The sequence below is a fragment of the Triticum urartu genome, chromosome 3 (genome assembly GCF_003073215.2).
Source record: "Triticum urartu cultivar G1812 chromosome 3, Tu2.1, whole genome shotgun sequence".
Taxonomy (NCBI): Eukaryota; Viridiplantae; Streptophyta; class Magnoliopsida; order Poales; family Poaceae; genus Triticum; species Triticum urartu.
Genome location: NC_053024.1, coordinates 527,868,130 through 527,940,218, shown reverse-complemented (window position 1 = coordinate 527,940,218; position 72,089 = coordinate 527,868,130).

Sequence of the window (72,089 nt, the reverse complement as noted above, 5' to 3'; positions counted from 1 at the left end):
AAACGCTTGGTTACCTCACCAGTGTTGATTTTGCCAGATCAAACCAAGGATTATGAGGTGTATTGCGACGCTTCACGTCGAGGACTTGGAGCAGTGCTTATGCAGGAAGGGAGAGTTGTTTCATATGCTTCAAGACAACTGAAGCCTCATGAATTGAATTACGCTACGCATGATTTGGAGTTAGCAGCCGTAGTGCATGCATTGAAGACATGGAGACATTTCCTCATTGGAAATCATTGTAAGGTGTACACGGATCACAAGAGTTTGAAGTACATTTTCACGCAGAAGGAGTTGAACCTCAGACAAAGGAGATGGTTGGAGCTCATCAAGGATTATGATATGAGATTGCATTATCATCCCGGGAAGGCTAATGTAGTAGCTGATGCATTAAGCCGCAAGAGCCATGTCAATATGTTAATCACGGGAGAAATACCCAAGGAGTTAGCAGAAAATCTTCGTGAACTATGTGTGGAAATAGTTCCGAGAGGCTATGTAGCAACGTTGGAAATTCAGTCAACTTTGATGGATAGAATTAGAGAAGCTCAAAAAACTGACAAAGAGATTGCCGCTATAAAGGGGAAACTGAGCAAAGGAAAAGCTAAAGGATTTCGTGAGGATGAGCACGACACCCTATGGTTTGAAGACCGTGTTTATGTACCCAATGACCCGGAGATCAGAAAGTTGATTCTGCAAGAGGCACATGATTCATCGTATTCGATTCACCTAGGAAATACCAAGATGTGTTTGGATTTGAAGGATATTTTCTGGTGGACCGGAATGAAGAAGGATATTGCGGAGTATGTAGCAGTTTGTGACGTATGTCAGAGAGTAAAGGCAGAGCATCAGAAGCCAGCAGGATTGTTGCAACCATTGCCGATACCCGAATGGAAGTGGGATAAGCTAGGCATGGATTTTATCACGGGATTACCAAGGACTCGTTCAGGCTATGACTCGATTTGGGTTGTAGTTGATCGATTGACGAAGGTAGCACATTTCATCCTAGTAAAGACCACTTACACCAGTGCTAAGTTGGCAAAGATATACATGACCAGGATCGTATGTTTGCATGGAGTTCCGAGGAGCATCGTATCGGATAGAGGAACCCAGTTTACCTCAATGTTCTGGAAGCAGTTGCATGAGACTTTGAGTACTAGGCTAGAATTTAGTACAGCTTATCATCCGCAGACAGATGGACAGACCGAGAGAGTCAATCAGATTTTGGAGGATATGCTGAGAGCTTGTGCGCTAGATTATGGATCTAGTTGGGACGATAATTTGCCATATGCAGAGTTCTCTTACAATAATAGCTATCAGACCAGTTTGAAGATGGCCCCTTTCGAAGCTTTGTACGGAAGGAGGTGCAGGACACCGTTGTCATGGGACGAAGTTGGAGACCGCCAGTTGTTTGGACCAGATCTGATTAAAGAGTCTGAACAGAAGGTGAAGTTGATTCGTGATAGGCTCAAGGTAGCCCAGTCCAGGCAGAAGAGCTACGCAGATTCTAAACGCAAGGAGACAGTTTGCGAAGTCGGAGACAGAGCTTATCTTCGAGTATCCCCACTTCGAGGGATTAAGCGCTTTGGAGTTAAGGGGAAGTTAGCGCCACGATTTGTAGGACCATATCGAGTTTTGGAGCGTATGGGAGAAGTGCCTACAAGTTGGAATTGCCAGAAGGATTGACAAGAGTTCATGATGTGTTCCTCGTTTCTCAGTTGAAAAAGTGTCACGCGGAGATACCTTTGAGAGACACAGTGCCATTGGAAGCAATTCAGTTGGATAACAATTTGACCTATGAGGAGAAACCAGTCAAGATTCTTGAGTTTGCTAGCCGAGTCACTCGCAGCAAAGTTATCAAGTTTTGCAAAGTTCAGTGGAGCCACCACACGGAGGATGAAGCCACCTGGGAGCGAGAGGAAGATTTGCTCAAGGACCACCCTCACCTATTTTCTAGCCAACCCGAATCTCGAGGGCGAGATTCATCTTAAGGGGGGTAGGTTGTAACATCCCAAATTTTCAATTTGGAATGTTATACATTAGGTCATCATGCATATCATATTTTATTTTGCTTTTGGTTTTGATCCTAGAAAATCCTAAGCAACTCAAGGACCCACGGAGAGAATTGGGGATTTCGTTATTTACATATTTGAGTTTCCACAAATTTTGTAAACAGGATCATTTGATTTTATTTATTTTATCATCAATTATTTCTATTACAAAAATATGAGAGAGGGAATAAAATGACTTTCTGAAAATATAGAAATATTGAGGATTTAATAAAAAAATCAAATAAGATTTATTTCGGAGTTTTTCGGTATTTTTAATTGAATTTAGGAAAAAATGCGCGTTTTTCAAAGTTGTAGTTTGGGCCCAGATAAATGTTCACTTTATCTGGCTTGATTTTATAAACCCAGGAAAATTTATTTCGTGATTTTTGGAGTCCGTTTAGTATTTCTTTTTATTTTTCTTCCGAGCGTAATTATTAAAAAAAAACGAAACCGACTATGGGCCGTACCCGAGCGGGACTCCGCCCGGGGCGCCTTTATATAGCGCCGCACCTGAGCCCCCAGCCCACACTAGCCCCGCGCTCGATCCGCCGCCGCCGGAGCAGCGCGCCGCCCGAGGTTCGCCGCCGCCTCGACTTCCGTGTCGAAAAAAAATATAAAAAAATTCCTTTCTCGCCGGTTTTATTTTCGAATTTTTTTAATTTTTTTTAATTTTTTTTATTTTTTTCGGATTAGGTTAATTACCGATTAATCTGTTCGTCATTTTTCTTTTTCGTCGGATTTTCCGCGGTTATTTTCTGATCGCGATTTCTGATCCGATTTTCGTTTTAGTATAACTTTTTGCTCGTTTATCAGAATCAGGCGATTGAAGCTCCTGGAGTTTCGTATCGAAACCCTCTTTCCGAATAATCAACTTAAACATGTTTTTGCTACTGTAAAATTTGACTTAGATCGAGATTACTAGAACGAAGTTGTTTTCTTTCGCCGTTTGACTTCTTTTGCTTCGTTCGATTTGATTCTTTTTGCAAACCAGGGTTCTTAAGTTGAACTTTCTGGTTAGATCTTCTATTTGAGTTTTACCTGTGCATTAGATGAGTACTTATTGTATGCTTATTTGTTTGTCTGCGATAGAATACCCGGACTGCGCCGCCTGTTACTTTGAATCTCTAGGTTTCGCGGATCATCAGCAAGGCAAGTAACACTTTGATCATACCTTTTCTACAACCCAGTTTTATTGCATTAGATCAATCCTCTCACATTGCATGATTAGGATCTAATTAAATTGTGGGATGGGAAGTAGATGAGGTAGTACCTATTACCTGTTTATTATCAAACCTTTGGGAGTTACTTCTACGTTTGCTTATTATGCCATGCTATGCTAGTAGACGTGGATTGGGTGAGTGATATCCATGACAGATGTGAGATTGATTAATTAATGGTTTATCTAAGGTGGCAACCTAACACACATCTGGGTGGATTGAGGCACCTGGGGTTGGTTATTCTAGGATTGCTTGTCTAGGCACCTGGGTAGACCAGGATTGCCTGTTTTTTTTATGGACCGCCACCCAGGCTCAAAGGGATCATGAGATTTTTCATGCTAGAAACTTCCGTGTGCAGCCACAAGCTATTATGGGCTCTAGCATAGTTGACTAAGTCATGCGAACTCTTACAGTGGTAGACTAGCAGATGTAGGGGATGTAGGTGGTATGGTCTACCCGATCGTAAGGTGCTAGCACTTCTGAATGACTATGTCTCGGTCATCCGTTTCTCAAACACCATGTAGTGCGAGAAAACCAACGGAGGAGATCGAGTCTTGTGGGGAAAAGTGCGCAAACCTCTGCAGAGTGTATAAACTAATCATGGTTAGCCGTGTCCCCGGTTATGGACATGTTGAGTATCTAGTACCTGGATTATCATGTGAATCTCAACATGTTACTCTAAAGTTAATTTTGTTGGGTATTAATGATGCTTAATTGGGATTGAGAATGCTGTCAACCATTCTCAATGTTTAACAACCACCATGATAGTAATTAAATTTATTCCTTTGAAGTAGGGAAAAATTGGCTTTACGCAAAAACTGTAACCATAGAGCTTTCCACCAGCCAAATATGCATATAGTATAGTTGTTGCATTCCATTACTCTCTATGTGTTACCTTGACAGCATATTCCATGTGCTGACCCGTTTTCGGGCTGCAATGTTAATGTTGCAGACTTTTCAAACGTCGATTAAGGAGTTTTTAGGTCGTGGTTCTATACTCAGTGATGCCGTTGGAGTTGATGGACTCACTTATCTTCCAAGCCTTCCGCTGTTATCGTTATTAGATGGCCTTAAGCCATATTTATTGTAATAAGTTCTCTTTTGAGACACTCGATGTAATAAGTGTGTGATTGCTACTCTGTTATAAATCCTCCGAGTACTGTGTGGTGTCAGCATTGCTGATCCAGGGATGACACCGGAGCACAGAGATCAGACTGTTTGAGGTCTGGTCGCTACATTTAACTATCATGGTAGTTGAAACAACATTGAGAATGGTACCCCCATCTCAATCCCAATTAAAAGTAATTATCAACCCAACAAATTAATTTAGAGTAATGAGATCCATAGGATAATTCAAGAACCAGATACTCAAGATGTCAATAACCGGGGACACGGCTAACCATGATTAGTTTGTACACTCTACAGAGGTTTCCGCACTTTTCCCCACAAGACTCAATCTCCTCCGTTGGATTTCTCGCACTACAAGATGTTTGAGAAACGGATGACCGAGACACAGTCTTTCAGAAGCATTAGCTCTAACCCCTAGGTAGACCGTACCAACCTACATCGCCTACATCTGCTAGTCCACCACTGGAAGAGGATATGCAACTTGCTCCACTATGCTAGAGCCCAGAATAGCTTGTGGTTGCACAAGGAAGTTTCAAGCATGAATAATCTTATGATCCCTTTGAGCCTGGGTGGCGGACCATAGGAGGATCAAATGGTATAACCCCGGGATCTCTTACGACAACACTGGTATAACCCTAGGTGCCCACAAGCAATCCACCCAGATGTGTATTAAAGTTGCCACCTTAAGTTGAACTATTAATTAACAACTCACATCTGTCATGGATACTCTCAAACCCAATCCACGTCTACGAGCATAGCATGGCAATAAGCGTAACGTAGCAGTAACTCCCAAGGGTTTGATAATAAACAGGTAATAGGTTCTACCTCAACATCTACTTCCCAGACCCACATATTAAGAGATCCTACTCATGCAATGTGTGAGGGTTGAACTAATGCATAAAAACTGGGTCTAAAGGAGTATGAACAATGTGTTACTTGCCTTGCTGACGATCTGCAAATCCTAAAGACTCGTAGTAGCACGCTTCGCACTCCGGGTGTTCTATCGCAAACAAACAATAGCATACATAAGCAATCAAGCAAAGATGCACGGAAAAAACTTTGACTAAAAGATCTAACCAGAAAGTTCAACCGAAGAACTCAAGTTTTCAAAAAGAATCAACTCAAACGGAGCAACGAAACTAAAACTACGAAAGAAACAAGATCCGATTACTAATCTGGACTAAAATCAAATTTTACAGTATCAAAATCTTGTTCAAGTTGGTTAAATAGAAAGAGGGCTTCAAGACGAAGATCTAGGCACTTGTTTCACCTGATTTGGATAAACGAGCGAAAAGATATAGTAGATCGAAGATTAGGGCAGAAATCACAATCGAAAATAATCGCGGAAAAACCCTGGAAAATAAAACGAGACAAACAGGCTAACGAACGAACGTCCGCTGTCTACGGCTGAGGGAGTCCTGGATTAGGGGGTGTTCGGGTAGCCGGACTATACCTTCAGCCGGACTCCTGGACTATGAAGATACAAGATTGAAGACTTCTTCCCTTGTCCGGATGGGACTTTCCTTGGCGTGGAAGGCAAGCTTGGCGATGCGGATATTCAAGATCTCCTACCATTGTAACCGACTCTATGTAACCCTAACCCTATCCGGTGTCTATATAAACCGGAGGGTTGTAGTCCGTAGGCAATCAACTCCATATACAACAATCATAGCATAGGCTAGCTTCTAGGGTTTAGCCTCCTTGATCTCGTGGTAGATCTACTCTTGTACTACCCATATCATCAATATTAATCAAGTAGGAGTAGGGTATTACCTCCATTGAGAGGGCCTGAACATGGGTAAAAAACATCTTGTCCCTTGTCTCATATTACCATCCGGCCTTGACGCACAGTTCGAGACCCCTACCCGAGATCCGCCGGTTTTGACACCGACATTGGTGCTTTCATTGAGAGTCCTCTGTGCCGTCACAATCAGGAAGGATGCCTCCTCCCGCCTTTAAAGATGGTGCCGTTGCTAAGGGAGCCTTGGCTGTCGGCCAAACCCTCCGGCTAGGTGGTTTCCTCATGACCGCCTGTTCGGCTGTTGCGCCGACGGTGACCTCTCGGGTCATCAAAAGCAACTTAGACGTCAGCTCGGAGCTCGTCGAGTAGCTAGATCCAATGGAGCTCTCTTCCGTAAACGAGCTCTTGGATCGCGTCGCCGCCCTGGTGGTCGCTATGGTTTACGACCAGGTTGGGCTTAAACCCAATCTAAGAGAAATTAACTCTCCCCAAGTCACCCACCACGTTGCCGTGGTAGAGGCGCAATGCGGCGACCCTTCATCTATTTTAAGGACTAGCTACGTCCGAATTCCCGACTCCTCCAAGCCGGATACCCACGGAGAGGAGGATGTAACTCAAGACCTGAGCTTAGGATCAGGCAATGGGCTAGATTCGTTGGACAACATCCAAGAATCCAAACTTCAGAGTTCGGAAACTCTTCGGCCTCCGAATCTTGGATTGGGTGAGGTTTCAGATTCAACGACACCCGCCCACCCGAACATAAGCGATCTCTCCCAAATCAGGCAGAGGCCCGAGGAAACAGTACATCATTACTGGGCCAGATTCCTCCTGGTTATGAACAGGATAAAGGATTGCCGCGAGGGAGACGCAATCTCAATTTTCTGCAGTAATTGCACGGACGAGGGAATCCTTAACACCGTAAGTCGTCATGATATTACACGCTTCGCTGACTTGGCGTGCATAGTACAAAAATATTGTGCGATGGAAAGCGCCTGGAAAACCGAAATAAAGTTTTGGGATAATCCAGCCTTGAATAGTAATCCCATCCGAACTAAGTGGGTGCATCCTCATAGGACACCCGGGATAAACACCAAAAAACCAAAACCCTCTACAGGGCATGGAACCGTACTGGAAAGGTGGCTTGATGGACCCTGTAGAATTCACAGTACAGAGGACGCCACACCAACTCACAGCCTTAGAGCATGTTGGATACTCCGGCAGGTGGCCAAAATTGGCGAGGGCCTCTTAATTCTGGGGGCCGCAGAAAGCCAGCCCGAGGACACCAGTACCATTCTCACAATCTTCGAGACTTTCGCATCAAACAATATGCGAAAAAGAACACTCCGCAGCCTCGCCGAAGTCTATCAAGTTGCAACAATAAATCCATGGAGGGACACTGCTATTACCTTCAACGCAAGTGATGAACCTAGATTCCGAACAACCCGAGCACCAGACGCATTGGTCCTCAGTCCCATAGTGGACGGCTTTCGCCACACCATGGTGCTCATGGATGGAGGCAGCGGACTGAACCTCATTTATCAGGAAACCCTTCAAAAAATGGAAATAGACTGGAACTGCATCGAGCGAAGCAGCACAACCTTTAGAGGAATAATCCCCAGTCGGGAAGCGCGCTGCACAGGAAAAATCACACTAGATGTGGTGTTCGGCACGCCGGATAATTACAGGTCCGAAGAAGTCACGATTCAGGTGGCCCCGTTTAAGAGCGGATATAAAGCTTTACTAGGGTGAGAAGCATTCACAATCTTCCAAGCAATACCCCATTACAGGTACATGAAGCTTAAGATGCCTGGGCCGAATGGAATTATCACTCTAGCTAGTGATCCGGACATAGCACTCCGCGCCGAAAACAAGACGGCCGCATTAGCCCTTGAGGCGCTATCCGAAGCCTTAGTGGCTGAGGAACTGACTGCGCTGCGCTCCATAGTTAACAGGGATGATGTGATACTCGATAAGAGATCCAAATCCACATCCTTCAAGCCAGCCGACGAAATAGTCAAATTCCAGGTCCATCCAACGGACCCCAATAAAACAGCTTCAATCAGGGCACGACTGAACCCTGATGCAGACGCCGCACTACGAGAGTTCCTACGAGAGAACTGGGACATCTTCGCCTGGCACCCTTCAGACATGCCAGGGATCCCACGCAGGCTGGCCGAACACAGCTTAAATATCCTAAAAGGATTTAAACCTGTCAAACAAGCCCTTCGGCATTTTTCCAAACCCAAGAGACAGGCTATGGGAGAGGAGCTAGCCAAGATATTGGAGGCCGGATTCATCAGAGACATAAAACATCCGGACTGGCTAGCAAACCTGGTGATGGTACCAAAGAAGGACAAATCCTGGCGCCTGTGTGTCGACTTTAAAGACCTTAACAAGGCTTGCCCAAAGGATCCCTTCCCCCTCCCCCGCATCGACCAAATTATCGATGCCACCACAAGACACGATTTGTTGTGTTTCCTTGACGCATACTCCGGTTACCATCAAATCAAGATGGTAGAATCAGACCAAGCTGCAACAGCATTCATCACACCATATGGCCCATTCTGCTTCAACACAATGCCCTTCGGGCTAAAAAAACGCCGGTGCAACATATCAGCGCATGATCCAGACATGTCTGGCAAATCAATCGGCAAAACAGTGGAGGCGTATGTGGATGATGTGGTCGTCAAATCAAGACATGTCGAATCTCTAGTAGACGACTTGAGGCTTACATTCGATAACCTCCAAAAATATGACATCAAGCTCAACCCAGAAAAATGCGTCTTCGGTGTTCCAGCCGGAAAGCTCTTGGGCTTCATTGTATCCAGTAGAGGAATTGAAGAAAATCTAGCCAAGATCCGAGCTTTGTCACAATTGGATATCCCAAAGGACCTCAAACAAATACAAAAATTAACCGGATGCGTGGCGGCTTTAAGCCGCTTCATCTCCCGCTTGGGAGAAAAGGCACTACCCCTCTATCGCCTCCTTCGGCGCACCGAACACTTCGAGTGGATGGAGGCCGCCACGGCCGGACTTGATGAAATAAAAGCCATATTGGCAACAAACCTAGTCCTGGCCGCGCCGAACACCGGCGAACCAATGTTATTGTACATTGCAGCAACACATCAAGTTGTCAGCGCAGTACTCGTTGTCGAGCGGGAAACGGATGGACACAAATTCCCCCTTCAAAGGCCGGTCTACTACGTATCCACCGTCCTCACTCCATGCAAATCACGGTACCCGCATTATCAAAAGATTGCATACGCGGTATTCATGGCATCCCGGAAGCTACGACACTACTTTCAAGAGTGTTCCATAACAGTAGCCTCGGAAGTACCACTCAACGATATTATCAACAACCGCGACGCAACGGGCTGGATTGCAAAGTGGGCCATCGAGCTTCTCCCGTTCGATATAACCTATAAGCCACGGCGAGCTATTAAATCGCAAGTTTTGGCCGACTTCATCACAGAATGGACGGAGGCCGAGCTCCCTAAAGAGTACGGCACATATTCAAACTGGATTATGCATTTTGACGGCTCCAAAATGTTGGCCGGACTGGGGGCTGGCGTCGTCCTGACGTCCCCCATAGGATACACAGTCCAATATGTGCTCCAGATCATGTACATGGATTCCAACAATGCAGCCGAATATGAGGCCCTCCTACATGGCCTCCGGATAGCAGTATCCATGGGTATCCAGCGCCTAGAGGTACGCGGGGATTCAAACCTCGCGATATCCCAAATAAATGGAGACTTCGACGCCAAGGACCCAAAAATGGCAGCTTACCGCAACGCTGTCCTAGAAATGTCAGCTCGGTTCGAAGGGCTGGAGTTTCACCATATAGCCCGAGAAAACAATCAAGCAGCGGACGTCCTGGCACGCATCGGAGCAAGACGCGATGCAGTCCCCCCAACATCTTTTTGGAAAGATTGTTCAAGCCATCCGTAGCATGGGAGGGGGAACCCGCAAATAACAGCCCGGACCCAGCCGCACCACTCGACGCTGAACAATCTGACACAATTGGAGGCTCTGCCAATGAAATTACACCTTCAGCCCACGTAATAATGGCGGTCATCGCCCCGTGGACAGAACCATTCCTAGCCTACCTTACTAGGCAGGAACTCCCGGAGGACCAAAACGAGGCCCGCTGCGTAGTGCAGCGATCTAAAGCCTATAGAGTCCATGAGGGAGAGCTTTATAAGAAAAGCACTACCGGAGTCCTTCAAAGGTGCATCTTCGAAGAGGAAGGGCGGAACCTTCTGGCGGAACCTTCTGGATTAGGGGGTGTTCGGGTAGCCGGACTATACCTACAGCCGGACTCCTGGACTATGAAGATACAAGATTGAAGACTTCGTCCCGTGTCCGGATGGGACTTTCCTTGGCGTGGAAGGCAAGCTTGGTGATGTGGATATTCAAGATCTCCTACCATTGTAACCGAGTCTATGTAACCCTAACCCTATCCACTGTCTATATAAACCGGAGGGTTGTAGTCCGTAGGCAATCAACTCCATATACAACAATCATACCATAGGCTAGCTTCTAGGGTTTAGCCTCCTTGATCTCGTGGTAGATCTACTCTTGTACTACCCATATCATCAATATTAATCAAGCAGGAGTAGGGTATTACCTCCATCGAGAGGGCCCGAACCTGGGTAAAAAACATTTTGTCCCTTGTCTCCTGTTACCATCCGGCCTTGACGCACAGTTCGGGACCCCCTACCCGAGATCCGCCGGTTTTGACACCGACATCGGCTAATGGATGAACGGTATTCATTAAAACGAATGTACGGACGAACGTCTGCTATTTAACTAAACCAAAGAAAAACCAAACAAAACCGAAAATAAAAAAACCGATCTAGGGTTTCTAAAAAAACAAACGGTTTTCTCGTGAAAACCGGTGGCGGCGGCGGTTATACCTCCGGCGAGATCGGTCCGGCGGTGGGACGGCGGCTCTGGCGGCTAGCGGAGGCGACTACGTGCGGCGGCGGCGCGAGCGGCTAGGGTTTCAGGCGCGGGTCTGGGGTTTGGCAGGGTCGGGCCTCCCGGCTTATAAGGCCGGCCGGGCCAGGAGTCCTAGTCGGACACGGCCCATTTAGGTTGGTGACTTTTTTAGATACAAATCTTGACACGGAAAAACAAATAAAAGAAATACTAAACAGAGTGCAAAAATCCTGAAATAAATTTTCACGGTCCCCTAATAATATTGCGGACAAAGTGAACATTTATTTGGGCTTCTAATGCAATTTTCAAAAACACATATTTTTCCTAATTCAAATAAAAGTGCAATAAAATCCAAATCCAAATCACTTATTTGATTTTAATATTTTTCCTCTAATATTTCCTTTATTTTGGAGAAGTGATATTATCTCCTCTCATATATTTTAATTAGAAATATTTTCGAAGAGGAAAAATAATCAAAACCAAATGATCCTCTTTTCAAAATTTGAGAAAACTCAAATATGAAAATAACGAAATTCCCAACTATCTCCGTGGGTCCTTGAGTTGCTTAGAATTTCGAGGATTCATGAAACGAAAATGCAGTAAAATATGATATGCATGAATGACCTATGTATAACATTCCAAATTGAAAATTTGGGATGTTACAAACCTACCCCCTTAAGATGAATCTCGCCCTCGAGATTCGGGTTGGCTAGAAAATAGGTGTGGGTGGTCTTTGCGTAGATCATCCTCTCGCTCCCAGGTGGCTTCATCCTCGGTATGGTGACTCCACTGAACTTTGCAAAACTTTATAACATTGCTACGAGTAACTTGGCTGGCAAACTCGAGAATCTTGACTGGTTTCTCCACATAGGTTAGATCACTATCCATTTGAATTTGTTGGGGATATTACTATTGGATTTTAAGGGACCTCGTAAGGTGCCCAATTACACCGCCGATTTGCAACCAGGGTCATGGGCGGAGAGTTATGAGATGGCGATGGAGATGCTGGACGTGGATGAAGCAGTGTGTGCTAAATACTTCACCATGATGTTGGAGGGGACGGCTCGAACTTGGTTAAAGAGCTTACCAGCTAACTCTGTCGGGTCATGGGCTGAGCTGAAGCACCGGTTTATCCAGAATTTCAAAGATACATGTAAGTAGCCTATGTCAATTGTGGACCTAGCCGCTTGTGTTCAAGAGGAGGGGGAGTCTACGATGCATTGGGTGAAGCGAGTCTCAGCTATTTTGCATTAATCAGACCGCATTAATGCAGATACAGCAGTTTTGACATTGGAGGGAAACTGCCGGTTTATGCCATTAAAATTAAAGCTAGGGAGGCTCAAGCGTCACTGCAATGACATGTCAACTCTTATGGCTGCTTTGGTGAAATACGCCGATTCAGATAGTACCAAAGACCCTGAATCTGAGGATGACAAACCGGGGAAAGGGAAAAAGAATGGCAATACCAAGGGGCAGCAGCACAATCCAGCAGGTCATGGGAATAATGGCAAGCCCAAGGCAGACAATAGTTTGGACTTTGTGGCTAACACCAACGCTCAGGACAACGGTCAGCGTCGTAAGAGTAAACAGCCTCAGAGGGGCAGAGGGTCAGGCCCCAATCTGGAGCGCCTATTAAATCAGCCTTGTCCAAAGTATGGATCGAAGGAAAGGCCAGGTTCACATCTTTGGAAGGATTGTTTCATTATGCGGGAGTTTAAGAATTCCAATATGTTTCAATATGACAACGGCCCGCATGGCGGTTCAGGAGGCGGTTTTCATGGACCGGGTTATGGAGGTGGCAGCTCCGGTTCAGGATTCCAAGGCAATCAAACCGGGCATGGCCATCAAGGGAACCAAGGCAATCAAGGAGGTTATAATCATCAGGGGAATCAGCAACAGTAGTCGGGTTATCAAAGCAATCCGAAGCAGTTGAATAGTGGGCAGTATCATGTCTTTACCACTAGCTTGTGTAAACGCGATCAGAAGCTTCACAAGAGGGCAGTAAACTCTGTTGAACCGGCGGTGCCTCAGTATCTGCGCTAGTCTGAGCAGCCCATTTTATGGAGTAGAGAGGATCACCCACCCCGATTTGATAATCCGGTCATCTGGCCTTAGTGGTGGCACCTCAAGTTGGGGGGTATAAGTTCACCAAGGTGCTTATGGATGGGGGAAGCAGTATCAATATCCTTTATTATGATACCTTCCGCCGTATGGGGTTGACAGATAAGAATCTTAAACCATCGAATACGGTCTTTCATGGAGTGGTGCCTGGTAAATCGGCGTACCCAGTTGGCAAGATAGACCTAGAGGTGGCTTTTGGAGATGATCATGATTCAAGGTCAGAAACATTGACTTTTGAGGTGGTGAAAATCAAGAGTCCGTATCATGCCCTGTTTGGGTGTCCGGCTTATGCTAAGTTCATGAAGAGGCCGTGTTATGTTTATTTACAGCTTAAGATGCTGGGTCACAATGGGACCATCACAGTGCATGGGAGCAGGAAGATCGCTTTGGAGTGTGAAGAGGGTGATGCGGCTTATGCTGAGTCGGTTTGTGCCACAGAGGAGCTAAAGTTTTATAAAGACAAGGTTGATCCAGCAGACATGCCTTGTTTGAAAAAACCAACTACAGAGCATGATCCAGCGTTGAAGTTTAAATCGGCTACAAACACTAAGATGGTTGATTTTGTTCCTGGTGATTCATCCAAGCAGTTTAGCATCAGCGCTAATCTGGATCCCAAATAGGAAAGCGCGCTCATCGAGTTCATCCGTGAGAACCGGGACATCTTTGCATGGAAGCCTTCTGATATGCCAGGTGTACCGAGGGAACTCGTTGAATACACACTTAATATCGATCCTAAGTTCAAACCGGTCAGGCAGTTTCTCTGCCGCTTCAACGAAGAAAGGCGTAAGGCTATTCCTGAGGAGGTAGCTCGGCTGTTGGCTGCAGGGTTTATCGTGGAAGTCTTTCACCCGGAGTGGCTAGCTAATCCGATGCTAGTCCTTAAGAAAAACGACACTTTCCGTATGTGTGTGGACTACACAGACGTGAACAAGGCGTGTCCAGCTGATCCCTTTGCCCTCCCTCGTATTGACTAGATTATTGATGCTACGGTGGGTTGTGGCCGTTTGTGTTTTCTGGATTCTTATTCTGGTTATCATCAGATCAAAATGGCAGTTAAGGAGCAGGAGAAGACAACTTTCATAACTCCCTTTGGAGCCTTCTGCTATGTCTCTATGCCCTTTGGGCTCAAGAGTTCCCAGGCGACTTACCAACGCTGTGTTCAGAACTGTCTTCATAAACAGATTGGGCGCAATGTTCATGCATATATGGATGATATTGTGGTGAAGTCCAGGAAGGGGGAAACATTGATAGATGATTTGAGAGAAACCTTTCACAACCTCCAGGTTTATAAAATGATGCTTAATCCAGACAATGTGTCTTTGGTGTCCCATCAGGCAAGCTCCTAGGTTTTCTGGTGTTGAACAGGGGCATTGAGGCTAACCCGGAGAAGATTACAGCTATCACCTCTCTGGCTAAACCGGCGTGTATCAATGATGTTCAGCGTCTGGCGGGCCGGATTGCAGCTTTGAGCCGGTTTATCAGTTGTCTCGGGGAGAAGGCTATCCCTTTATATCAGATGCTAAAGAAAATGGATGATTTTGTCTGGAGTGATGTGGCTGATAAAGCGTTTGAGGATTTGAAGACACAATTAGCTGAACCACCTGTTCTTGCGGCTCCGATCGATAAAGAGCCTTTACTACTATATGTGGCTGCTAATGCCCAGGCTGTCAGTGTGGCTATAGTTGTGGAGCGCAAGGAGGCTGGAAAGGAGTATCCGATTCAACGACCGGTTTATTATATTAGTGAGGTGCTTATCGAATCAAAGCAGAGGTATCCGCATTGGCAGAAGCTGGTATATGGAGTTTTTATGGCAAGCCGGAAGCTCAAGCACTATTTTCAGGGTCATCCTATCACAGTGGTTAGTTCAGCCCCTTTGGGAGATATCATACAAAACAGAGAGGCGACTGGCCAGATTGCCAAGTGGGCTATTGAGCTTGGACCTCACGGGCTCATGTATACACCTCGCACAACGATTAAATCTCAAGCACTCGTGGACTTCATCAATGATTGGACAGAGTTGCAGGCACCAGAGGAAAAGCCAGACAACACTTATTGGACTATTCACTTTGATGGATCCAGGAAATTGGAGGGCTTGGGGGCTGGAGTCATATTAACTTCCCCACGAGGTGACAAGTTTTGTTATGTTCTTCGCCTAATGTTCCCTTGCACTAACAATGCAGCTGAGTACGAGGCCTTACTCCACGGTCTTCGGATGGCTAAGGAGATGAACTTAAGCCGGGTTAAGTGCTTCGGTGACTCAGACCTGGTGGCTCAACAGGTGTCTGGCACTTGGGATTCTAAGGACCCACTCATGGCCGCATACCGACGAGAGGTGGACATAGTGGCTGGTCATTTCAAGGGTTATCAAGTTGACCATATAGACCGGAGAAAGAATGAAGCGGCGGACGCTTTAAGTCGCCTAGGTTCTCAGCGTAAACTGGTCGCACCTAATGTCTTCCTCGACGTACTACATAATCCATCGGTCAAGATACCAACAAAGGAGGAGTTGGCTATTCCTGACCCGAAGGCCCAGTTAGTGGCGGCTTTGCATGTTACACCGGATTGGACAGTCCCATACTTGTCTTACATGAACCGGGGTGAATTACCGGAGGATAAAACCTTGGCCCGGCAGATAATCCAGCGATCCAAGTCAATGACGATTGTCAGTGGGGAGTTACATCGTTACATGAGCAATTCAGTGTTGTGCGTCTCCGCAAGAGGGTTGTGAGATTTTGCGAGAAATCCACGAAGGAGATTGTGGTCATCACGCCGGTTCAAAATCCTTGGTGGCTAAGGCTTTTCGTCACGGCTTCTATTGGTTGATGGCTCATGCTGATGCTGAGGATTTAGTCAAAAGGTGTGACGGCTGTCAAAAATTTGCACGCCGCGCTCATGTTCCAGCTCAAGAGTTGAGAATGATTCCAGTCACTTGGCCGTTTGCAACTTGGGGGCTCGATATGGTTGGACCCTTTAAGAGATCCAATGACAAATAGACCCACCTGTTGGTGGCGGTTGACAAGTTTACCAAGTGGGTAGAGGCAGAGCCAGTCAGTAAGTGTGATGCAGCCACGACGGTTCAATTCATCAAGAAGGTGATCTTCCGGTTTGGCTTTCCACACATCATTATCACAGATAATGGTACTAATCTATCTAAGGGTGATATGGAGGAATTTTGTCAACGTGAGCACATCCGGCTTGATATAGCGTCAGTAGCTCACCCCCAGTCTAATGGTCAAGCTGAGAGGGCAAATCAAGAAATTTTGAGAGGTATCAAACCCCGGCTTATGGTTCCTTTAAAGCGGACACCGAGTTGTTGGGTGGAGGAGTTACCTTCTGTGTTATGGAGTATCAACACCACACCAAACAGATCAACGGGTTATACACCTTTCTTCATGGTTTATGGAGCAAAGGCGGTTCTTCCTAGTGACATCCGTCATGACTCGCCCCGTGTGGCGGCTTACGTTGAAGCTGACAATGAGAAGGCACGTCAGGACTCACTGGACCTGTTAGATGAGGAGCGTGATCTCGCAGCGGCACGTTCGGCGATTTATCAACAAGATCTCCGGCGTTATCACAGTCGTCGGGTTAAAACCAGAACTTTTCAAGAGGGTGATCTGGTACTTCGGCTCATCCAGGATCAAATTGATATGCACAAGTTATCCCCACCTTGGGAAGGACCTTTTGTGGTCAGCAAAAACCTACACAACGGGTCATACTACCTTATCGCTGTTCGAGAGCACAAAGACTCACATAAATCGGAGGAGGAGACCAAGCGGCCGTGGAATGTAGCCCTTCTTCGGCCTTACTATACTTGAGCCATAGGCTCTTCTTATGTACATACTTATGACAATGTATATATTATATAAAACCGGAGCCTCGGCTAAAGCGGGGTCTCTGCTCTTTTTTACATCATGTGTGGTTCCACAAGGGCTTCTATCGACAAAGCGGAGTTTTACTAACCCGGCCCATAAGGCCACACAGATATGAAGGAAGTCACTAGGGGGCTTGGTTGTCTTCACACCATAGCTACACTTCTTGATCGGTTTAAAACCAAAAAGGGATATCACTAGGGGGCTTGGTTGTCTTCACACCATAGCTACACCTCTTGATCGGTTTAAAACCAAAAAGGGATATCGCTAGGGGGCTTGGTTGTCTTCACACCATAGCTACACCTCTTGATAGGCTTAAAGCCAAAAGGAAATTATGTGGAACCAAAGAGAGTCTATTACATCAAGCATAACTCAAACATAGGTAACCACTGAGCACAGCTCAAATATTACCTGGGGGCTCCTTGCTTCTCAAAGAACAACGAGCTTGCGCCCTTGTAATAGGCTATCAAGTCAGGCTTGGAAGCCAGGTGTATTCACCTAAAACCCCGGGTTATCCTGCCTCTTTAAGTAAGCCACTCCATCCAAGTAAACCTGGTATGAACCATCGAACGTTTGACAAGTCAATCTCATGGACCCTGAACTTGTCAAAGTTAAAACAATGATTGGTTAAAGATTGAGGTCCATCTTAAAAGGCTTTGCAAAATGGTTTAACTCAACGGCCTGGCAGCCCATGAAAAGCCTTGTATATTTCCTTTTTGATTTGTTGTTTTTAATATCTTTTGATAAGGGATTTGTGAATATTTTTGATAAACAGGTGTTTATTACAACTCGGCATGGCTTTCAACGCTCAATTGTTAGTAAATAATCAGTTCTAAACCGGCAATAAATTGCTCCGATCTGGTTTTGGCTACAGGTCACCAGCATTATAGCCCGGCTTGGTTTTTATATGAACCGGCAAGAGGGCAAGGAGTCATCAACACTGCGGATTGGTGTTTTTCACCCTTACTATACCAACAGTTGGTCAGCCAACGAGGTATGTGACATGTATCATCTATTTTTACAAATCTTGGTTGTTCATCCAAGTTATGTATATATTTTTTGGGCATCATGACCCATCCAGTGGTAAACCACTAGGACACTTTCAAAGTTCTTATATGCAGGAACACAAATCATAATGGACTATGCATAAATAGATCCCAAAGGCAGAACAAGTTTTCAGGTATCAAGCAAAACAAACATGCTCGATGGCATGGCAGATAAAGGTGTTCATGCTATCCTATTACAAGGTGCTTTAAACATCCCAAATTGAATAACTGTTTTCAAAGAGTGGAAGACTACAACTGGTAAACCGACCACCGGTTTAGGATTCCTCATTGGGACGGCTTGATGATTGAGGGTCATCTTGCGCAGTCACATTCTCCTCATCCCTCCCCAGACGCTGGAAATCAACCGTTGACCAATCAATTCCAGTTAAGGCTTGAAAACGGCCTCTTCATGGATAAGATTGGAGGGGTCAATGTCAGGAGCGTAAGTATGCTTACGGTTTGGTGGCACAAGATCTTCAACATTATGGATCAACGCGGGCTGTCTTTTTCCCTCAGCATCATAAACCGGTTGTAAATGAGAGAGATCTGTGTCCTCCACCAGTTTTCTTGCTATCGGTCGCATCTCCTTTGTCAGCCTTCGGAGATCGTCGTTATTGAAGTCTGAGCTGTCTTCTTTCACACCAGGATACCCTTTGATGATATCTGCCGGTTCAAGATCCCGAATCCATGCCTTGGCCCGGATTAGCGCGGTCAGCGCTCCTGATCTTGCGGCTGATCTCTTCAATTTGTTGATCCGGGCAGGTAGCATGGCCAACTTTTCAATAGTTTCTTTTATCAGCGATGGCGGAGGCTTGTTATAAGCTGCAGTGCAAATGGCTCGCTAGGATCCAGATAACAGCTGTTCTATCAAGGTGTAGGACGCTTTAAGCTTCATCCGCTTGTCAGCGCCCAAGTGAGCAATGTGGGTCCCTGTCATGATTAAACATCAGTAGACCGATCATTGATAAGATATTATGAGTTAGACAAACTACATGAGAGGGTACTTACCAAACACAGCAGAAGTCATGGCGTCAATCTGCCACTTTAAGCCGGTCAGTTCTTCAACCACCGGCTTCAGGGCTGCCTCTGCGTCCTCGGCCTTTTTTGTCAAACCGGCCTTTTCTGTCTCCAAGTCTGCACGCTCTTTGTTGAAGGTCTCTTTCAGCCTTTCCATGGCTGCTAGGGAATTTGTTAATTCCTCCTTAGCCTTGGAAGCCTCTGCCTGCTGAGATTTGACGTTCTCCTAAAGGTCCGCGGTTTGAGCATCCTTTTTACTCAGCTCAGCCTACAGAGGTGAGGTATGTCATCAAAACAGGTTATGAAGTACCAAGCGTATAACGAGTTATGCACTTTGTACTTGGGGGCTAATGCCTATTTGCTCTATCATCAACATATTTTTCACAAATCTCAAGTACAATGCAAGAATTATCCTTAACACTTGGGGGCTAATGTACATCTGTTCAAAGTTGACGCATTGATTCAAGACCCGGTTTACCTTGCAAAGATAAACCGGCCCTTGGGGGCTACACCGATGAAAACTACAGGAATACAATGATAAATTAAAGTACCGGTTTGTTTCCAACGATGACTTGACATATGGAGGATCAGCATGCGAGGATTAAGATATTACAAAGTCTCGATTTATGATTAACATCATAAACCGACCCTTGGGGGCTACTTGGGATGATACTTGAACTTTGGGTTTAAGAAAGGAAAAGTGATGAAAATACCTCATAGCGTTCCTTCATCAGGTTCACTAAACCGGCTTCATAATCATGGTTTGAGTGCAGACGGTTTAGAAAACCGGAGTGGAGTTCTTGAGCGCTGAGATGGGTGTAGCTTGACAAGTCGGTGCTCCATTTGCCTTTTCCATGGCAGCACGCTCTTCCTTGCACTATGTTTCGCCAATATAACAGGATGGCCAGGAGAGCTGTGGCTCATACCGGTAATGATAACATCGCCTTGTTTGTCTTCAGCAGTCTTTGCTGGAGTTGATGGAGTATCAGTAGCTCTCACCGGACTAGAAGACCTATCATTAGCCCGGATTGGATCTGCCGGTTCATCATCAGGCACAACAGTGTTAGCTTCTGGTTGTTCATCAATATTGTGATCTTGAGGGGGTGGTTCATCAAAAGTAGCTTTAGGATTTGGGCCCTCCAGTTCAACCGTTTGCTCCGGTTCGAGAACCACCTGGTCTTCGGGCGGATTGTTAACCCGAGCCTTTTTGTTGGGTCTGGCTTTGGCTCTACAACAGAAAAAGATGCGAAAGTTAAGCATAATATATAAAGTATGGAAACATCGAAAGAAGGGGTTGAAGTACTTACCCAGCTACAGTTTTGAGAGGAGGAAGTTGGGTCGTTGTTGACTCGCCAGAGGATGAGGGAGGTGTCACCTGATAATTCAAATCGGACGGATTAAGAGGTTGTCGGAAATAACCAGCCTTGGGATAAGAATTGTCAGAAGTGGGTGAGACCTCATATCGGCGCTTTCAAACCGGGGTATCAGGTAAACCGGCCGAAGTGACCTTTTGGCTGCTGTGCCAGGTGGTGCGGCGAGCCTCGTGCTGCTGCATCTTCAAAATAAATGTTGGATCCAAGTGAGCAAGAGGATGAGAAAAGCTTACTTTCCGGACTGCTTGATGGATTTTTTGTGTTGGCATAGAGTCTAAACCGGAGGAAAGGATAATTACCTCTACATCGTCAGCTTGGCTGCCCTCCACGTCCTCCTGATAAGTATCATTGTCAATGAGATGCATGAAAAGGGAACCAAGTGAATCAAGTTCTACCTCAACTTCCATTTCATATGGGTCATCGTCCAGCTCCATACGGATGCGTTCAGGTGCTTTCCGCTTTGTGGTTTTCTTGACGGCTTTGGTTTTAGGGCGGGCAGTTTTTGACGCTTTCTCTTGTGATCTCTTCTTCCAAAACGGATCATCACCCTGTTTAAAAGTAGAAAGAAGGGTATTCAAGGATTGTACAGTCTAAAGATATCAAGGGTAAAGCGGAGGAACAATACTCACAGCAAGCGTTTGTTCTGCGTGTAAAAGGGGTCTAGTCCGGTTTGGTGACAGACAACTTCCGATTCGTTCAATATCTTCTTAACGGCCTTAGTGACCTCTTCATCGGTTAGCTGAATGTTGGTATGACGTTGGGAGTCCTCTACTTCACCCGTATACTCGCACATTAAGCCGGAGCGGCAACTTAACAACAAGATGCTCCAAGATATCCAACAAAGGACAAAGTCTACACCTGTTAAACCGTTGGCCAAGAAGGCTCTCAGCTTGGCGAGTTGAGGTGCGTACGGGGCCCGTTCCTGGGCACTTAGGCGTTGGGGAAGTGGATGAGTATTGGCAAGCCGGTGGGCATGGTAACCCGGTAGAGGATTTTCGTCTTCAGGGGAGTTGTCTTTACAGTAGAACCAAGTTTGATTCCACTCTTTGGGGTGACTATGCAGCTTGGCATGAGGAAATTCAACCTCTTTTCTTTTTTGAATGGAGACGCCATCGAGTTCAGTATTGGGTCTGTCTACAAATTTGGTGCACCGGTTCAGATGGAAGAAATCCTGGAACAGCTCCACAGTTGGCTCTTCTTGGAGGTACGCTTCACAGAAAACATGAAAGTTGCATATATTGGATACCGAGTTGGGTCCAATATCTTGAGGGTGGAGTTGAAAGCTGGCAAGCACATCCCGGAAAAACTTTGACCTGGGCGGTTTGAAACCACGGCCTATATGATCAACAAACACAACTACCTCACCCTGCTTAGGGGTGGGAGGATTTTCCGGCCCAGGAACGCGCCACCGGATCTCATTCTTCTTTGGTAAGGTTCCGATCTTGACCATTCCATTCAGTTGCTCCTCGGTAACCCGGGAGGGAGCCTAGTTGCAGGAATAAAACTGCTTGGCCATTGCAAATGAAAAGCTGGAAAGAAATGCCAGTTTACAATTCATTCATAGTGATGCTTAAGGTACAATAGGACAGAGGAATCCAAGTATATGAAATTGGTAAACCGGAGGATGATACAATTGTAAATGACAAAGCAATAAGCAGAAGCAGAGGAATATACATGCTATTAAAGCGGAGTATGACGACGGAGATAAAGGGATTGCCGGTTTACAAGGGGACTAATGGTATATAATAGATTACTTTTTACAAGGGTAAACCGTCTATGTGATGCGGAAGGTACAGATCTAAGGCAAGAATGACTAAGTAAAGTAAAACAGGTTTCACAAGACTATATTGAAATTTTGGATCTACCATAAGCCAGGAAAACGAAAAATATTGAGACTCAAGAACTTGGTCCCAAAGCAGTTCGTGAAAGGTCCAGATCAAGTTATGATGTATTTAAAGATTGGATCAAATGATTGAGATAAGGAGTTTCATGATTACTATGAGGAATATATCAAGAACAAGTTCTACTAACTATGGGTTGACGAAGAATACGAAGAGAGCAACAGGAACCTGCGTGAACCCTAACGGATCTACAGGGAAAAGAGGGGAAGCTTACCGCAGCGGTTGAGGTAGCGGTGATGCGCCATGTTTTTCTGATGCAACCAGGTCGATGCAGCGGCCAACGGAGAGGCGGATGCGGAGTTCGACGACGGTGGCGGTGCTCGGGTGCAGGGGCATCACGAGGAGGAAGAAGAAGCGAAAGAGGATAAGGGGGAAAAGAGAATGACCCTTGGTCCTATTTATAGGGAAAATCGATAAGCGACAAGTGCGTGAATCGAGGAGCCTAAAATGGATAGTTAATAAGGATGTCACCTCGATGGTTGGATATTTATTAACGAAGGGTATCTTTGACTTCAACGAATAGATGACATCATGGCAGTTTACTACGGATCCAAAGGATGACATCACGGCGGTTTACCAGATCCATTGGAAGGTGCCAGGGCAAGAATTTTTCTAAGTGTTGAAGATTGATATGAACAAGTTCAAACCAATCTGGGGCCTAATGTTGGGGATATTACTACTAGACGTAAACCGGCCAGGAGTAGCCGGATTAACTCCAAGAAGATCAGAAGCCCATGAAGACATGAGGATGGTGGCGCTTTACGAAGGCCCAAGGCCCAAAGGCGAGTTAAGACCTGTAGATGTAAACCGACTTTATTATCTAACTTGCATTGTAAGATAGGAAGGATAGAGACCGAGCCGGACACATTTATGATTCGGCCTCGGGACTCTGTAAACCGGCAGGCGTCAACCTGTGTATATAAAGGGATGACCCGGCAGCGGTTTAGGGACAACAGAAAACAACTCGAGAGCCACGCAAAGCGAATTCGCTCCCTGGTCATCGAAACCCCAGCAATACCAAGCACAACTAGACGTAGGCTTTTACCTTCACCGAAGGGGACGAACTAGTATAAAACCCCTCGTGTCCCTTGTCCAATTTAACCCCTTTAAGCTAACCCGTAGCGATGGCTCCACGACTAAGTCCTTTCACGAGGACATCTGCCGTGACAAACCCACGACAGAATTGCTTCCAGGGGCACTGTATCTCTTAGAGGGATATCGTCCATCTCTGCATGACACTTCTTCAACTAGGAAATGTGAAACACATCATGAACTCCTGATAGTCCTTCGGGTAATTCCAACTTTTAGGCTACCTCTCCCATATGTTCCAAAACTCAGTATGGTCCTACAAATCTCTTAGCTAACTTTCACTTGACTCCAAATCGCTTAAATCCTCGGAGCGGTGACACACCGAGATATGCTCTGTCTCCGATTTTAGAGACTACCTCCTTACACTTTGAGTCTGCATAACTCTTCTGTCTGGACTGAGCTACCTTCAGTCTATCTCGAATCAGTTTAACCTTCTCTTCGGACTCCTTAATCAAATCTGGTCCAAACAACTGATGGTCTCCAACTTGATCCCACATTAACGGTGTCCTGCACCTTCATCCATACAGGGCTTCGAACGGTGCCATCTTCAAACTAGACCGGTAACTATTGTTGTATGAGAACTCCGCGTTGGGCAAGTTGTCGTCCCAACTAGATCCATAGTCTAACGCACAGGCTCTCAACATGTCCTCTAGAATCTGGTTGACTCTCTCGGTCTGTCCATTTGTCTGCGGATGGAAGGTTGTACTGAACTCTAGCCTGGTTCCCAAAGTCTGGTGCAGCTGGTGCCAAAACTTTGAAGTAAACTGCGTTCCTCTATCTGATACAATGGTCCTTGGAACTCCATGCAAACATGCGATCCTCGTCATATATATCTTGGCCAAATTCTGACTGGTATAAGTGGTCTTCACGGGGATAAAGTGAGCTACTTTGGTTAAGCGGTCCACTACTACCCAGATAGAATCATATCTCAATCGGGTCCTGGGTAATCTGGTGATAAAATCCATGCCAAGCTTATCCCACTTCCATTCGGGTATCGGCATAGGCTGCAATAATCCTGCTGGCTTCTGATGTTCTGCCTTCACTCTCTGACATACATCACATATGGCTACATACTCGGCAATATCCTTCTTCATACCAGTCCACCAGAAACGTTCCTCCAAATCCAAATACATCTTGGTGTTTCCGGGGTGTATCGAGTATGGCGAGTCATGAGCTTCCTGAAGTATCAACTTCCCGATCTCTGCATTATTGGGCACATAAACTCGGTCCTCAAACCACAAGGTGTCGTGCTCTTCCTCACGAAAACCTTTGGCCTTACCTTCACTCATCTTCTCATTTATTTCAGCAATTTCCTTGTCATCCTTCTGAGCTTCTTGGATCTTTCCCAACAATGTAGATTGAAATTCCATCACTGCAAAAAAACCTCTAGGAACAATCTCCAAATGAAGCTCCCTGAGAACTTCTACTAACTCCTTTGGCAAACCTGCTGTTACTAAGGTATTGGCATACCTCTTCCGACTCAAAGCGTTTGCTACGACATTGGCCTTGCCTAGATGATAGTGCAACTTCATATCGTAATCCTTTATGAGCTCCAACCATCTCCTTTGCCTGAGATTTAACTCCTTCTATGTGGAAATGTACTTCAAACTCTTATGATCCGTGTACACAACATAATGGTTTCCAATAAGAAAATGTCTCCAAGTTTTGAGTGCATGCACTACAGCTGCGAACTCCAAATCATGTGTGGCATAATTCAACTCATGCGGATGAAGTTGTCCTGAGGCATACGAAACAACTCTTCCGTCTTGCATAAGTACACCTCCAAGTCCTAAGCGAGATGCGTCGCAATACACTTGGAAATCCCTGCGTGTATCTGGTAGAATTAGCACTAGGGCCGTAGTCAAATGTTTCGTCAACTCCTGAAAACTTGCCTCACATTCCTCCGTCTATTTGAACTTAGTGTCCTTCTTCAACAACTCCGTCATGGGCTTCGCAATCTTAGAGAAATTCTCAATGAATCTCCGATAATATCCTGCGAGTCCTAGAAAACTGTGGATCTCTCCCACTGAGGTGGGTTCCAACCACCCAGTGGCTGACTTAACCTTGGTAGGGTCTACTGCTATACCTTCTCCTTATATAACATGTCTAAGGAATCCTACTTCCTTCAGCCAAAACTCACACTTACTGAACTTGGCATACAACCGATGTTCCCTGAGCTTCTCGAGAACTAAACATAGATGATCCTTCTGCTCCTCTTCATTCTTGGAGTATAGCAGAATATCAACAATAAACACCACAACAAACTTATCCAAGAACTCCATGAATACCTTATTCATCATGCTCATGAAATAGGCAGGGGCATTAGTCAATCCAAATGACATAACCGTGTACTCATATAGCCCGTACCTTGTGGTGAAGGCTGTCTTAGGTATATCCTGTTCTCGGATTTTTAGCTGGTGGTATCCTGATCACAGGTCGATCTTCGAAAACACTTTAGCTCCTTGCAACTGATCAAACAAATCATTGATCATTGGCAGTGGGTACTTGTTCTTGATCGTCACTTCATTCAATGCCCGATAATCAACAACCATTCTCTGAGACTTATCTTTCTTTTCAACCAAGAGCACTGGGGCTCCCCATCGTGATGAACTTCGTCGAATGTAACCTTTCTCCAATAACTCCTTGATCTGCTTCTTAATCTCCTCCAGATCATTCGCGGGCATCCGGTACGGTCTCTTCGATATCGGTCCGGTGCCTGGCAATAACTCTATCAAAAACTCAATGTCTCGATCCGGGGGCATGCCTGGTAATTCCTCTGGAAATACATCCGGGCAATCCTTCACTACAGGCACTTCTTCCTGAACAACTCCCATGAGAGAATTTAGGTGAGTACTCTTAGGAGTATGCCTGGATACATACTTAATCCTTTTCCCTCCAGGGTGGTGAGTAGAATTGACCTACTGGCGCAATCAATGTTTCCTCCATACTTCGTTAACCAATCCATCCCCAGTATCACATCCAATCCTTAGGATTCCAAAATTATTAGGTCTAAGGGGAAAACATGGCTGCCAATGGTTAAAGGTATCCGGTCGCACCATCGGCTAGCCATATACTCTGCACCGGGTGAGCTCACTAGCAAGGGTGTCCTAAGGGCTAAGGTGGGTAACTTAAAATTGTCCACAAATCCCCTTGAAATGTAAGAATGTGATGCACCAGTATCAAAAAGAACGAGAGCGGTAAATGACTTAACCAAAAACTTACCGATCACCGCATCTGGCTGCTCTTCAACCTCCTCCACGTTCACGTGGTTCACTTGTCCCCTCTTGAAAGGGTTGGGCTTCTTCCCCGAGCTTCCATTACCATTGCCATTCTTCAACTCTGAACAATCATTGGCGTAGTGCCCAGCCTTCCCACACTTGAAACAGGTAACGTGACTCTGGTCCTTCTTGGCGGGAGTTGCTGGGTTAGAGCGGTTCTAATTGCTGCTCGCTCCATTCTCATTCCCATTCTTTGGGCCATTGTGGTTATGAGAACTTCCACCATTTTGGGTGTGGCCTCCATGGTTATGGGTGTATCCTCCCGAGTTCGGGGTAAAACGAGGCTTTTGCGATGCTCCTGTATTGTACTTCCCTTGTCCATACCTCCTCTTGCGGCTCTCAATCTGCTGCCGCTTCCCTTCAATCGTAAGAGCCTTATCTACCAACTCCTGGTAGTTGTTGAATGTTGCCACCATTAACTGCATGCTCATCTCATCATTCAGCCCTTCCATAAACTTCTCCTGCTTCGCGGCATCCTTAGGGCATAGCAAGATAACTTAATAAACTCATCCACATAATAAGCTACAGTACGATTCCCCTAGCGTAAGTTCCAAAACTCACACTTCTTCATGCTCATAGCTCCATCTGAGACATGGGTTGTGCGGAAAGCTTGCTGAAACTGCTCCCAAGTAACATTTGATATAGGAAAAGTGGCTGTGTAATTCTCCCACCATGCGGCTGCGGGTCCATCCAATTGGTTTGCGACAAAATGCACCTTCTCCGCATCTGTGCAACCAGCAGTGGTTAACTCCCTTCCAATCATGCGTAGCCAGTCATCCGCAACTATGGGCTCGGTGCTACTGGAAAACACCGGCGGCTATAACCTCAGAAAACGGGCTAAGTTGTCAACTGGAGGTGGTGGCGGAGGGTTGTTGTTATTGTTGTTGTTGCCTTGGTTCTGAACTAACAACTGCATCAAGGCATTCTGCTACTGGATCAACTGAGTGAGCTCCGGCAGGAAGATAAATCCGGGGTTACGTCTCGGAGGCATCTGATGGGTTTAGAGGGAAGAGATTAGAATAGAATGAGGTCTAAGGAGAAAGCACTACCCATATGCACATGAGGCAAACACAATCATATCATATCACTCAATCAAGCAAGCAAGGGCATACAATCGATCTAACTAACGTTACAGTGCTCGGACTATTCTATATACATGGGGGAACACTACTGAACATATGGTGGTCTACTAGAAATTTTGATCAGTGGAAGACTCCATGATATCCGCTCCAGCTTCGTCTTCATAGTCATCATCACTACCATCACGGTCGGAGTCTGTGTCGTCGATGATGATGTAGTCTTCAGAACGAATCTCCTTGGGTTCGTCGTCTTCTCCTCCTGGTGCGGGGTCTCCCATGAAAACTCCTAGCTTCCTCGTCAGGTCATCATTCATCTCCACAAGTATCGTCATTTCCTCCTCATAACCATCGCATGTAGACTTGAGTTTCTTTTCTAGCTCTGTGATCCTGGTCATCGCCTTCTTCAAATCTATCATGCTTGCGCACATCTAGTTCTCCTAGCGACGTATGTGATGGTTTAACTGCTGGATGAATGCTGCAATGGACCTGTCCTTCCTGGTGATGATCATCTCCCATTGCTCATCTCAGCAGCCACATATTTGGTAGATAGTGTCCTTAAGCTCCTTGTGGTAAACTTCGCCGATGCATCCCATGGCGATGTGGGCTGCCGCGCTCTTTCCTAGTCTCCAGGTTGGTGCATCAAAAGAAAACTCTATGGGCTCAGTGACTGGCATGAATGTCCTTCCTAGAACTTGAACTCGAATCATCCAACGTTCCTCTTCTGGTAGTGTGGCGGTGTAGGTCCTGGTGAAGCTTGGTATTCCAATGTTTAGGTACCTAGTGACTTCCTTCAAGTGTCGTCCAAACAGGGTGTCTTCATCCGGCTGTGTAAACTTATTCCTTGAGTCTACCATCCTAAAGATTAGAAAATGGAGAGGAGTGAAAATGAGTAGAGAAGAGTGATCTATGGCTCATCTTAGTGGTCGTGTCCTACATTTAGTGTGTGCTCTAATACCATCTTGTAGCGACCCAACCTCAAACGGTCAAGTCTCTGTGCTTCAGTGTCATCCCTAGATCAGTAATGCTGACACAATCACACACTTATTACATCGAATGTCTCAAAAGAGAACTTATTACAATAAATATGGCTTAAGGCCATCTAAATAAGATAACACCGGAAGACTTGGAAGATAAAGTGAGTCCATCAGCTCCAACGGCATAGCTGAGTGCATGACAAACGACCTATGGCACCTTACTCGTTGTCTGAAAAGTCTGCAACATAATACGTTGCAGCCCGAAAACAGGTCAGCACATCGAATATGCTGGCATGGTAACATAGTAGAGCAGAGAATAGATAAATGCTATCACTACATGCATATATGGCTGGTGGAGGCTCTATGGCTACAATGTTTTTGCGAAAAGCCAATTTTTTCCTACAACAAAAGAATATATTTTATTTAACTATCATGGTAGTTGAAACAACATTAAGAATGGTACCCCCATCTCAATCCCAATTAAAAGTAATTATCAACCCAACAAATTAATTTAGAGTGATGAGATCCATAGGATAATTCAAGAACCGGATACTCAAGATGTCCATAACCGGGGACACGGCTAACCATGATTAGTTTGACACTATGCAGAGGTTTGCACACTTTTCCCCATAGGACTCGATCTCCTCCATTGGATTTCTCGCACTACAAGGTGTTTGAGAAACGGATGACCGAGACACAGTCTTTCAGAAGCATTAGCTCTAACCCCGGGTAGACCATACCAACCTACATCCCCTACATCTGCTAGTCCACCACTGGAAGAGGTCATGCAACTTACTCCACTATGCTAGAGCCCATAATAGCTTGTGGCTGCACATGGAAGTTTCAAGCATGAATAATCTTATGATCCCTTTGAGCCTCGGTGGCGGACCATAGCAGGATTACACAGTATAACCCCAGGATCTCCTAGGACAACACTGGTATAACCCCTGGTGCCCACAAGCAATCCACCTAGATGTGTATTAAAGTTGCCACCTTAATTTGAACCATTAATTAACAACTCACATCTGTCATGGATACTCTCAAACCCAACCCACGTCTACGAGCATATCATGGCAATAAGCGTAACGTAGCAGTAACTCCTAAGGTTTGATAATAAACAGGTAATAGGTTCTACCTCAACATCTACTTCCCAGACCCACATATAAAGAGATCCTACTCATGGAATGAGTGAGGGTTGAACTAATGCATAAAAACGGGGTATGAAGTAGTATGATCAATGTGTTACTTGCCTTGCTGATGATATGCAAATCCTAAAGACTCGTAGTAGCACGCTTTGCACTCCGGGTGTTCTATCGCAAACAAACAATAGCATACAAAGGAAATCAAGCAAAGATGCACGATAAAAACTTTGAATAAAAGATATAACCAGAAAGTTCAACTCAAGAACTCTGGTTTGCAAAAAGAATCAACTCAAACGGAGCAACGAAACTCAAAGTACGAAAGAAACAAGATCCAATTACTAATCTGGACTAAAATCAAATTTTACAGTATCAAAATCTTGTTCAAGTTGGTTAAACAGAAAGAGGGCTTCGAGACGAAGATCTAGGCGCTTGTTTCATCCGATTTGGATAAACGAGCGAAAAGATATACTAAATCGAAGATTAGGGCAGAAATCGCGATCGAAAATAATCGCGATCAAAAATAATCGTGGAAAACCCTGGAAAATAAAACGTGATGGATAGGCTAACGAATGAACGTTCGTTGTCTGCGGCTAACGGATGAACGGCGTTTGTTAAAACGAACATACGGACGAACGCCCGCTATTTAACTAAACCAAAGAAAACCGAACAAAACCGAAAATAAAAAACGATCTAGGGTTTCTAAAAAACTGAAAGGTATTCTCGCAAAAACCTGCAGCGGCGGCGGCGGTTATACCTCCGGCGAGATCGGGTATGGGGGCGGGACGGCGGCTAGCAGCGGCGGCGGAAGGGACGGGGCGGCGGCTAGCGGCGGCGGCGGCGGCTGCGTGCGGCGGCAGAAGGCGGCGGCGGCGCGAGTGGCTAGGGTTTCAGGCGCGGGGCTGGGGTTTGGCGGGGTCGGGCCTCCCGGCTTATAGCGCCGACCGGGCCAGGATTCCTAGTCGGACATGGCTCGGTTAGGTCGGTGACTTTTTCTTTATATATAAAAATCCAAATGCGGAAAAACGAATAAAATAAATACTAAACGGAGTCCAAAAATCCTGAAATAAATTTTCACGGTCCCCTAATAATATTGCGGACAAAGTGAACATTTATTTGGGCCTCCAATGCAATTTTGAAAAACGCATATTTTTCCTAATTCAAATAAAAGTGCAATAAAATCCAAATACAAATCACTTATTTGATTTTTATATTTTCCTCTGATATTTCCTTTATTTTGGAGAAGTCATATTATGTCCTCCCATATATTTTAATTAGAAATATTTTCGAAGAGGAAAAATAATCAAAACCAAATGATCCCCTTTTCAAAATTTGAGAAAACTCAAATATGAAAATAACGAAATTCCCAACTCTCTCCGTGAGTCCTTGAGTTGCTTAGAATTTCGAGGATTCATGAAACGAAAATGCAGTAAAATATGATATGCATGAAATGACCGATGTATAACATTCCAAATTGAAAATTTGGGATATTACACAAGTAGTATCTCTACTTGGTGCATAGAATTTGGCTAGCATGAGAAGGAAAGGCAAGCTCAACATGTTGGATGATCCATGACAATATAAATTTTATTCAGATATAAGAAAACATAACCTATTATGTTGTCTTCCTTGTCAAACATCAACTTTTTAGCATGTTATATTTCAATGAGTGCTCACAATTACAAAAGATGTCCAAGATAGTATATTTATAAGTGAAGCCTCTCTTTCTTTATTACTTCCTATTAGTTGCAACAATGACCAATACTATGTTTGTCAACTCTCAACAAATTTTATTCATCATACTATTTATATGTGAAGTCATTACTCTTGATGATCTTAAGGGCATTACTCCCACTCTATGTCAGCACAAAATTAAATTGGAGAAAGATGCTAAACCATTTGTTGATTACCAATGACGGTTAAATCCTAAGATGAAAGATGTGGTAAGAAATAAAATACTAAAGCTTCTGGAGGTAGGTATAATTTATCCTATTGCTGATAGTCAATGGGTAAGTCATGTTCATTGTGTCCCTAAGAAGGGAGGTATTACTGTTGTTCCCAATGATAAGAATGAATTGATTCCTCAAAGAATAGTTACATATAATAGAATGATAATTATGAATAAAGCTACTAGAAAAGATAACTACCCTCTACCTTTTATTGATCAAATGCTAGAAAGATTATCCAAACATACACATTTTTGCTTTCTAGATGGCTATTCTGGTTTCTCTCAAATACCTATGTCAAAAGAGGATCAAGAGAAAACAACTTTTACTTTCCCTTTTGGTACCTTTGCTTATAGACGCATGCCTTTTGGTTTACGCAATGCACCTTCTACCTTTCAAAGAGGTATGACTGCTATATTCTCTTATTTTTGTGAAAAGATTGTTGAGGTTTTCATGGATGATTTCTCCGTTTACGGAACTTCTTTTGATGATTGCTTAAGCAACCTTGACCGAGTTTTGCAGATGTGAAGAAACTAATCTTGTTTTGTATTGGGAGAAATGCCACTTTATGGTTAATGATGGCATTGTCTTGGGGCATAAAATTTCTGAAAGAGGTATTGAAGTTGATAAGGCTAAAGTTGATTCTATTGAAAAGATGTCGTGTCCTAAAGATACCAAAGGTATAAGAAGTTTCCTTGGTCACGCTGGTTTCTATAGGAGGTTTATTAAAGACTCCTCTAAAATTTCTAGGCCTCTCACTTATCTCTTGCAAAAAGATGTTCCTTTTGTTTTTTGATGATGATTGTGTAGAAGCATTTGAAATACTTAATAAAGCCTTGATTTCTGCACCTATTGTTAAGCCACCTGATTGGAATTTACCCTTTGAAATTATGTGCGATGCTAGTGATTATGCTGTTGGTGATGTACTAGGACAAAGAGTTGATCAGAAATTAAATGTTATTTAGTATGCTAGTAAAACTCTAAACAGTGCCCAGAGAAATTATTCTACCACTGAAAAAGAATTTTTAGCAGTTGTATTTGCATGTGATAAGTTCAGACCTTATATTGTTGATTCCACAGTAAATTTTCACACTGATCATCCTGCTATTAAATATCTTATGGAAAAGAAAGATGCTAAACCTAGACTCATTAGATGGGTTCTCTTGCTACCAGAATTTTATTTGCATATTATTGATAGAAAGGGAGCTGAGAACCCCGTTTCAGACAACTTGTCTAGGTTAGAAAATGTTCTTGATGGCCCACTACCTATTGATGATAGCTTTCCTGACGAACAATTAAATGTCATAAATGCCTCTCATAATACTCCATGGTATGCTCATTATGCTAATTACATTGTTGCTAAATTTATACCACCTAGTTTCACATACCAGCAAAAGAAAACACTTTTCTATGATTTAAGACATTACTTTTGGGATGACCCACACCTTTATAAAGAAGGAGTAGATGGTTTTATTAGATGTTGTGTACCTGAGCATGAACATGGACAGATCCTACGCAAGTGCCACTCCGAGTCTTACGGAGGACACCACACTGGAGACAGAACTGCACATAAGGTATTGCAATCCGATTTCTATTGGCCCACTCTCTTTAAGGATGCTCGTAAGTTTGTCTTGTCTTATGATGAATGCCAGTGAATTGGTAATATTAGTAGATGTTGGGAAATGCCTATGAACTATTCACTTGTTATTGAACCATTTGATGTTTGGGGCTTTGATTATATGGGACCTTTTCCTTCCTTTAATGGGTATACACATATTCTAGTTGCTATTGATTATGTTACTAAGTAGGTAGAAGCTATTCCAACTAGTAGTGCTTATCATAACACTTCTATTAAGATGCTTAAAGACGTTATTTCTCCGAGGTTTGGAGTCCCTAGATATTTAATGACTGATGGTGGTTCACATTTTATTCATGGTGTTTTCCGTAAAATGCTTTCTAAGTATGATGTTAACCATAGAATTGCATCTCCTTATCATCCTCAGTCTAGTGGTCAAGTAGAATTGAGTAATAGAGAGCTTAAATTAATTTTGCAAAAGTTTGTTAATAGATCTAGAAAGAATTGGTCTAAGAAACTTGATGATGCATTATGGGCTTATAGAACAACAAATAAAAATCCTATGGGTATGTCTCCCTATAAAATGGTTTACGGAAAAGCTTGTCATTTGCCTCTTGAGTTAGAACATAAAGCATATGTATTGGGCAATTAAAGAACTCAACTATGATTTCATGCTTGCCGGTGAAAAGAGGTTGTTTGATATTAGCTCATTAGATGAATGGAGAACCCAAGCCTACAAGAATGCCAAGTTGTTTAAAGAAAAAGTTAAAAGATGGCATGATAAAAGGATACAAAAGTGTGAGTTTAATGTAGGTGATCTTGTTTTTCTATACAACTCTTGTTTAAGATTTTTTGCAGGAAAGCTTCTGTCTAAATGGGAAGGCCCTTACATCATCGAGGAGGTCTATCATTCCGGTCCCATAAAAATCAACAATGCCAAAGGCACAAATCCGAAGGTGGTAAACAGTCTAAGAATCAAATATTATATCTCAGGTACTCCCATAAATGCTGAGACAAATATTATTAATATCGTAACACCGGAGGAGTACATAAGGGACACTTTCCAAAACGTTTGAGACTCCAAACAGGAATAGGTATGTGGTACAGTAAGAAAACTTACTCCAAAATGTTTCCAATGATAATTTTTCTCCGTTTTGGAATATTTAAAAAATTAAGAAAATTAAAAGTAGTCCGAAAGAGACACCAGGCCACCAAAAGGGTGGAGGGCGCGCCCTACCCCCTGGGCGTGCCCCCCGTCCTTGTGGCCCCCTCGTGTGCCTTCCGGACTCTGTTTTCTTGCACAATACTTCTTATGGTCGGTAAAAATTCATTATATAATCTCTCGAAGGTTTTGACCACCGTACCACAACAATATATCTTGTTTTTGTTTCGAGCTGTTTTCTGTCAGATTTTGCAAGGCTAGGCATCTTGTCGTCCCCCTCCTCCAACAACGCGGACGACGATGCTTGGCTAATGAAGATAGAGATGAAGAGAGAAGAACTTGGGGAGATCAACGAGGGTGATAGGATCAAGAATAACATGGAAGATCAAGTTCCGGTGGCAGAAGAAGAAGACATCCTTCAACCTTACTACAATCATCTTACCCCTACTAAAATTGAAGCTTTCAATATCGTTGAAATTGTTCGTGTGCAAAACAAGTATCTCACTCGTGAAAATATTCTATTGCAACAACATATCACCATGCTCAAGGGCATTATTCATAAATTTGAGCATCTCCTACGCTTGACGTTGGGCACCACTTCATCAACAACTCCATCATCACCACCTCCATAGAAAGGGACATAAAAACATGGGTATGGGCACACTCCTTGGCAACTGCCAAGCTTGGGGGAGGTACCCCGGTATTGTATCACCATCACATATTTATCTTTATCATTTTTCTTAGTTCGATCCTTTTGGTTATATCTTGGTCTAGTAGAATAAAGTTTTAGTACGATCTAGCTTTGAGTTTTGCTTTATGTTCCCTCTATGTAATCGAATCCTTGATATATATAATAAAGAGTAGTTTTGAGTAAAGGGCTTTGCTTTCTTGCTATGATCTTGAGGGAACTAAATAAAAGAAAGAATAAAAATAAATAAACAGATCATATATTGATCTTATGGAGAGTAGTGACTTCACATATAAAGAGTATGATGAATAAAAGTTCTTGAAAGTTGACAAACAAAGTTTTGGTCATTGTTGCAATTAATAGGAAGTAATAAAGAAAGAGAGGCTTCACATATAAATATACTATCTTGGACATCTTTTGTAATTGTGAGAAGTCATTAAAATATGACATTCCAAAAAGTTGATGTTGGACAAGGAAGACAACATTTTAGGTTATGTTTTCTTATATCCAAATAGAAGTTATATTGTCCTGGATCATCCAACATGTTGAGCTTGCCTTTCCCTCTCATGCTAGCCAAATTCTTTGCACCAAGTAGAGATACTACTTGTGCTTCCAAACATCCCTAAACCCAGTTTTGCCATGAGAGTCCACCATACCTACCTATGGATTGAGTAAGATCCTTCAAGTAAGTTGTCATCGGTGCAATCAATAAAAATTGGTCTCTAAATATGTATGATATATTAGTGTGAACAAAATAAGCTTTTATACGAACTTGTGATATGGAGGAAATAAAAGCGATGGACTGCATAATAAAGGTCCTTATCACAAGCGGCAATATAAAGTGACGTTCTTTTGCATTAAGATTTTGTGCATCCAACCATAAAAGCGCATGACAACCTCTGCTTCCCTCTACAAAGGGCCTATCATTTACTTTTTTATCTCCTATCCTTATACAAGAGTCATGGTGATCATCACCTTCCCCTTTTACACTTTTTCCTTTGGCAGCTGGAATTCCCGAGCTGGAATTCTGGACTGGAAAAGGAGCAAATATAAGAGACCTATTCTGCGAAACTCCAAAAGTCCTGAAACTTCACGGAGCATGTTTTTGGAATATATAAAAAATATTGAGTGAAGAAAGTACCAGAGGGGGCCACCAGCCAGCCACAAGGGTGGAGGGCACGCCCTACCCCCTGGGCGCGCCCCCCGACCTTGTGGGGCCCATGGCAGGCCTCCGGTGCCCATATTTGTCTATATGGTGTGTTTTAACCTAGAAAGAATCATAAGGAAGCTTTCGGGACGAAGCACTACTGTCTCGAGCGGAACCTGGGCAGAACCAATCTAGGGCACCGACCGAGCTGTTCTGCCGGGGAAACATCCCTCTGGGAGGGGGAAATCGTCGCCATCGTCATCACCATCGATCCTCTCATCGAGAGGGGTCAATCTCCATCAACATCTCCACCAGCACCATCTCCTCTCAAACACTAGTTCATCTCTTGTATTCGATCTTGGTCCCAAAACCTTAGATTGATACCTGTGGGTTGCTAGTACTGTTGATTACTCCTTGTAGTTGATGCTAGTTGGTTTATCCGGTGGAAGATTATATTTTCAGATCCTTAATGATAATTAATACTCCTCTAATCTTGATTATGAATATGCTTTGTGAGTAGTTACGTTTGTTCCTGAGGACATGGGAGAAGTCTTATTATAAGTAATCATGTGAATTTGGTATTCGTTCGATATTTTCATGAGATGTATGTTGTCTTTCCTCTTGTGGTGTTATGTGAACGTCGACTACATGGAACTTCACCATTATTTGGACCTAGGGGAAGGCATTGGGAAGTAATAAGTAGATGATGGGTTACTAGAGTGACAGAAGCTTAAACCCTAGTTTATGAGTTGCTTCGTAAGGGGCTGATTTGGATCCATATGTTTCATGCTATGGTTAGGTTTTCCTTAATTCTTGTTTCGTAGTTGAGGATGCTTGCGAGATGGATTAATCATAAATGGGAGGCTTGTCCAAGGAAGGGCAGCACCCAAGCACCGGTCCACCCACATATCAAATTATCAAAGTAACGAACGCGAATCATATGAGCATGATGAAAACTAGCTTGACAACAATTCCCATGTGTCCTCGGGAGCGCTTTACTTTATATAAGAGTTCGTCCAGGCTTGTCCTTTGCTACAAAAAGGATTGGGCCACCTTGCTGCACCTTAGTTACTTTATTTACTTGTTACTCGGTATGATTTATCCTATCTCGAAACTATCTGTATCGATAATTTTAGTGCTTGCAGAGAATACCTTGCTGAAAACCACTTGTCATTTCCTTCTGCTCCTCGTTGGGTTCGACACTCTTACTTATCGAAAGGACTATTATAGATCCCCTATACTTGTGGTTCATCAACCAACAGTAACAATATCTTTCTCGTAGTCTATCTTAGCATTAACAGTATTCAAGAAAGGTCTACCAAATATAATGGGACAAAAATCATCTTGTGGGGAAGCAAGAACAAGAAAATCAGTATGATATTTTATCTTCCCACACAGGACTTCAACATCTCTAACAATCCCAGTTGGTGAAACAATATCTCTATTAGCAAGCTTAATAGTAACATCAATATCTTCTATGTCAGCAAGTGCAATATTATTCATAATTTCTTTATATAAGGTATAAGGAATTGCACTCACACTAGCACCCACATCACATAAGCCATGATAACAATGATCTCCTATTTTAACGAAACAACATGCATGCCAACCATAGGTCTATGTTTATCTTTCATATCGGGTTTAGCAATCCTAACAGCTTCATCATAGAAATAAATAACATGCCCGTCAATATTATCAACCAAGAGATCTTTAACCATAGCACTACTAGGTTCAACTTTAATTTTCTCAGGGGGTGCAGGTGTTCTATTATAACTTTTACGAACCACCATTGAAGCTTTACCATGATCCTTTATTCTAACAGGGAATGGTGGTTTCTCGATATATGTAGTAGGAACAATAGGATCAACATTATAAGTAATAGTTTCTTCTTCAACTTTAATAGGTTTTACTACTTTAAATTCAATGGTAGGTTGATATTTAAACCACTTCTCCTTAGGGAGATCAACATGAGTAGCAAAAGATTCGTAGAAAGAAGCTACTATCTCAGAGTCAAGTCCATATTTAGTACTAAAATCATGAAAAGCATCGGTATCCATAAAAGATTTAACACAATCAAACTTAAGGTTTATACCTAACTCTTTACCTTCGCCGAGTTCCCAATCTTCAGAGTTGTGTTTAATTCTTTCCGATAAATCCCATTTGAATTCAATGTCCTTCTTCATATAGGAACCGGTACAAGAAGTATCGAGCATGGATCGATCATTATGAGAAAGTCGAGAATAAAAATTTTGAATAATAATTTCTCTTGAGAGCTCATGATTGGGGCATGAATATAACATAGACTTAAGCCCCCCCCCAAGATTAAGCAATACTTTCTCCTTCACAAGCCCAAAAATTATATGTATGATTCCGATCATGATGAACCAGATGCATAGGATAAAACTTATGATGAAATTCCAATTTCAATTGGTTGTAGTTCCATGATCTAATATCATCCAATAGCCTATACCATGTCAATGCCTTTCCCTTAAAAGATAAAGGGAAGACCTTCTTGTTGACAACAACCTTGGGCATACATGCAAGCTTAAATAATCCAAAAACTTCATCCACATAGATTAGGTGCATATCAAGATGTAATGTTCCATCTCTTGCATAAGGATTAGCTAGCAGTTTCTCTATCATACCCGAAGGTATTTCATAATAATTTTTTTCAGTAGGTGCAGTAGGTTGAGGAACAACTAATTGTGGTTCTGGTCGAGGTGAAGATACCCTGAACAAACCCCTCAAAGGATTATTTTCCATAGTAACAAGTGACAGTAAATTTCAGCACACTATATAAATGTTTCCTTACCAAAAGCGCTTCACTCCCCGGCAACGGCGCTACAAAAGAGTCTTGATGACCCAAAAGTATAGCGGATCTATCATAGCCCTTTCGATAAATAAGGGTGTTGAACCCAATGAGGAGCAGAAGGAAATGACAAGTGGTTTTCAACAAGGTATTCTCTGCAAGCACTGAAATTATCGGTAACAGATAGTTTTGTGATAAGATAAATCGTAACGGGTAACAAGTAAATAAAGTAACTAAGGTGCAGCTAGGTGGCCCAATCCTTTTTGTAGCAAAGGACAAGCCTGGACGAACTCTTATATAAAAGCAAAGTGCTCCAGAGGACACATGGGAAATGTTGTCAAGTTAGTTTTCATCATGCTCATATGATTCGCATTCGTTACTTGAATAATTTGATATGTGGGTGGACCGGTGCTTGGGTGCTTCCCTTCCTTGGACAAGCCTCCCACTTATGATTAACCCCTCTCACAAGCATCTGCAACTACGAAAGAAGTATTAAGGTAAACTAACCATAGCATGAAACATATGGATCCAAATTAGCCCCTTACAAAGCAACGCATAAACTAGGGTTTAAGCTTCTGTCACTCTAGCAACCCATCATCTACTTATTACTTCCCAATGCCTTCCCCTAGGCCCAAATAACAATGAAGTGTCATGTATTCAACGTTCACATAACACCACTAGAGGAGAGAGAACATACATCTTATCAAAATATCGAATGAATACCAAATTCACATGATTACTTATAACAAGACTTCTCCCATGTCCTCGGGAACAAACATAACTACTCACAAAACATACTTATGATCAAGATCAGATGAGTATTTATTATCATTAAGGATCTGAAAATATAATCTTCCACCGGATAAACCAACTAGCATCAGCTACAAGGAGTAATCAACACTACTAGCAACCCACAGGTACCAATCTGAGGTTTTGGGACCAAGATCAAATACAAGCGATGAATTAGGGTTTGAGAGGAGATGGTGTTGGTCGAGATGTTGATGGAGATTGACCCCCTCTCGATGAGAGGATCATTGCTGATAACGATGTCTTTGATTTCCCCATCCCGGAGGGAAGTTTCCCCGGCAGAACAGCTCCGTCGGAGCCCTAGATTGGTTCTGCCCAAGTTCCGGCTTGAGACAGCGGCGCTTCTTCCCCAAAGGTTCCTTCTGATTTTTTCCAGGTCAAAACACACCATATAGCCACTACAAAAAAAGACACATCCATGACATTTTGGGTCGAACGAAAAAAAATTATGTCATACTTATGAAACTTCTATGACGATAATTGTGACAAAACCCGGTATCATCATAGATGTGGTGGGGTCCTACTTCTATGACAAAAAATTATGACAGAAAATGGGCTTTTCGTCCTGGGTGGGCCGCAGATGCAGCTGCATGACATTCTTTGGGCCGTCCATGATGAAAAAACCGTGGTAGAAGCGAGGGTGAGGAAAATATCAGGGTGTTCCCGGTTACGGTGGGTGGTCGGGGCCGAGCGATACGCGTTTCTCTCGTACACGCACACGCATGGGTGCGAGGCGTTGGGATCTAACTGAACCCGAGCGAGGCGTTGGGCTCTAACAGAACCCAAGCGATTGCACTGCAGGCTACGTGTTACTGAACCCGAGCGATCGATCGATGGCTATTAACTGAACCCGATCGAGCGATTCCTTCGCTACTGATGCTAACTGAAGCCGATCGATGCTGCCTCTTGATGAACAGTGAGCGTTGCTGGGGGGGGGGTTGGATGAATAGTTCCCGGCGGGGGTGGATGAACAGGACCCCGTGGTGTTGCCTCTGATGAATAGGACCCCGATTGATCGAGCCGATTGGGGCTCGATGAACAGGACCCCGTGGAGGGCAGGATGAACATGACCACCCCGTGGAGGGCTGGATGAACAATAGACGGTGGAGGGCTAGATGAACAGTAGCCCGTGGAGGGGTGGTTGAACAGGAGCCAGTGGAGAGGGCTGGTTGAAAAGTAGCCGGTGGAGTAGCGCGCGGTGGAGGCTGGATGAACAGGAGCCCGTGGATGAACAGTCGCAGCTGGAGGCTGGAGGAGGTCGACGGTGGATGAACAGTAGCCCGTGGAGGCTGGAGGGGGTCGACGGTGGAGATGAATAGTATCCCGTGGAGTCCCATTTTACGGTACGCCACACCCCTCTCGATGAACAGGACCCCCGTTTCGACCGTAGCGCTCCAACCCAAGTCTGTTTCCTCCGTTTTGCGGTATGCCAGACCCCTACCGATCAACAGGACCCCCGCTTCGACCATAGGAGGTCTGTTTCCTATGTTTTACGGTACGCTAGACCCCTCCCAATGAACAGGTTCCCGTTTCGAACATGGCCGGTCGAACACAAGGCCGTTTCCTCCATTCTGCGGTACGCCAGGCCTGGTTTCCATCGCTGTTCCGTCCAAGCCCTCTCGATGAACACGACGACGCATTCCGTTCTGACCCATCTGGTTGGCTCCCCATGAACATGAAGACGATGTTGTTTCTTCGTTCTGACCCAGCCATGTACATGAGCCCTGGCCGTACGTATGCGTGAGTAGGCGTTCAAGACCCTGCCCGTATGTATGTATGTGGCCGTATTTTCTTTCTTGCACACTGGCCGATGTACGTACATGTACATGCTACATGCGTGCCTCTACATCGACCAGTATGTACATACACGTTCGCGACCAGAATGACAACGCTATGTACGCTTCGACCAGGTGGGTCCCGACTGTCAGGCACTTCCTTACGTGCGAAGATGTAGCTGGTGGGTCCCAGCAGTCAGGGGGAGAATTGTTTTTTTGCCCGGACGCACTTCCTTGCGTGCGAAGATGTAGCTGGTAGGTCCCAGCAGTCAGGGGGAAACGGTTTTTTTCGTGAAATACAGTTGCCCGTCCGGTGGGTCCCTGTTGTCAGGTGGAGGAATAATTATTTTGCACGTAATAAGGAGGCACTTCTTGCAGCTGCCGTGGACCCAGCTATCAGCCTCTCCACGTACAGTACTCTTCCGATGGAAGTCGTTCCTTGAACACGCCGCACCGAGAGCACCAGGGCGGTGGACGATTGTGAGGCCTAGGAAGGGGACGACGCGGAGGCGGGGAAGACGCGGCAGTGGAAGCCCGCGCGGAGAGGAGTACGAGGGTTCACTGGTTCGGCTGCAGTGTGAGGCTGCCGTCGCCGCAGGGCCTGGCCAGCAGTGGGAATAGTAGGGGCGGTGAGGCCTTTGCGGCAGCACAGCCGGCCACGGGAGACAGGAGCATGCGGCACGACCGGGGCTGCTTTGGGCGGCTGGAGCAAGAAGACCAGAGGTTGAAGAAGCACTACGGCCATTGGTTGGACATCGTACGGTCACTGGAGGTAGAATCGTTCATATTGACTAAGTTGACAAAGCACTCCGTCCCCGTCAACTTAGTAGACCCACAAGTCAGCCTCCCACCAAGGTGGGTCCCAACTAGCAGGGGGTATCCATTTTTTTGTGCGTAATAAGGAGGCACCTCCGATGGGTCTGAGCTGACAGCGGGGCGAACATTTTTTTTGCGAAATACGTTGGCCCGTCCGGTGGGTCCCAGTAGTCAGGGGGAAACGTTTTTTCGCCAAATACGGTGGCCCGTCCGGTGGGTCCCTACTGTCAGGTGGAGGAATAATTATTTTCCGCATAATAAGGAGGCACTTCCTTGCGGCTGCCGTGGACCCAGCTGTCAGCCTCTCCACGTACAGTACTCGTCCGATGGAATTCGTTCCTTGACCACATTGAACACGCCGTGCCGAGAACACCAGGGCGTGAAGGAAATATGCCCTAGAGGCAATAATAATGTTATTATTTTATTTCCTTATATCATGATAAATGTTTATTATTCATGCTAGAATTGTATTATCCGGAAACATAATACTTGTGTGAATACATAGACAAACCAAACGTCACTAGTATGCCTCTACTTGACTAGCTCATTAATCAAAGATGGTTATGTTTCCTAACCATAGACATGTGTTGTCATTTGATTAACGGGATCACATTATTAGCAGAATGATGTGATTGACATGACCCATTCCATTAGCTTAGCACCCGATCGTTTAGTATGTTGCTATTGATTTCTTCATGACTTATACATGTTCCTATGACTATGAGATTATGCAACTCCCGTTTGCCGGAGGAACACTTTGTGTGCTACCAAACATCACAACGTAACTGGGTGATTATAAAGGAGCTCTACAGGTGTCTCCAAAGGTACATGTTGGGTTGGTGTATTTCGAGATTAGGATTTGTCACTCCGATTGTCGGAGAGGTATCTCTGGGCCCTCTCGGTAATGCACATCACATAAGCCTTGCAAGCATTTCAACTAATGAGTTAGTTGCGAGATGATGTATTACGAAACGAGTAAAGAGACTTGCCGATAACGAGATTGAACTAGGTATTGAGATACCGACGATCGAATCTCGGGCAAGTAAAATACCGATGACAAAGGGAACAACGTATGTTGTTATGCGGTCTGACCGATAAAGATCTTCGTAGAATATGTAGGAGCCAATATGAGCATCCAGGTTCCGCTATTGGTTATTGACCGGAGACGTGTCTCGGTCATGTCTACATTGTTCTCGAACCCGTAGGGTCCGCACGCTTAAGGTTTCGATGACAGTTATATTATGAGTTTTGATGTACCGAAGTTAGTTCGGAGTCCCGGATGTGATCACGGACATAACGAGGAGTCTCGAAATGGTCGAGACATAAAGATTGATATATAAGACGGCTATATTCGGACACCGGAGTGTTCCGGGTGATTTCGGAGAAAACCGGAGAGCCGGAGGGTTACCGGAACCCTACCGGGAGAATTAATGGGCCATATGGTCCTTAGTGGAGAGAGAGAGGGGCAGCCAGGGTGGGCCGCGCACCTCCTCCCCCCTGGTCCGAATTGGACTAGGAGAGGGGGGGCGGCGCCCCCCTTTCCTTCTCCCTCCCCACTTCCTTCCCCCTCCTAGTAGGAGTCCTACTCCTACTAGGAGGAGGACTCCTCCTGGCGCGCCAATAGGGGCCGGCGGGCCTCCTCCCCTTGCTCCTTTATATACGGGGGCAGGGGGCACCCCTAGACACACAAGTTGATCCACGTGATCATATTCTTAGCCGTGTGCAGTGCCCCCTTCCACCATAATCCCCGATAATATTGTAGCGATTCTTAGGCGAAGCCCTGCGACGGTAGTACATCAAGATCGTCACAACGCCGTCGTGCTGACGGAACTCTACCCTGACACTTTGCTGGATCGGAGTGCAGGGATCGTCATCGAGCTGAACGTGTGCTAAAACTCGGAGGTGCCGTAGTTTCAGTGCTTGATCGGTCGGGCCGTGAAGACGTACGACTACATCAACCGCGTTGTGCTAACGCTTCCGCTGTCGGTCTACAAGGGTATGTAGATCACACTCTCCCCTCTTGTTGCTATGCATCACCATGATCTTGCGTGTTAGTAGGAAAATTTTGAAATTACTACGTTCCCCAACAGGGCGATGGACAACAACGAGGCCTAGGAAGGGGACGACACGGAGCCGGGGAAGACGCAGCAGTGGATGTCCACGCGGAGAGGAGTACGAGGGTTCACTGGTTCGGTTGTGGTGTGAGGCTGCCGTCGCCGCAGAATAACTGGGGGTGTGGGTGAGTGGAGGGATGCCCTGGCCAGCAATGGGAGTAGTAGGGGCGGTGAGGCCTGCGCGGCAGCATAGCCGGCCACGGGAGGCAGGAGCAGGCGGCACGACCGGCGCTGCTTTGGGCGGCTGGAGCGAGAAGACCATAGGTTGAAAAAGCACGACGGCCATTGGATGGACATCGTACAGTCACTACAGCTAGAATTTTTTATATTGACTAAGTTGACAAAGCCCTTGGTACGCGTCAACTTAGTAGGCCCATAGGTCAGCTTCCGAAACGGTGCGCCCCAGATGTCAGGGGGAGGAATCATTTTTTGGGCGGGTGAAGCTAGAATATCCGAGATTGAAGAAGAAGCACGACATTCATTGGATAGACATCCAACGGCCACTGCTGCTAGAACCGTGTGTTGACTATAAGTTGACAAAGCCTTGCATAGGCGTCAACTCTTTTTTTAGGGGACGCGTCAATTTAGTAAGGCCACAAGTGTGTGGCAGAGAACTTATATTTGATGACCCACAAGTATAGGGGTTCTATCATAGTCCTTTCGATAAGTAAGAGTGTCGAACCCAACAAGGAGCAGAAGGAAATGATAAGTGGTTTTCAGCAAGGTATTCTCTGCAAGCACTGAAATTATAGGTAACAAATAGTTTTGTGATAGGATAATTTGTAACAAGCAACAAGTAACAAAAGTAAATAAAGTGCAGCAAGGTGGCCCAATCCTTTTTGTAGCAAAGGACAAGCCTGGACAAACTCTTATATAGAGAAAAGCGCTCCCGAGGACACATGGGAATTATCGTCAAGCTAGTTTTCATCACGTTCATATGATTTGCGTTCGGTACTTTGATAATTTGGTATGTGGGTTGACCGGTGCTTGGGTGCTTCCCTTACTTGGACAAGCATCCCACTTATGACTAACCTATATTGCAAGCATCCGCAACTACAACAAAAGTATTAAGGTAAACCAAACGATAGCATGAAACATATGGATCCAAATCAGCCCCTTACGAAGCAACACATAAACTAGGGTTTATGCTTCTGTCACTCTAGCAACCCATCATCTACTTATTACTTCCCAATGCCTTCCTCTAGGCAGAAATAATGGTAAAGTGTCATGTAGTCGACGTTCACATGACACCACTAGAGGAGAGACAACATACATCTCATCAAAATATTGAACGAATGCCAAATTCACATGACTACTAATAGCAATACTTCTCCCATGTCCTCAGGAACAAACGTAACTACTCACAAAGCATATTCATGTTCATAATCAGAGGGGTATTAATATGCATAAAGGATCTGAACATATGATCTTCCACCAAATAAACCAACTAGCATCAACGACAAGGAGTAATTAACACTACTGGCAACCCACAGGTACCAATCCCGGACTTGGAGACAAGAATCGGATACAAGCGATGAACTAGGGTTTTGAGAGGAGATGGTGCTGGTGAAGATGTTGATGGAGATTGCCCTCTCCCGATGAGAGGAGCGTTGGTTATGACGATGGCGATGATTTCCCCCTCCCGAAAGGAAGTGTCCCCGGCAGAACAGCTCCGCCGGAGCCCTAGATTGGTTCCGCCAAGGTTCCGCCTCGTGGTGGCAGAGTCTCGTCCGGAAAGATGGCTTATGATTTTTTCCTCATCGAAAGACTCCATATAGCAGAAGATGGGCATCAAAGGGCCACCAGGGGGCCCACGAGGTAGGGGGGATGGCAATTTTATCCATGGATACCCGACCCAGTTGGGCAAGGGTATGGAGCACATTTTTGCCCATGGGTCCGCGGATATGGATACCCAGGAACAGCTGGGTTGGGCACGGTTATAGTTTGTGCTCCATGGATATCCAATGGATACCCGTATGACATGTGGGGCCATATGCCGGTGACAGTAGAAAGAACGAATCAATGGGAAATGGCAGGCAATATGCAACTGGTGCCATAAGCTATATGCTGCAAAATGAACTTCTAGTATGTCACACTTAAGGACTCATCGTATTACTTGTTGCCTACTTATGCATGTAGCTTATGTTGACATCTGTGAGTGAATAGTGCTGAGTTAATTTGATCTTTAGGAAGGCTTCATCCTGAAATTTCTATGCACATGGAGCTCCATGGGTATGTGGGTATCCAGCGGGTTAGGGCATGGGCACAAGTTGTGCCCATGGATAATTTGGTGGATGGGCAGAGGGAGGAAGATGGGTCGTGGATTGGATTTGGGCCAGCTCCACCCGCCCCAAACCCAACCCATTGCCATCCCTAGGCACGCCCAGGGGGGTAGGGCACGCCCCCCACCCTCGTGGGCAGGGTGTGGCCCCCCTCTGGAACATCTTACGCTCATTATTTTTTATATATTCTGAAAATGACTTCCGTGAAGTTTCGGGACTTTTGGAGTTGTGCAGAATAGGTCTCTAATATTTGCTCCTTTTCCAGCCTAGTATCCCAGCTGCCAGCATTCTCCCTCTTTATGTAAACCTTGTAAAATAAGAGAGAATAGGCATAAGTATTGTGACATAATGTGCAATAACAGCCCATAATGCAATAAATATCAATATAAAAGCATGATGCAAAATGGACGTATCAATAGCCCATTTGAGATTTGTAAGAATGTGCAGCCAATTTCTGAATTCTAATGAAATTTACTACAGCCCATTTACAGATTGTTAAAACAGAATTCAATAAAATTTCCCACATTTTGATGGGATCCAAAATATTTTTATCCCAAAATTTCTAGTCAGGTTAAATACGATTTCCTTTTAAATTTATATTACGTAAAAATCCAACGAAACATTGCGCTCGCAACAATTAATGAAATTAAAATTTTCAATATCCAAAAATAATATTTTATAAAGTAATTACGTGTTTGGTGCATTTTTTTATAGTTACTGCCCAGTTTTCATAATTACATTCCATTTATTATTTCTTAAAGCCCATTTTCTTGTTAAGACTAATGCATCCCTCTTAGGAAAGATTTGCAGCCCAACGGGGCGGAGAATAACAACTTGACCTTGCCTGGGTATTCCTAAAAAAAGTATAGCTGGGCTAGCCATTTTCAACTTGAAAAAAATTAAGATCTGGGCTGGATATCTGGCCTGGGCTAGACAGGCCACAGCCCGACCAGTTAATAGTGCATCGAGACGCTAAACATCGTTGTTGTTCAGAGGAGAAAAATTAATATCTGGGCCAAACATCACTCAAGAAAAACTCTGCAGTGCTCACACCTCAAAAACACAAATACTGCTCGAGCTGCTTGGTCCCAGCTGTCGGCCGCTTCTTGTGCAATTCTCTCGTTTATTGACTACATAGGTTGACAATGGTGTGGGATCGTGATGTCAGGAAACCAGGAGGAATGAAAAAAATTTTATAGTTCTATATACTAAAAAGGAGGCACTTGCGTACGTGCGGCTATGGCCTTGGTGGGTCCCCACTGTCATCCTCTCCAAGTAAAGTCATCTCCTCATCCTCATGTCCGTTGACCATGTTGACAATGCGAGACGGCGGCGCCACGGTGAGCGCAACAACTCGAAGGACGACGGAGAGGGCCTCGCGGGCCCTACGGATGGTCTGATACACGCGCGCTGCTCATTCGGGAAGCCAGGATCATTGGGCCACATGTCCACGACGGCATTGTCGTTCGCTTGTTCACTGGTGCTCGTTGAGGAGACGGAGGTTGTAGCATAGGTCCTCCTGCGCTGGTAGCTGTTCCGCCATTAGGGCGTCAAAGTGCGGCTGCACCTGCTCTATGGTGAACACGGCATGAACCGGCTTGGACAGTGGCGCCGGCTCCTGGTCGGAAGCTACGTCCATCGTCTGATTGTCGTCGCTCAGCTCGGCGAGGTAGCTGGCGAGCCAGCATGTCCGGCTGCTGGACCGACCCGCTGCCAAGCACGAGTCTGACTGCCCTGGCCCACATAGACCGCCTCCCATGCCCGCGCACGCGTTCCGCCCGAAACGGTTAGCGCCACCCGCCCCGCTTCCTGATGCATGCGATTGCTCCGCCTTCAAACGACACAAGTCTCGTCCGTCCATCCTTCTACCGCCCACATTTATGATACTCGGTTGCCGAGGCGGCTACTTCGGCACCACACGTTCATCCCTCCGCCACCCATGATTGCTATATAAACTGCTGCGCCGGCCATAGCCGGAGTCATCCGCGTCCGTTCCTATTCTCCTGTCCACACCACTACTGCCCACCATGGCTTCCTCACGCTCCAGCACTCTTCGGGACGGGCGGACGACGGACCACAAGGAGATGGCAGCCGTTGCTGCCGACTGGCTGGCCGGCAGGCAACCGGAGGACGACGACATCCCAATGGAGAACATGGTAGTCGATGATCCGGCGCCAACCCCCTCCCCCGTGCCATCCTCGCTGGTGCATTGCACCGTGACCATCGGTGAGGCTCGTGCCCAATATATAGACACGGTGAGGCAGAAGCGTGAGGAGAAGTTCCGGGAGGCGCAGGCCGACGCCACCTACAACCACCATCTCCTCCAGGAGCACCTGCAGGCGGAGGAGCAGATCGCCGCGGAGCGGGCGGAGCAGGAGGCACTGCTCGACTTGTACCGCTCCGCCCGCGAGGGCCACCTCGAGCGCTGGAGGTACCGCATGTGGGTGGAGGAGGCTGCGACCACCTACAAAGAGGGCGATGAAGCGGGCAAGGCATTGTTTGGCGAGACCGAGGGCGAGGCAGAGGACAATGCCGGCGCCGACGAGTCCCCACTCTGCTGACATCGACGAGGCCCTGCTCCGACGAGGCCCCGCGGCGCCAACAACGAGGTAGAGGACACCGCCGGCTCCGTCGAGGCCCCACCCTGCCGACAACGAGGGGGAAGCTTCCCCCCGCTCCGCCGAGGCACCGCCCGCTGGCAACGAGACAGAGGACATCGCTGGCTCCGCCGAGGCCCCGCCCCGCTGCCAACGAGGCCGCACCACACGAAAAATGAGGAAGAGTAGAACACGGTAGGTCGCCGCCGCTCGCGTCCAAGTAAGGCCACCGCTGCTACCCTCCGGTTCCTGACACTGAGCTGTACATCATGAAGCAATTCTATGATTACATGATGATTGAAGAGAGCTCCGTGGTTGAGCAAGCTCATGTGATATAGTCATTTGCTAGAGAACTTCAGCACTTCAGTTGTATGCTACCGGACAAGTTTGTTGCCGGAGGTATCATAACAAACTTCCTCCTTCGTGGATCTCATTGGCACTCTTGATGTGGAAGAAAAGGCGAGAGCAAAGGACAGACGTGCTCGAGGAATTGAGGGAGGATCTAGTGCCAATCTGGTATGGAAGAAGAACTTCCAGCCCCACAAGTTCAAGAACAAGGGCAAGTTTGATGGTAAAGCAAAGTTTGATGGTAAAGCAAAGTTTGATGGGAAGAACAAGGCTGTGCAATGCATGAACTTCAAGAAGAAGAATGACAAGAAGAAAGGTGTTTGTCATGTGGGGATCCTGATCATTGGGCTCCTAGTTTCCCTAATCGCTATGACAAGCTAGGCGGGTTGACCACTGACGGCCGGTTAGCTTCTTGGCGGTGACGTGGAGTCGGAGAGCTATGTTGGAGAAGGACACTGCTTCTACTTAACTGCTGGTGCAGTTGGCTGACAGACACATGGGCCCAACATGCATCTGGGCCACATGTCAGTTACACAACTGCACCTGCAGTTAAGTCACTGAAGCTTCTGTTCGGCTCAGCCGGACACAGGTGGGTAGCTTCGGTTAATTAATTATACCTCCAGCGCACCCCTTTTTAGTTGAAGAATGTATGAAATGTAATGAAATCCGGCATGTTTATATGAAATCCGACCGTGTATGAATGAATTTATTTCGATTAGTTCGAATTCTTGTATCACTGGCATTGGACGAACATGCAAAACAATACGTACTAGTGTAGCAACCCGATCAGAATGGATCAAGTCTCTGTGCTTAAGTGTCATCCCTGGATCGGTATGCTGACACACACAGTACTCGAGGATTTATAACAGAGGTAAATCACATGTATAAAGTAACGTAAATACTATTACCTCAATCCAAATAGCGGAAGTAACAAGGTTGTGGATTCCCATCAACACCAACGGCAAAGTTGAGTGTAGAAATTATAACCCTAACGTATCATTTACTCGTCGTAAGAAATCCTGCAACATGAGACATTGCAGCCACAAAGGGTCAGTACATTGAATGTACTGGCAAATTCACACCATAGAGAATGATGAACAATGGCTATCACTACATGCATATTTGGCTGGTGGAAAAGCTCTACGGTTATAAGGTTTTTGCGAAAAGCCAATTTTTCCCTACTGCAAAGAAATAGATTTTATTTAACTATCATGGTGGTTGTTGAACATTGAGAATGGTTGATAGCATTCTCAATCCCAATTAAGTAACATCATTAAACCCAACAAACTTAATTTAAAGTAACATGATGAGATTCACATGATAATCGAAGTACTAGATACTCAAGATGTCCATAACCGGGGACACGGCTAACCATGATTAGTTTATACACTCTGCAGAGGTTTGCGCACTTTTCCCCACAAGACTCGATCTCCTCCGTTGGATATCTCTCACTGCATCGTATTTGAGAAAGGGATGACCGAGACATAGTCATTCAGAAGTGCTAGCACCTTACGATCGGGTAGACCGTACCACCTACATCCCCTACATCTGCTAGTCTACCACTGTAAGAGTTCGCACGACTTAGTCAACTATGCTAGAGCCCATAATAGCTTGTGGCTGCACATGGAAGTTTCTAGCATGAAAAATCTCATCATCCCTTTGAGCCTGGGTGGCGTCCATAAAAATAACAGGCAATCTTGGTCTACCCAGGTGCCTAGACAGGCAATCCTAGAATAACCAGGTGCCTCAATCCACCCAGATGTGTGTTTAAGTTGCCACCTTAAGTAAACCATTAATTAACAATCTCACATCTGTCATGAATACAATCAAAACCCAATCCACGTCTACGAGCATAGCATGGCACTATAAGCATAACGTAATAGTAACTCCCAAGGGTTTGATATTAAACAGGTAATACGTACTACCTCATCAACTACTTCCCAATACCCACATGTTATTAATCCTACTCATGCAATGTTTGAGGGTTGTAACTAATGCATAAAAACTGGGTATGAAAAGGGATATGATCAAAGTATGAACTTGCCTACAATGTTGATGAAGATGATTCGCACTCAAAAATCTTGATAGCTCTACTCGTCACACTCTGGTCTATCTATCGTAATCAAGCAATAGTAACCACACATAAGCAATCACTCAAAGATCAGAGAGAACAAAGAAAACAATTCGGAAAATGTTAAAACCAAGCAAATAACTCTTGCATCATAAAACAATTTCTAACATTACCAAAATTATGTCAATTTGGCCTTATTAAAATGTTTAGGTCAAGAGCTTCGATTTGCAAAAAGAATCAACTGAAACGGAGCTACGGAACTCAAGTTATGATCAAACGAAGTTTGAATCCAAATATGATGTAATTCAATTTTTAAACTTTTCAAAAACATGTTTGAGTTGGATTAATGGATAGAGGGGATCATAACGAAGACATGAGCGTTGGTTTCATTGCATTTGGATAAACGGACAAAAAGTTGTGATCGTTTGAAGAACAGGGACTAAACTGTAAAAGAACTAACTACTAACAGGTCCCTGTCTGAAAAGTATCAGAAAAAGAAAAAACCTTAAAAGCGAACGTTTGTTACAGAACGCTAAAGAACGAAAATTGTTCACCGAGTATACCTAACCAGTGAATGTTCGCAAAAATAACCTAACCCAAAAAAATTAACCGATCTAAACTACAAAAAAAAACCGGGCGGGTTACGGTTTGTACCGGTTCACCCAAAAGAACCGGCGACGGCGGTGGTTAACTCCAGCGAGTGTCGCGGCGGCTCCGGCGAGGTGATGCGGCAGCGGCGGCGGCACTGCGAGGCGGCGGAGCTTGCAGCGGCGGCGGCGGCGTCAGCGATGCGGCAGCGAGCGGAGGTGCGGTGGCGGCGCGAGGCGGCGGGGCTGTGGTGCGGCAACGGCGGCGTGGCGGCGCAGTGCGGCGATGCGGGCAGGAGCGGGGTCGAGGGCAAGGCAGCGGCGGCGTCAGGGCTCCGCTATTTAAGGGAGGCGAGGCGAGGCGCGGAGCTTGCGGGAGGGGGCAACGGCGGCGGTGTCCTGGCGGCGTACGGTGCCGGCGATGGCGTGCGGGCGGCGGACTCCCGCATGCGAGGGATATGGGAGCGGTCGGGCGAGCTGGGCTGGGCCTCGGCTGGGAGCTGGGCCGGCCCAGTTACGGCGAGAAGATATTTAAAAAAAACATTTCCAGACAAAAATAATAAAACGAGAAAATTAAAAAAAATTATATAGGCATATTATATATCAAAATTTTCAGAAAGAGATTTTCTACGACATGAACATTTATATAACTTCAAATAAAATCCACACAAATTCAGATAAATCAAAGAGTGCTACTGGTCTATTAAAATCCAGCTAAAATCATTTTAAAAATACCAAAATGATTTCAATTTAATTTTTCTCCAATTTTCTAATGTAGGGAATCATGTTACCCTAATTTCCATATATTTTATTTTTGGAGAAAAATAATTTGAATAAAACTCAAATAAATCCAAATTGAAAATTAATTCCAAAAGGACCTTCAAATTGATCCTTTGAAACTCCCAACTCGTATTTCATATAATTTGAAGAAGTCATTTTATCTTCGCTCGTGAAAATCATTGAGTTGCATAAAGTTTCAGAATTGGAAATATTCTCAAATGAAATTCAAATATTTTCAACACCCCTTGTCATTTAAATAAATGGAAGAAGTCATGTCATCTTCTCTCCAGGGTTTCGTGGTGAAAAGAATTTGAATTCACAGAGATCATAAAATGCAAAGGTGAAAGTTTGGGAAAGTCCTTTTATTCCCTCTCATTTAACTTTCAAAAAGCTTCGAATTTCACTCACTTTCAGTCAATCAATGAAACATTCAATCAAATCTATCTATTTATTATAACATTCCAGAATTTAGAATTTTGGGATGTTACAAACCTACCACCCTTAAAATGAATCTCGTCCTCCAGATCCGGAGAGGCTAGAAAGAAATAGGTTAGGTTCGGGGTCTTCTCAAAATCCATCAATCATCACAGGGGGTCTGGGTACTACCACCCTTAATATCATTGTTACGGTTCCATCAAAACTCATATACTCCATCCTTATTCTTGGCAGTGTCGGTCTTCTTAGTTCGTAAGGATAATTCCTTATCCGGGCTCTTCTGGTAGTGGCATAACCTTTACCGCAATACTTCTTTTTTTTGCGAGGGTTTACCGCAATACTTTTGTCCTTTCATCTTGGTAAGGTTATCCCGAGACTGGGTCTTCTTCGCTGATGGGTCTGGTGCCAATACTAATCAACTATCGATATCTCATGGTGGTAATCCAATTATGGTTTCTCCTGCAGGAAATGGGTCTGGGTTGATCCTCACCGTATAACCTACGGTTGGCAACAATTGCCGTGTACAAGGGAAAAATACGTATACCATTCTAAGGTTCAAACAAGGTTTAATATTGTCGTCTCTCTACTATAGGCAAGTCACTCAGATTTACCATCCCATATAGCAAGGCGAATAATAAGAGTAAGTCGGTATGGTGATCAATCCATCCCGCACCCAAATCATTACCTTGTATACAGTTTAGCGAATCTCGCATTCTAACACTCGGTCATCCTCACAAGCATTGCAGAATTTCTCTTGTCCATGAACTGCGTTCGGAATAATCCATTGATTCTGCAAGCCAAACAAACATCTATCGTTCCTTCACCACTCTCAGGTTTTGCGTAAACTCCTATAAAATCGTCGATTGATAAATCATAACTCCTTCCAGGTTTTTTTCCTTCAGCAAAATGTGCTTGCTTCTTGGCAGGTCCTGGGGCCTGTGGGTTATGGCCCATCTTATCACTTGTAGTCCTTGAACTAATCATCGGGCAACTGATCATTATTCCAACTTCCAACTTCCTAGTATTCTTAAATCCATCCAATTGTACTGTCTTCCTTCCTTCTATTGTCACGAAACTAGGACATGATTACTCAGACTCATCCTGGAATTTCCCTTGATCCATATCTCCAACATCATACCTCCTTTATATCCAATAGTAATTTATCTCTTCATCCTCGTGGGATATCCCACATATCGAGATAAAATTTATACTCATGAAGTCCATATTCCACTTCGTGGAACATCATTATCCTTTCCAGGGTCAAGCGATCTTACAGGGGAATATTGGCCATCTCTGCATGGCACTTCTTCAACTAGGAAACGTGAAACACATCATGAACTCCTGACAGTCCTTCGGGTGACTCCAACTTGCTGGCCACTTCTCCCTATGCTCCAAAACTCGGTATGTCCTACAAATCTCGGGGCTAATTTTCCCTTAACTCCAATTCGTCTAACTCCTTGCAGAGGGGACACACGAAGACATGCTCTATCTCCAATTTCATAGGCTACCTCCTTGCATTTTTTCTTTTTGAGTCTGCATAACTCTTCTGCCTGGACTGAGCTACCTTCAGTCTATCTTGAATCAACTTAACAATCTTTTCTGACTCCTTGATCACATTTGGTCCAAACAACTGACGGTCTCCAACTTCATCCCACATACTCTTGGGGTATCACACATATCGAGACAAAACTCGTATTCATTTTGTCCGTAATCCACTCATTGGAGTATCCTTATCTTTTCCAGGGGTCAAGGGTTCTTATAGGGTACTACCACCCTTAAAATGCACAAATCTTCCATAGACCATATTTCTCATATCCTCAGAATGGCCAAAATCCTTCTTCATATAGTAACAACTCATAAAACTCAAATCTTTACCAACGATGCTAACTTTATTGATTCTCCAATGATTACAATCTCTTACTTTTCCATTACATGTCTCAACTAAACACCTCAATATAAAAGAAAATGTTCTCACTTCTACTACTCCATTTCTTTTGTTGCAAACTCACTATCTAGCACAAGTCTCCTTCTCCTTGGGGCATTCTCTGGCAAAGTGCCCTGCTCCATAACAACTAAAACATATTACTTCTGACAAGTATCGAGGTTTCCTTTTTGGGCAACTGTTGAGGTAGTGCCCTGACTCCTTGCACCTATAACAGGTGATATGACTCAGATCCTTCCTGGAATCCAATCTGCTTCTCTTCCTGGACCTTTCCATGCCAATCATGGCTTCTATTTCCTGTGGGTCATATTCTACTTCCTCTATCGGGATTTCTACTAGATCCCCATTCATACAATTCTAGGAGATGTGTCCTTCTTCTCCACATGAATAGCAAGACTTAGTGCTGGGTTTACTTGGGTCCTCTTTAGGTGTGTCCTCCACATCTTCCTTCATCACGGGTTCTTCTAAAATTTCCATAAGGGCTCCTTTCTTTACTTCTTTCTTCTGTTGTACGGTTCGTTGTACCATGGGGTAAATGTGACACTGAGTAGGATAGTGGGTAGTCCCTTCACACAAGAAACAAGTAACCTGCCTAGTTGGGCAATCTTCAACTGGGTGACTTCCTTCACAATTAGGGCATTCATCCGTGTGTTCTTTATGGGTGTGTCCTATTTCTCCACAAATCTTGCATGCACACGGTTTCTTCATATCCTTTCCATAAGGCTTCAACTTCTGGGACACAAACCGAGACTTTGGCAAAGTCAACTTAAATTCTCTCCAAGTGGTTACTCTTTGCCATCCATTGATGGTTTGGTACATCGTCCACCAAGTAGCAGCACCTCTTTCAAGCACTAGAGAGCATGCTGGGTCATATCCTTTCCGACTATAGGGTTATTCTTCATGTGATCCTCCATGTTCTGGATCCATTGGTCTGTCTCCAACTGACTCATCGGTCTAGAAAATACAAGCTCATCTTCATTCATCCTCTATTGGGTCCATGGTTTGGGGTGAGATAAGAGAAATAGAGAGGGATGCACACAATACAAACAAAAGTTTTGAAAAGGCAGATTTTATTTGTGGCTGTCGAGAAAAAACATCAAACAAATGACAGCTCACAAACATCGCATCTAACGTAGGTATATAACAGGGGTTTGGTCTTCTAAAGGTCAATAAATCTTCAACGTCTCCAAACTCTTCAACCCTTGTTCATGCCTCCAATGGCTTCTTCCAATCATGCTTGTCTTTCTCAAGTCCTTTTGCCAGATCAACTCTGTTGACGTGAAGTCTCTCGTGACCTCCTTTAATTATTTTTGGAGTTGCGTTCCAAACTTCCGGGTTTCAACATCCTTGGCATGAACCATGGTCCTACTATCCTTCAGTTCCTGACGAATCTCCGGTATCTCGAGGTTTTGCTCCTCCAACTTGGCTACTTTCAGCTTTTGATTCCTGAGTTCTTCACGAAATGCTTCCTTGTCTAATACGGCTTCATGGAGCTCCACCTTAAACTTCTTGATGTACTACTCCAGATCCTAGTGATACACCGGCTAAGGTTAAAACTTCATCTTACTAATAGGTGCTCCATCAGCCTTCTTCCATCAAATCCATTCTGAACAAAGCATCCTTCACTCAGCACGGTGACAATAGCATCAGCGGGCGATGAAATCACGGATAACCGTGTTTCTGCTCTTGTCTTTCCCATGAGCTATCATTCCATAGTTGATATCTCCTGCCTTAGGGTTTCTTGACAAAACTTTGAGTCCTATGCTCCATGTTCTAGTCTTTCACCGATACACCTTGATCTCGGGTATTGACAACTTCCATAGTCTGCCAAGTTCCATAAGGGTAGCCTTCCTATGTCATACAAATCTAGGAATTGTTCAGAGCCTTCAAATTCTACTTGTCTTCGGTCTTTAACCATTGTAGTTTCCATTATTCAGATGCAAGGAAAATACTCTTCATTCGGAAGTGGTCTTAGTTGTCCGATATCTTGTACTTCTTGGAGTGGTCTCATCAGTTGAATCTTCGTGTGGCCAAAAGGGGAAAGGGGTATGGTCTCACTAAAGAGAATTTTTTGAATAAGCTCAGAAGAGAAGAGAGGTAAAAGGTCTTTTTCTTGAAAGGGAAAGTTGTAGAGAAAAATCTTTGCTATGGGCTTGCCAGTTTCTAGGGTCACGTCCTACAGTCAACATGCGCTCTGATACCATCTCGTAGCGACCCGATCCGAATGGATCAAGTCTCTATGCTTAAGTGTCATCCCTGGATCGGTATGCTGACACACACAGTACTCGAGGATTTATAACAGAGGTAAATCACATGTATAAAGTAACGTAAATACTATTACCTCAATCCAAATAGCGGAAGTAACAAGGTTGTGGATTCCCATCAACACCAACGGCAAAGTTGAGTGTAGAAATTATAACCCTAATGTATCACTTACTCGTCGTAAGAAATCCTGCAACATGAGACGTTGCAGCCACAAAGGGTCAGTACATTGAATGTACTAGCAAATTCACACCATAGAGAATGATGAACAATGGCTATCACTACATGCATATTTGGCTGGTGGAAAAGCTCTACGGTTATAAGGTTTTTGCGAAAAGCCAATTTTTCCCTACTGCAAAGAAATAGATTTTATTTAACTATCACGGTGGTTGTTGAACATTGAGAATGGTTGACAGCATTCTCAATCCCAATTAAGTAACATCATTAAACCCAACAAACTTAATTTAAAGTAACATGATGAGATTCACATGATAATCGAAGTACTAGATACTCAAGATGTCCATAACCGGGGACACGGCTAACCATGATTAGTTTATACACTCTGCAGAGGTTTGCGCACTTTTCCCCACAAGACTCGATCTCCTCCATTGGATATCTCTCACTGCATCGTATTTGAGAAAGGGATGACCGAGACATAGTCATTCAGAAGTGCTAGCACCTTACGATCGGGTAGACCATACCACCTACATCCCCTACATCTGCTAGTCTACCACTGTAAGAGTTCGCATGACTTAGTCAACTATGCTAGAGCCCATAATAGCTTGTGGCTGCACACGGAAGTTTCTAGCATGAAAAATCTCATGATCCCTTTGAGCCTGGGTGGCGGTCCATAAAAAAAACAGGCAATCCTGGTCTACCCAGGTGCCTAGACAAGCAATCCTAGAATAACCAGGTGCCTCAATCCACCCAGATGTGTGTTAAGTTGCCACCTTAAGTAAACCATTAATTAACAATCTCACATCTGTCATGAATACTCTCAAAACCCAATCCACGTCTACGAGCATAGCATGGCACTATAAGCATAATGTAATAGTAACTCCCAAGGGTTTGATATTAAACAGGTAATAGGTACTACCTCATCAACTACTTCCCAATACCCACATGTTATTAATCCTACTAATGCAATGTTTGAGGGTTGTAACTAATGCATAAAAACCGGGTATGAAAAGGGATATGATCAAAGTGTGAACTTGCCTGCAATGTTCATGAAGATGATTCGCACTCAAAAATCTTGATAGCTCTACTCGTCACACTCCGGTCAATCTATCGTAATCAAGCAATAGTAACCACACATAAGCAATCACTCAAAGATCGGAGAGAACAAATAAAACAATTCGGAAAATGTTAAAACCAAAAAAATAACTCTTGCATCATAAAACAATTTCTAACAGTACCAAAATTATGTGAATTTGGCCTTATTAGAATGTTTATGTCAAGAGCTTCGATTTGCAAAAAGAATCAACTGAAACGGAGCTACGGAACTCAAGTTATGATCAAACGAAGTTTGAATCCAAATCTGATCTAATTCAATTTTTAAACTTTTCAAAAACATGTGTGAGTTGGATTAATGGATAGAGGGGATCATAACGAAGACGTGAGCATTGGTTTCGTTGGATTTGGATAAACGGACAAAAAGCTGTGATCGTTTGAAGAACAGGGACTAAACTGTAAAAGAACTAACTACTAATAGGTCCCTGTCTGAAAAGTTTCAGAAAAAGAAAAAAAACTAAAAAGCAAATGTTCGTTACAGAACACTAAAGAACGAAAATCGTTCGCTGAGTATACCTAACCAGTGAATGTTCGCAAAAATAACCTAACCCAAAAAAAATAACCGATCTAAACTAGAAAAAAACCGGGCGGATTACGGTTTATACCGGTTCACCCAAAAGAACTGGCGATGGCGGTGGTTAACTCCGGCGAGTGTCGTGGCGGCTCCGGCGAGGTGATGCGGCAGTGGCAGCGGCACTGCGAGGCGGCGGCGTCAGCGGCGCGGCAGTGAGCGGAGGTGCGGTGGCGGCGCGAGGCAAGAGGCGGCGGGGATGGGGTGCGGAAATGGCGGCGTGCCGGCGCAGTGCGGCGATGCGGGGAGGAGCGGGGTCGAGGGCACGGCAGCGGCGACGTCAGGGCTCCGCTATTTAAGGGAGGGGAGGCGAGGCGCGGAGCTTGCGGGAGGGGGCAACGGCGGCGGTGTCCTGGCGGCGTACGGCGCCGGCGATGGCGTGCGGGCGGCGGACACCCGCATGCGAGGGAGATGGGAGCGGTCGGGCGAGCTGGGCTGGGCCTCGGCTGGGAGCTGGGCCGGCCCAGTTACGGCGAGAAGATATTTAAAAAAAACATTTCCAGACAAAAATAATAAAACGAGAAAATTAAAAAAAATTATATAGGCATATTATATATCAAAATTTTCAGAAAAAGATTTTCTACGACATGAACATTTATATAAATTCAAATAAAATCCACACAAATTCAGATAAATCAAAGAGTGCTACTGGTCTATTAAAATCCAGCAAAAATCATTTTAAAAATACCAAAATGATTTCAATTTAATTTTTCTCCAATTTTCTAATGTAGGGAATCATGTTACCCTAATTTCCATATATTTTATTTTTGGAGAAAAATAATTTGAATAAAACTCAAATAAATCCAAATTGAAAATTAATTCCAAAATGACCTTGAAATTGATCCTTTGAAACTCCCAACTCGTATTTCATATAATTTGAAGAAGTCATTTTATCTTCGCTCGTGAAAATCATTGAGTTGCATAAAGTTTCAGAATTGGAAATATTCTCAAATGAAATTAAAATATTTTCAACACCCCTTGTCATTTAAATAAATGGAAGAAGTCATGTCATCTTCTCTCCAGGGTTTCGTGGTGAAAAGAATTTGAATTCACGGATATCATAAAATGCAAAGGTGAAAGTTTGGGAAAGTCATTTTATTCCCTCTCATTTAACTTTCAGAAAGCTTCGAATTTCACTCACTTTCAGTCAATCAATCAAACATTCAATCAAATCTATCTATTTATTATAACATTCCAGAATTTAGAATTTTGGGATGTTACAACTAACATTATTCCCAGGGTGATCACCTCGTTTGCAGCAGTTTAACATTTACTCCCTCCGGTCCTTTCTAGTCTGCATACAAGTTTTGTTTGCAGTCAAAGTATCTCTACTTTGACCAATCTTATAGAAAAAAGTATGCACTTTCACATTGTGCGAAGTAAAAAGGAACAGAAGGAGTACAAAGAGTTTGAGCAGCTTTTTAGCGTTCCTGTAGCGACCCGACCTCAGATGGTCAAGTCTCTATGCTTCAGTGTCGTCCCTGGATCGGTAATGCTGACACACACAGTACTCGAAGGATTTATAACAGAGTAGCAATCACACACTTATTACATCGAATGTCTCCAAAGAGAACTTATTACAAGAATATGGCTTAAGGCCATCTAATGCGATAACAGCGGAAGGCTTGGAAGATAAGGTGAGTCCATCAACTCCAATGGCATAGCTGAGCTGCATGACAACGACCTAACGAACCTTACTCCTCGTCTGAACAGTCTGCAACATAATACGTTGCAGCCCGAAAACGGGTCAGCACATGGAATATGCTGGCAATATAACACAGTAGAGCAGGAACCAAATAATGCTATCTCTATATGCATATATGGCTGGTGGAAAGCTCCATGGTTATAGTTTTGCGAAAAGCCAATTTTCCCTACTACAAAGGAATACATTTTAATTTTACTATCATGGTGGTTGAAACATCATTGAGAAGTTATCCCCAACTCAATCCCAATTGAAGTAATTAACAACCCAACAGTATTAGTTAAACATGGTGAGATACATGTGATAACCCAAGTACTAGATACTCAAGAATTGTCCATAACCGGGGACACGGCTAACCATGATTAGATTGTACACTCTGCAGAGGTTTGCGCACTTTTCCCCACAAGACTCGATCGCCTCCCTGGGATTTCTCGCACTACATGGTGTTTGAGAAACGGATGACCGAGACACAGTCTTTCAGAAACGTTAACTCTCTACTCCGGGTAGACCATACCAAACCTACAAAACCCACTACCTGCTGATCTACCTCTTCAAGAGCTTCCCGTAACTTACTCAACTATGCTAGAGCCCATAATAGCTTGTGGCTACACATGGAAGTTTCTAGCATGAATCATCTCAGTTCCCTTTGAGCCTGGGTGGCGGTCCATAGGAAGATCACACGGGTACCCCGGGATTTCCAAAAAAACACACAACACTGGGTTCCCCAAGTGCCTCAATCCACCCAGTTGTTTGATTAAGTTGCCACCTTAGGTTGAACCATTAATTAACAATCTCACATCTGACATGAATTTCACTCAAACCCAAACCACGTCTAGGAGCATAGCATAGCAATATAAGCAATACGTAGAAGTAACTCCCAAGGGTTTGAATATAACAGGGCAATAAGTTCTACCTCAGCAAGTACTTCCCAACCCATAAGTTAATGACATCCTAATCATGCAATGTTTTGAGGATTGGAACTAATGCATAAAAACTGGGTAATAATGGGATATGATCAAAGTGTTACTTGCGTTGCTGACGATCCGCGAATCCTAGAGACTCGTAGTAACACGCTTCACACTCCGGGAATTCTATCGCAAGCAAACAATAGCATACATAAGTAACAAGCAACGATGCACAAGCAAAACTCAACTAAGAGAGGTTGACCAGAAAGTTCCACTTAAGAACTCCGGTACGCAAAAAGAATCAAATCAAACGAAGCAATGAAAGTCAAGTGGCGAAAGAAAGAAGCTTTATTTACTAATCTGAAACTAGGTCAAATTTTATAGTAGAGAAAACTTGTTTGAGTTGATTAACCGGAAAGAGGGTTTCGAGATGAAACTCCAGGCGCTTGAATCGCCTGATTCCGTTAAACGAGCGAAAAGCTAAACAGAATCTAAGATCGGATCAGAAATCGCGATCAGAGAAAATCACGGAATAAATCCGATAAAAGAAAACTCACGAACAAACTAATGAACGAGCGTTCGTTAGTTGTTTCTAACCAACGAGGAACCATTCGTTAAAACGAACGTTCGGACGAACGTCCTCTAACTAGAAGAACCGAAAAAAAACCGGCGAATCCAAAAAAACGGATATAGGGTTTCTGAAAAAAACCGAACGGTCTTTATAAAAAAACCAGCAGCGGGGCGGCGGCTTAAGGGGCGGCGGGTGCAGCAGCGGTGGCGCGGCAGGCGGCGGCTGCTGCGCAGGCGGCGGCGTGAGCTGTGGTGGTGGCGGCGGCAGGCGGCGGCGGCGACGGCAAGCGGCGGCGGCGGTGGTATGGTGGGGTGTTGGGGGCGGGGTGGCGGTGTATATAAAGCACGGGGTGGGGCGGCTTGGAGTAGGGGGCAAGGCGCAGCAGAGGCGGAGTCCAACTCGGACTCCGGTCCGAGTGGCGGCGGCGGCGGCGCGCGCGCAGGAGGCAGCGGCGGCGGCCTGGCGCGGCTGGGCCTTAGGCCTAGCCGGCGCGGGATCTCTTTTTTTTTTAAACTTCGGCGACTGAAATAAAATCCTAGAAAAAAAATAAATAAAAACCTAAAAATGCCAAAACAAATTTTCACCGTCTAAATAAAATATTTAGGACGAGTTGAACATTTTCTTGGCCCTAAAATAAAATTTTGAAAACGTGCAATTTTTCTAATGCAAATAAAATCCGAATAAAACCAAATAAAATCCAATAAATGATTTTAATATTTTTCCTCCAATATTTCAATTATTTTGGAGAAGTCATATTATCTCCACTCATTTGTTTTAATATGAAATATTTTTCGGAGAGAAAAATTATTAAAATCAAAAATCCTCGTTTCATTATTTGATAAAAATCAAATATGAAAACTGAAAAATTCCCAACTCTCTTCGTGGGTCCTTGAGTTGCTTAGGAGTTCAAGGATTGCGGAACGGGAATGCAATAAATCATGATATGCATGGATGATCTATGTATAACATTCCAAATTGAAAATTTGGGATGTTACAGTTCCTGTACATTGCAATCAAACACACAGGCCTGGCAATTCATAGAGAACATTCAAAACATCGATGATTATGCATATCAGCGATGCACATGTCAGAGCCAATATTTACTTCACAACTAAAGAATAAATAAAAAAATGGATCGATGCTGCTGATAGCAAAGGGCATCCCATTCGAAAATATCAAACGCATGTCTTCTTGCTAAAATCAATGAGCAAAATTTGACAAGGTTTTCCCATTCCAAAATATCAAATGCCTACGATTTTGGAATGGGCAGGGTTTGCCATCAGTTCGGACATTGACATGGCACCTCGTGCTAAATAAACCAGCTGTTCGTTTTGTGCAGTTCCACCAAAATCAACCAAATTCGTGGTGTAGCTTGTATGATTTCACCCTCATAGTTGCAACGCCTTGAACTGATCGGCACCTCCTCTCTTGTGGTGGAAATGAATGATTCGATGTATTCATGAACATTTTGTGCAGTTCCTATTGAAATCAAGCTGAGCACCCCTGTTTGCACAAATACAAAAAAAGTGATTAGTATAAACCAAATTGTACTATGAATTGACAGTTTAAACAGGCACCTACATGGTCCATGTAGAGCACACTTTTAGAAAAATGGAACTCACCGGAAAGAATCCTAGAACAACATTGTACTCGCGCATCACAGCAAGAAAATGGAGATTTTTCAGTCCTTCTGAGCTGAAGTTAGTTTGGTCTTGTGGGGGGGTAATGTAACCATCCCTTCAACTACTCCTTCTAATGAGAAGATAGACAGGGCTTCTTTATCCTGGCATAATTGCAACTAGTCACTTCACGTACTCCATATTCTTCTTCAGAGGAGGATGATCCTGTTGTGCAAAGACAAGAGTATAACTAAATGCTAGCATCCCTGTTTGCTCGAAAAAAAGGAAAGGAAATATTTAAAACAACACAGATGAAGCACTTCTCAAGGACAATACCACTTTTTGATGACAGTATCTAAACAGTAGCACAACACCAATAGAGATGACAAAGCTCAATCATATGGATGAAATCAGTGGGTGAGTACAAACCTTTGTCAGGAGGCTTATTGTGTAGAGCATACAGATGAAGCACTTCTCCGGAACCATCTGTTGCTATCTACTGTGGTGGCCATGCTTACTATATACTCCTCGATTAGACTAATGTTTCCAACATCTTCTTTTGCAGTTCCACTAAAATATATGGTATCTTCAAAGAAGATCCATGTTTGCACAAGTAGAGATAATTACGTATTACATTAAGAGTGGCATCAAATCAGTGACAAAACAATTGCTCGTTCCAGCCATAGCAATAAATTAAGATGCAAAACTATATCATTACTTGTGTCATCATAGTTCCAATGCTTCATTACAGCACCAGGAGTTGATTTTTGTTTTTCTTCCGCTTGTTCTTCCCCTTCATCACTTGGTTCAATAACACACAAGCTTCGCCTTCAATGTAAGATTTGGCATGTCAATTAGGTTGCACAAGTATAGCACTAAACAATGACATCAATTTTCTGATGAAAGTGGCAAAATACAGGCCAACAGTTGTGAAATATACTTATCTTACCTCAATGGGATAATGTTGTGCACATACAGATTGGAAGTCTTGTCTCCATTTGTGTAGTTCACTAAAACCAAGCAATATTACCGTACAAGTAGCACAACATATGAAAGCACGCTGCAGAATCATGTGAAAGAAGGCTAGTACTAACCTCTCATGACGTGGAATTCAAACAACTCACAAGAAGAAGATCTGAACCAAATTTGCCAACACGGATAGGAAGTAAGATCTCCTCTTGTGCAGTTCCACTAAGATCAAGAAATCAAGCAACATTGTCAGTGTGACACTTTGGTTGAACTGCACAAAATACTCTTAAAACAAAAGTGTTTTGTGCAGTGCAACAAAAGGTCACAATGGCAACGAGGTGAAGTAGATAACCATGTTTACACAGAAGTGCAAAGGAAACAACTAGTGGTCAATAAAGGTGGATGACACAGAAGCCAGCAAAAATAAGCATCTACCTTATCTAAATGGGAAAGAAAGCAAGACAGTAGCATTTCTCAAACGGTGGCATTGATTAATATTAACAGAGAGATTATATTAACAATAAAATTCATTAAACATGTAATTTGCTTTTAACTATGGCATTGCATCAATTTTCCAGCGGCATTATTAGAGGGTGCTTGTTTACAAGGACATTTTGGTGGAGGGACTAAAAAACTCCGTGTCAGTCCCATCTAAACCAAACAGGAGGGACTTTTAGGGACTAAAAGTGGGCATTTGGGACTAAAGAAAGAAGACCCTGAGGGAGAGTCTTTTTGGGACTTTTCCCAACAGTTGCCCCTGCCACGCATCACACCTGGTCTCTATTAGTTCATTACTAGGGTAACATGGTCTTTTAGCATGCCATTTAATAACCTGTAGTCCATGTTTAGTCCCTGGAACCAAGCAGGTAGGGACTAGGGAGTTTTTAACCAAATAGGGCCTTAGATTAACAACAACTAAAGAGTTATATCATCTCATCCTATTCACATAGTCATCATATTTTGAATTATGTCATTCTATCCGTGAATTATATCATGCCATCATGTTTCCATCGATGACATGTTAGTGATTTATGGCATGCCAACCACTTTAATAGACACATCGTATAGTTATATCATGTCATCTTGTTCACATAGTCATCATATTTTGAAGTATGTCGTTATATCCTGTTTAGTTAGCCATCATACATGCGAAATTGCGTCATGCTATCTTGTTTAATTAGCCATCATATATTTGAAATTATGTCCTGCTATTCTGTTTGGTTAGACAACATAAATGTGTATTATTTCATGCCCTATTTTCTTCTCTACTATCCATTGCACCTGTCTATCTTACAATGTATGTACATTCAATTACTTTTCTTGTTTATCAGCCATTTCAATTGGAGGGGGTGATGGCAGTATATGTGGGAGTAAAAACACAGTCTTTAGAAAAGATCATGCTACCTATCGCCCAAGAACCAGCCCCACCACACATAACCCAGACTCACACAGATTGTACCCCTACCCAGTTGGACAGAGAACCAGCTACACCCCTTCTAACCCCAACCCCAGGAGATAGTAACCTAGTTCCCGTTGACACAGCATCGTCTCTACCACAGAGCACCCAAACACGAGCAGTTACTAAGGCAACTACAGTGCCCAAAGCACGAGGACCACCACTCCGAACCCCAAGTCAACACTTAAAGTGGAAGAAGAATTGTTCTCAGGTCAGGTTCCATAGCTATGGTTCATACTACTTTGCTCTTGCATCACTGTATTTACTTATACCAACTAATTTCAAATTTGAAGGATGCAATTGAAACTCCAATGGCGCAACAGGTATGTTTTAAACCTGTTTCTTTAACGTGTTTGCTGTTGTAACTTGCTCTATGTTGATTTTAGTTTCAATTGAATAAACAGTTATGTTCTCATGCCATGCACATTACAAGTGTTGTTATTGCTGTGTAGTTTCCCACACTTATATTCTGTCTATGCTGCTTTGTCTTAAATAGATATGATTCGAACTATATCTATCTTTATTTGGCAACATAAACTAGAATGATATAGACCATACAGTGACCATACTACATAGATATATGTTTGTTTCATGCTGTTATCCTGTCCACCTTACTACTGAACTAGTTTACCAAAATGAGTTTCATATACTACATTGTAAACCTGTGATGTGTTCGTTTGTTTCTCCTTTAGAAGGTGGATAAAATATTGGAGAAGAGTACCCTGTTATGCAATGGTAAGGAAGTAATGTAGATCAGGTTCAAGATAGTGAGACATCCCTGTTGTTCTCCAAGAAAGGTGATAAAAACTATATTGAAGACATTGAGACAACCCCAAAGTCCAGCTCTTCGAACTCGCTGCCTGAATCAGTTCTGCTTCTTGAGTCTCAACTTCAAGTTGAAAGACATCGATCAGATGTTATGCGACAGGAAGCCGAAGGACTGAGGAAGTCCCTGCATAATTCAGATGCATACTTTCTGGTGCAACAGGAGGATTTAAGCGTCAAACAAGAGAAAGTTAATAAGCTTGCTAAGCATCTTGCCAGCATTATGGGTACCCAGGATATTGTTTCTTGAGCTCTTCTGAAGTGGTTTCAGTTCTGGACTTGTTTTGCTGCGGCATTTATATGCTGCTTTGTTCCCTATATTTGCACTTGTGGTGAACTTTGATGCCCAGGGGATGTAATATGTGTAATAGCCATGATAGCCTAGCGTAAGTTGCTTGCTTATTTATTTCCATTGTCTTGTTTATTTGTTTTCTTGTAGTCAGTGCAGTTCTTTTTCCGCGGTTTGCTAGTGGACACAATAACCTATTTTTTAAAACTAGGCCACATTAACAATGGGCTACATATTTATTGTAGTTAACATGGGCCTCCTACGGGCCGTAGAAACAATGGGCCTTCTAAGGGGCATAGACACAATGGGCCTTGTATGGGCCGTATCATCAATGGGCCTCCGATGGGCCGTATGATCGGTTGGCCAAACATGGGCCAATAATAGACCACATTATGGCTGTAAAATGGGCTAGAGTTGAAATCGTCCGTTCATGGGACGACCATAACGGGCCATCATCAATAGGACGTATTTTATGACGCTATCAAAATGGCCCAACGTATTAACGGGCCACAAACGGGCCGACTGTAACCACGGGCTGTATTTGGCCCACAAGCAGAAAATGACAGTAATGGGCTGAAAGCAAATGAATGCTGGTGTCGGTGTCAAAACCGACGGATCTCGGGTAGGGGGTCCCGAACTGTGCGTCTAAGGAGGATGGTAACAGGAGGCAAGGGACACGATGTTTACCCAGGTTCAGGCCCTCTTGATGGAGGTAATACCCTACGTCCTGCTCGATTGTTCTTGATGATATGAGTATTACAAGAGTTGATCTACCACGAGATCGTAGAGGCTAAACCCTAGAAGCTAGCCTATGGTATGATTGTATGTTGTCCTATGGACTAAACCCTCCGGTTTATATAGACACCGGAGGGGGCTAGGCTTACACAGAGTCGGTTCGAGGGAGGAGATCTATATATCCGTATTGCCTAGCTTGCCTTCCACGCCAAGGAGAGTCCCATCCGGACACGGGACGAAGTCTTCAATCTTGTATCTTCATAGTCCAACAGTCCAGCCAAAGGATATAGTCCGGTGATACGTCCATTTTGCATCATGCTTTTATATCGATATTTATTGCATTATGGGTTGTTATTTCACTTTATGCCTCAATACTTATGGCTATTCTCTCTTATTTTACAAGGTTTACATAAGGAGGGAGAATGCCGGCAGCTGGAATTCTGGGCTGGAAAAGGAGCAAATATTAGAGACCTATTCTGCGCAACTCCAAAAGTCCGGAAACTCCACGGAACATCTTAAAATAAATAAAGAAAAATCCTCACCAAAGATGAAGGCCAGGGGCCCACACCCTGCTCATGAGGGTGGGGGCGCCCCCCCTAGGGCGCGCCCCTACCTCATGGGCCCCCTGGTGGCTCTTCGACGTCCATCTTCTCCTATATGAAGTCTTTCGATGAGAAAAAAATAAGAAGGAACTTTTTGGGACGAGACTCCGCCACCACGAGGCGGAACCTTGGCGGAACCAATCTAGAGCTCCGGCAGAGCTGTCCTGCCGGGGATACTTCTCTCCGGGAGGGGGAAATCATCACCATCGTCATCACCAACGCTCCTCTCACCGGGAGAGGGCAATCTCCATCAACATCTTCACCAGCACCATCTCATCTCCAAACCCTAGTTCATCTCTTATATCCAATTCTAGTCTCAAAGTCCGGGATTGGTGCTAGTAGGTTGCTAGTAGTGTTGATTACTCCTTGTAGTTGATGCTAGTTGGTTTATTTGGTGGAAGATCATATGTTCAGATCCTATATTCATATTATTACCCCTCTGATTATGAATGTGAATATGCTTTGTGAGTAATTATGTTTGTTCCTGAGGACAAGGGAGAAGTCTTGCTATTAGTAGTCATGTGAATTTGGTATTCGTTTGATATTTTGATAAGATGTATGTTGTCTAGCCTCTAGTGGTGTTATGTGAACGTCGACTACATAACACTTCACCATTATTTGGGCCTAGAGGAAGGAATTGGGAAGTAATAAGTAGATGATGGGTTGCTAGAGTGACAGAAGCTTAAACCCTAGTTTATGCGTTGCTTCGTAAGGGGCTGATTTGGATCCACATGTTTCATGCTATGGTTAGGTTTACCTTAATACTTTTGTTGTAGTTGTGGATGCTTGCAATAGAGGTTAATCATAAGTGGGATGCTTGTTCAAGTAAGAACAGCACCCAAGCACCGGTCCACCCACATATCAAATTATCAAAGTATCGAACGCGAATCATATGAACGTGATGAAAACTAGCTTGACGATATTCCCATGTGTCCTCGGGAGCGCTTTTCCAATTATAAGAGTTTGTTCCGGCTTGTCCTTTGCTAAAAAAAGGATTGGGCAACCTTGCTGCACTTTATTTACTTTTGTTACTTGTTGCTCGTTACAATTTATCTTATCACAAAACTATCTGTTACCACTTATTTCAGTACTTGCAGAGAATACCTTGCTGAAAACCGCTTATCATTTCCTTCTGCTCCTCGTTGGGTTCGACACTCTTACTTATCGAAAGGACTACGATAGATCCCCTATACTTGTGGGTCATCAAGACTCTTTTCTGGCGCCGTTGCCGGGGAGTGTAGCGCCTTTGGTAGGTGGAATTTGGTTAGAAAAAATTTATATAGTGTGCTGAAATTTACTGTCACTTGCTACTATGGAAAGTAATTCTCTGAGGGGCTTGTTCGGGGTATCTTCACCCCGTCCAGTAGAGCAAAGAGTTGCTCCTCAACCCACTGAACCTATTGAAAATGAAACTCCTTTTGAATTTCCTTCGAGTATGATGGAAAAACTGCTAGCTAACCCTTTTACAGGAGATGGAACAAAGCATCCTGATGAGCACTTAATATATGTGGATGAAGTTTGTGGATTATTTAAGCTTGCAGGTATACCCAATGATGTTGCTAAGAAGAAGGTCTTCCCTATATCTTTTAAGGGAGATGCATTGATATGGTATAGGCTATGTGATGATATGAGATCATGGGACTATAAAAGATTGAAGTTGGAATTTCATCAAAAGTATTACCCTATGCATCTTGTTCATCGTGATCACAATTATATATATAATTTCTGGCCTCGCGAAGGATAAAGCATCGCTGAAGGTTGGGGGAGGCTTAAATCAATGTTATATTCATGCCCCAATCATGAGCTCTCAAGAGAAATGATCATTCAAAAATTTTATGCTCGGCTTTCTGAAAAGAATCGCACCATGCTCGATACTTCTTGTGCTGGCTCTTTTATGATGAAGACTATTGAATTTAAATGGAATTTATTGGATAGAATTAAATGCAACTCTGAAGATTGGGACCTCGACGAAGGTAAGGAGTCGGGTATGACACCTAAGTTTGATTGTGTTAAATCTTTTATGGACACCGATATTTTCCGTAAGTTTAGCACTAAATATGGACTTGACTCTGAGATAGTAGCTTCTTTCTGTGAATCTTTTGCTACTTATGTTGATCTCCCTAAGGAGAAGTGGTTTAAATATCATCCTCCCATATAAGTAAAAGTAGCTTCACCTATTAAAGTTGAAGAAAAGACTGTCACTTATAATGATCCTATTGTTCCTACTTCTTATGTTGAGAAACCACCTTTCCCTGTTAGAATAAAGGATCATGCTAAAGCTTCAACTGTTGTTCGTAAAAGCAATATTAGAACTTATACACCTCCTGAGCAAGTTAAAGTAGAACCTAATATTGCTATTGTTAAAGATCTCTTGTCTGATAATATTGATGGGCATGTTATTTTGTTCGAAGGTGAAACTGCTAGAATTGCTAAGCCTTGTGATAAAGATA